Genomic DNA, 57,966 nt, shown 5'->3' with positions numbered 1-57,966 from the left:
CCATTCCCAGGCTGAAGCTGATGTTTGCAGGCTGGAGGTGTCTCTGTATCGCGGATACATTCAGTGCGAGAGGCTGCAGCCTCTATCTAGCTACCTGAAGGGGGTTAAACAACCGGTGATTACATTTCGTGGTCGTTTCCTGTCCATTATCAGGATGTTTGTGTGATTTTTCTGTCCCTCAGCGTGATATTTCTTTATTTAAAATACATTTCAGCAGCAGGCTTACTGGTGATTTTTTTTTAATAAATGTTTTTTATTGCGTTTTCATGTTTTATATATGACAAGTTACAAATTGTTAGAGAGAAAAAAAGACACAAAAATTTAACATGTATATTTACAGGTAAGCATCTTTATAACAACAATTGTGGCCGCCCCCTTTAGCCAGCATACATATTCTACATTCTATATTATCCAATATGGCCGAGGCACATGTTTATAGGCATTTATTTATAGTTTGGTTTTGGGCCTTAGCTTGCCATCAATCCCCCATAACGAACCTGTAACCCCCCCCCCCCCCCCGGCTACCTTCCCCCGATTCCCGTCCATTTTCCCCCGATTCTTGGCCACCCGGCTATTCTTCCTTTGTTCGTTGGCCACAAACAGGTCCCGGAACAGTTGCATGAATGGCTCCCACGTACTATGGAAGCCGTCGTCTGACCCTCGGATGGCGAATTTGATTTTCTCCATTTGGAGAGATTCCGAGAGGTCGGACAGCCAGTCTGCAGCTGACCGCCAGCCAAACAGGATTCTACGGCGGGCGATCAGGGAGGCAAAGGCAAGGGCGTCCGCCCTCCTCCCCAGGAATAGATCTGGCTGGTCTGAAACCCCGAAGACCGCCACTATCGGGCATGGCTCCACCCTCACTCCCACCACTTTGGACATAACCTCGAAGAAGGCTGTCCAGTAATCCACAAGTCTGGGGCAAGACCAGAATATGTGGGCGTGGTTGGCCGGGCCTCTTTGGCACCGTTCACATCTGTCCTCCACCTCCGGGAAGAACCTGCTCATACGGTTTCTCGTTAAGTGGGCTCTATGTACCACTTTTAGTTGCGTCAGGCTGAGCCTTGCGCACGTGGAGGTGGAGTTGACCCTATGCAGTGCTTCGCATCCAGAGTCCCCACCCTATCTCTATCCCCAGGTCATCCTCCCATTTCCTTCTTGTTGCGTCCAGTACGGTGTCGTCCCTTTCACCAGTCAGTCATACATGTCACTACAGTTCCCTGTCTCTAGGATACTTGTGTCCAGTAGGTCTTCCAGTAGGGTCTGTCGTGGCGGTTGTGGGTACGTCCTTGTCTCCTTTCTTAGGAAGTTTTTGAGCTGCAGGTACCGTAGCTCGTTCCCCCCAGCTAGCTGAAATTGCTCTGTCAGTTCATCCAGTGTTGCGATCCTGTCGTCCGTGTATACGTCCCTGACTGTCAGTGTCCCCCCGCCCTGCCTCCACCTTTTGAAGGTGGCGTCAGTCAGTGCTGGTGTGAACCTATGGTTGTTGCAGATGGGAGCCTTGTCCGACATTTTGGTCAGGCCAAATTGCTGCCGCAGTTGGTTCCAGGATTGGAGGGTGGCTGTCACCACTGGGCTGCTGGAATGTTTTTTGGGTGGGGATGGGAGTGCTGCCGTGGCGAGGGCCTGGAGGGAGGTCCCCATGCAGGAGGCCTCCTCCGCACGCACCCACTCAGCTTCTGGCTCCTGGATCCATCCCCTTACTCGCTCGGCTGTTGCCGCCCAGTGGTAGAATTGTAGATTCGGGAGGGCTAGCCTCCCCCTGGATTGTATTTTTTGTAGGACCTTCTTTGGGATCCTAGCATTTTTACCCCCCCATACGAACGCCATGATAAGTTTGTCCAGCGCTTTGAAAAAGGCCTTGGGGATGTAGATCAGAATGGATCTAAACAGGAAGAGGAACCTGGGCAGTACGTTCATTTTGATCGTCTGGACTCTTCCTGCGAGGGAGAGTGGGAGTGTGTTCCATCTTTGCAGGTCCTTTTTAACTTCCTCCGTCAGGCTGGCGAGGTTCCATTTGTGGATCCCTTTCCAGTCATGGGCTATTTGGATCCCCAGGTAGTGGAATTTGTGTCAGGCTTGTTTGAACGGCAGCCCCTTTAGTGCTGCCCCCCCCCCCCCCCCCCCCCCCCTTTGCGGGTGTACTGGGAAGATCTCACTTTTGCTCATGTTGAGTTTGTAGCCCGAGAAGGCTCCAACTCTTTCAGGAGCGCAATGACTCCGTCCATGCTGCTTTGTGGGTCCGAGATATAGAGGAGCAGATTGTCCGCATAGAGTGAGACTCTGTACTCTCTACCTCCCCTTCGGATCCCCCTCCAATCTTTTGCTGCCCTGAGCGTGATTGCTAGCGGTTCGATTGCTAGTGCGAACAGCAGCGGGGACAGTGGGCATCCTTGTCTGGTGCCCCTGTGCAGCTGGAAGTATTGGGAGTTGGTATTGTTGGTCCGTACACTCGCCATGGGAGCATTGTATAGGAGCTTTACCCAAGCGGTGAACCCTGTAACTGGTGATTTTTAAAGGAATAAAGGTTATTTATTTTCACAACCTTTCCCTGGATGTTTGAGCATCTAAGTCTCTCGGCTCTTTCACTCACTGACATACACAGAAATTAGGTACAGGTCAAGTTGAAGCTGTGATGATGAACATGGAATGTAGACTGTAATCTTTATATCGCTGCAGGTCTGTTATCCTCTTATTGAGCTGATTCTTTAGTTGGAGTGAAGGTTTTTAGACACAAATAATTCTCATGAGTCTCTGAAGCTTCTCATATGACCATAAGACATAGGAGTAGAATTAGGCAATTTGGTCCATCGAGTCTGTTCCTCCATTCAATCATGGCTGATAAGCCTACTTGTGACAGTAAATATTATTATTAGGGGGGGGGGGGGGGTTACTCTGGCAGCCGACTTCTGTTCCGTGGACTTGTCTATTCCCAGTGGCCCTGCAGAGGGAGCATGTGGTATCCACCGGAATGTTTGACACCTTCCACACCAAGTGGATACCTCAGCGGACAGAGTGTTTCAGAGACACTGGGAACAATATTCTGGTTCAGTTAGGAAGGTTCCCTACACTTTTGTTGGGACTTCCAGCTGATTTTGGTCTTTTATTTTGACTGGACCACATGCTTGGGGAAAGCAAGAGAGGAAAGAAGGTTCGATATAAACTAGAATGATCTGTTGTGAATTTCTATCACATTCTTAGTGAGCACAGTGATCATTTTTGTAAACTTATTTTTCAGGCATTAGAACGGGAGGATTGGCAGCTGGGCAACTTAATCCAAATATAACATCGAGATCTGACAGTCACTCAATTCATTAGGACCTACATATCACAAACTGTCAATGTGTTTGTCTGTTCTGACTGTGGGAAGAGATTTCAAACATCAGTGTGACTGGAAAAGCCCCGAGACACACACACACCCGAGTGAGAGTGTTCCAGTGAACTGACTGTGGAAAGAGCTTTAGCCAGTTTCACAGCCTGAAAAATCATCTTGTTTCCTCTTGTGGGACAGTCTGAGGGCATAATCTCAGAGTAAGGAGTCTCAAATTTAGGACAGAGACGAGGAAGCATTCTTGCATCGGAGGGTAGTGAATCTGTGGAATTCTTCAGCTGTGCAATCATTCTGTCTCTGGAGTTTACCATAAAAAGGCAAAGGTGAAGGTGTCTTATCCCGGATTGGCCGCTTGGTGGCGCAGTCGCTCTTTCACTGAGGGGCCTTGAGTTCAGACACATCCCAGACAGGACTGGTGAGAAATATCTGTCTGGGAAAGGGGAGAAAACTGTATAATCGGCGAAAAGGATCAGTGCCGATGGACCTGAGAGAAAGGAGTTCAGATTAGTCTTATTTTTTCATTTTTGATTCAATATTTATTAAAATTTCAGCGAAAATATTACACAAAGATTTATTTTGATGTTTACAAAAGGGAACATAACGATTGAGGGTCACAGTGATAACAGAACACACGCCCTCTGAGCTGCCAAATGTATGTACAACTGTAACAGACACAAGAGAGAACAGGAGCTGAACATAAAGGGAAGGAAACAGTTGTGAATAAGATCCGAGATAAATTACTTATTTAGACATGACATTGAGGGAAATTATTAACTACAATTACATTACAGCCAAAATTATCTCGTACATTTTAAACTGAAAAGCAGAAATACTGTCCATGATTGTCTCAGTTACAGATGCAGAATAATAAACGGAGAGAATTTTACTGTTAGAGTCACCAAGAGGAGATATTGTATTTCTGTCACACAGAGATCATAATAAACAGCTGAGGAAAATCTACAGCGTCCGAACGTCAACCGATCACTTGATCTGTAAAAGAGAGAGAAAATAATGAAGCAGATGTGTATGATCTGGGACATTGATGTTAGAGTTTTTAATCAATCAAACATTTCGAGATGTTTTAAACACCTTCTGTCAGTTTGAAGTGTGAGTGGATTGAATCTTCTCACCTTCACCAGAGTGACTGCAGCGCTGTAGGAAATGCTCAGGACGAACAGGGTGATGAATGTGGAAGCGGTTGTCCAGATGTTCCCGTTATCATCCTCATTTTCTTCAGTCCAGGTGTGGTCTGTGGTATCTACAGGGATAGAGCCCAATAAATATAATCAGATTGTTTGTTAATACACGTTTTGTTTTTAATATTCTCGTTTCATTTTCTCCCTCTGCTAATTCATTCTTTAATATATTTGTCATTGCATATCTACTGTTGAGTTCATGACACTCAGAAATCGATCTCTGTAACTTTTTTCTTCCAATTAAGGGGCAAGTTAGCATGGCCAATCCACCTAGCTTGCACATCATTGGGTTGTCGGGGTGAGACCCACGGGTCATGGAGAAACTCCACAGGGACACAGACCCAGGAACGGGATCGTGAGGCAGCAGTGCTAACCATTGCGTCACCGTGCCGCCCTTGCCTGACGTTTGTGTTTGTTCTTTAGCTTTTGTGTCTGTGGAGATGCGAAATTCGTGTTTCTTTACTCTTCGTTTGTGTGTCCTGATGTCTTTATAAGTATCATTGTAGGGCAGCACGGTGACACAGTGATTAGCATCGCTGCCTACGGCGATGAGGACCCGGGATCGAATCCCGGCCCTGGGTCACTGTCCGTGTGGAGTTTGCACGTTCTCCCCGTGTCTGCGTGCGTTTCACCCCCACAACCCAAAGACGTGCAGGTTAGGTGGGTTGGCCATGCTAAATTGCCCCTTAATTGGAAAAAATAATTGGCTACCCTAAATTTAAAAAAAATAAGTGTCAATGAGTATTGATTTGTGTGTCAGCGCCTGTGTGTAAATTTATCTTAAATCAATGTGTATTTATGAGTGTTTTATTGTGTGTTTGTGTGTTGAAGTCTATGTTTATATATTAATGCCTGTGTTAATATAAGTTTATACTTCCCTGCCCAGTAATAAAAGTGTTAATGTGTCTTTATACGTTCAACATGCATGTCATTGTCTTAATGTTTGTGTCTGGATAAGTGCGTTTGTGTGTGTGTGTGTGTTTGTTGATGCGTGTATTTCATCATAGAATCATCATCGTATAATCCCGACTGTGCCGAACGAGGCCATTCTGCAAGAGTCTGCACCGACCCTCGGAAAGAGCACCCTCCCTGGACTCATGCCCCTGCCCTGTCCCCAGAACCTGGTAACCCCACCTAACATTGTGGGCACTAAGGGGTAATACAGCATGGCCAATCCACCGAACGTGCACATCTTTGGACTGTGGGAGGAAACCGGAGCACCCGTAGGAAACAGGAACAGACACGGGAGAACGTCGGAACACCACACAGTCACCCAAGGCTGGAATTGATCCCGGGTTTATGGCGCTGTGAGGCAGTAGTGCTGTTTATGCATTGATGGTTGTTTATAACCATCTATTGATGTGTATTGATGATTCTATGTGTATTGATATGTGTTCGTGTTAGCATGTGTACAAGTCTGCTAATATGTGTCGGCGTGAGCCCATTAGTGTGTTAATGTGGATTATTGTCTCTGAATGGAAATATTTCTGTCATCGTGAAATTCTGCTAATGTATATGTTATTGGTTACATTTGTGTTTAATATTCTTCTGTCAGCCTGCTTGCCTGGTTTTATATGTTTGTGTATCTGTGTGGACATGTGGCTGTATGTGTCTGTTTGTGTACATTTGTGTAGCCGCTTGTGTGTGTGGGTTAGTGTGTGTATGTGTGGATGTAGACGTGTTCCTGTCTCTGTATAAATGTGGGTTGTTTGTGTTTATGTGCATGTTTGTGAATTTTTGCGCACGTTTGCGTGTGTTTTGTGTCAAAATATGTGTGGTTCGTTGTGCCTGGGTGTATGTTTATGCATGTGTTTCTATGTGTGTGTCCATGTGTGTGATTGTGTCTACGTGTGAGCGTGTGTGTGTTTGTGGGTCTGTGTGCATGTGTGTGTAGTGTCTGTGTCTGTTTATCTGTCTGTGTATTTGTATCAGCTGCCTGTAGCTTTGCCAGTTGTGGGTATTATTGGTACCGATGTAGAATATGTTGAACTTTCTGCATATAAATGTGTTTTGTGTGAGTTGCAAGCTGACATCAGGTGACCGAATGCAAAAATACAAGGAGGTGCCTCAGGAGAGAACAGTGAAAACCCAGCGAGAATTCAATCACCAGTCTGGATTTGGATTCTGGGGAATCGGTCTCAGCATACGGATAAGAGGGGCAAGGGTGCTAAAAAATTCTGTTGCATAAATAGATACTTTAAGAACATCTTTATCATGATGGTCTTTTAAACCCTTCAGCCAGTAAGCTACATGCCGTCTTGTCATTTCAGTAACTGATTTCGTCGTCTAGTGAACGGTTTACTTCCAAACTCTCTGCTTGGGGACTGGGAAGATATTGAGTTAATAATCTCCCTCTCTCTGGTTAGCTCAGCAAATTGCCTTTGGGTTCTCCCTGCTGGAGGTGGAGATACAGAGAGTTCACTCGTCACCTTCCTCCTCTTTTGGTCGGGAAAGTGGAGGTAAAATGAGTTAGTATTGCCCCTTTGCTCTCTTTGTTGGGGCAGTGTGGGTACAATGGATTAAATAATGCCGCTCCACTCATTGTTGGAAGCAGGGGTATAATGGATTACTCAGGCCCCACCGTCTCTTTGTTGGGGAAGTGAGGGTACAGTGTGTTAACTAATGCCCCTACCCCTCTCTTTGCCTGGGAAGTGGGGGTACAGTGTGTTAACTAATGCCCCTACCCCTCTCGTTGCTGTGGAAGTGGAGGTACAGTGTGTTAACTAATGCCCCTCCCCCTCTCTTTGCCTGGGAAGTGCCGGTACAATGCATTAAGTAATGCTCCTCTTCCTCTCTTTGCTGTGGAATAGGGTTACAGTGGATTAACTAATGCCCCTCCCCTCTCTCTTTTGGGGAAGTGGGGGTACAGTGGATTAACTAATGCCCCTCCCCTCCCTCTGTTGAGGAAGTGGGGGTACAGTGCATTAACTAATGCCCCTCCCCCTCTCTCTATTGGGGAAGTGGGGATACAGTGGAATAACTAATGCCCCTCCCCCTCTTTGTTGGTGAAGTGGGGGTACAGTGGATTAACTAATGCCCCTCCCCCTCCCTCTGTTGAGGAAGTGGGGGTACAGTGGAATAACTAATGCCCCTCCCCCTCTTTGTTGGTGAAGTGGGGGTACAGTGGATTAACTAATGCCCCTCCCCATCTCTGTTGGGGAAGCGGGGGTTACAGTGGATTAACTAATGCCCCTCCCCATCTCTGTTGGGGAAGCGGGGGTTACAGTGGATTAACTAATGCCCCTCCCCTTCTCTGTGTTGGTGAAGTGCGGTTACAGTGGATTAACAATTTCACTTTGCCCTCTCATTGACAGGGGATTGTTGGTCCATGTTTCTGTGTGACCCTCAATTCAGATTGCAGTGGTTGTGACACAGCAACTTAAAGCTGACATTAATTTTAAAGGGATGGACAATGAGAGAAGCAGGAACACCGAGATCTAAATGTAATGGGTTTGTTTGTCTGAAATGGGAAAGTGCCCGATTTCTCCTCAGCGGGAGGAAAGTCAATGAAGATATTTTGCTGAATCCTGGAATGAATGAGTTTTACTCTGTCTCTAACCCAGGGTGTATCTGAGCTGGGAGCACTGGTTGTATCAGACTTGGGGCTGAGACCTGTAGAAATCCGGGTCTCATTGAACAGATCTAATATCAGCAAAGTGGAAGCGCCATTAATTAAGCGGTTGTGTATTTAAATCACAATTGGAGGAAAAAACCTTTATTATTTTTATTTTAGTTCGAAATATAACCATTAGATTCTCATTGACATGAATTAACGGTGTCCATCAGAGCGAGGGAAATGTTCACAAAACTGGGTTTACCGCTGGATTTATCAACCGTTCTGTTGATGATCTTCAAGGGGATGGCTTCATGTCCCACCACACAGGAGTAAGAAGCGCCGCTGGCCCACTCCTCCGCTGCAATGGATAACAGGCTGTACATGAAGAAGGAGCTATTGCCGTTCTCCGCCATCACCTCGGTGTTCTTGTAGTTCCCGGGATTCACCGGCTTGTCATTGACGGTCCACTTGACGAAGATCTCTCGGGGGGAGAAACCTCTCACTAAGCAGTTGAGGGAGACGAATCTCTGAGCGGAGACGTCTTCAGCCGAGGGCAGGAGGACAGAGACGGACGGTTCCCGCGGGTTGGGATCTGCAGAAAATGTACAATAAATGTCAATAAAATGGGGAATTCCGGAGACAATGGAACCGCGGGTTAGATGTGGGAGAAATGTGTTTTGTGTTGGATTTTAAAGGTTTCCATTTCCCACTTTGGGATCTGTCCGGTTTCCCAGCTCGGAGCAGAGGTGGACACAATCCTTTTCCCTGAGAATTTACGGATATTGGATTCGAAAGTTTCAGAAAGTGTACAGCAGGGGAACAGGCCATTCGGCACAACTATTCTGTGCTGGTGTCTAAACTCCACACCAGGCTCCTCCCACCTTACCCCAAGAGGATTAGAAAACTGCCAATGTGACACCCTTATTCAAAAGGGAGGGAGACAAAAACAGGTAACTACAGGCCAGGGACCTTAACATTTGTCAGTTGAAAACGGTTCGAGTCCATTATAACAGATCCAATAGCTGAGCATTTCGAAATACATAATATAATCAAACAGAGTCAGCACGGCTTCGTGAAGGGGAAATCATGCCTGAAAACTTTATTGCCCTTGTTCGAGGAGAAGGCTGGAGAAGGGGGAATCAGTAGATGTAATATACATGAATTTCAAAACTGTGTTTAATAAATGAATGTACTATTCCCACGGCTGGAGATGACAAAAATATAAAGGCAAGTGGTGAGGTTACAGAAAATCTAGAGAGGGACAGAGGTGGCTTAAGTTACTGAGTAAAAACTTGGCAGATGGAACATAATGTAGGAAAATGTGAGTTTAGACACTTTGGTAGGAGGAGGAACATAACGGAATATTATTTAGATGTAGAAAGACTGAAGAAGGCTGAAGTAACGGGGGATTGGGGGCCCTCGTGCAGAAACCACACAAAGCAAGTTCTGCAGGTAATATGGAGACAAATTGAATGTTGACATTTATTTCAAAGGGAATAGAATATAAACATGGGGATGTCTGGCTCAAACTATACAAAGTTAGACTGGTTAGACAAGTTAGACTACACCTGATATACTTTGAATAGTTTTCGTGCCCTTACCTAAGGAAGACAGATTGGTTTTGAAGGCAGTCTAGAGAAGGATCACGAGGGATGGAGGGATTTTCTTACAGGGAGAGGTTAAGTAGGCTGGGCCTGGACTGATTGGAGTTTAGAAGAATGAAGGCGGCCTAATCGAGACATGAAAGATTCTCAGGGAGCTTCGGAGTCTAGTCGCTGTGAGATTGTTTTCCCTTGTGGGAGCATCTCGGACCAGAGTGCAGGATCACAAAGTCAATGTTCGCCCATTTCAGACAGAGATGAGAAGGAATTTCCTCTCTCAGAGCGTCGGGGAGCTGTAGAATTATTTAACCCAGGGGGCTGTAGACTCTGGGTTGTTCAGTATGTTCAAGGTTGAGAGAGACATATTTTCAACCAATGAGAGATATGGGATTGGATTTTGTTTATTGTCACGTGTACCGAGGTACAGTGAAAAGTATTTTTCTGCGAGCAGCTCAACAGATCATTCAGTACATGAAAAGAAAGGGAAATAAAATAAAATACATAACAGGGCAACATAAGGTACACAATGTAACTACTTAACATCGGCATCGGGTGAAGCATACAGAGGTGTAGTGTTAATGAGGTCAGTCCGTAAGAGGGTCGTTTAGGTGTCTGGTAACAGCGGGAGAAGGCGGGAAAGAGGAGTTGAAGATCATCACATCAGATCAGTTATGATCTCATTGAAGGCTGGATCAGTGTTGTTGGGCTGAATGGCCTATGTCTGCTCCTACGTCTTGTGGCCATTGGTCTAGCTCCGTCTAAACCCCATATCACTGCTTTTAATTCATTGTTCCTTCATCTACGTAGCAATTTCCCCCTTAAGATCAACAGGCCCAAAATTTTTAGTCGTGGAATTACCAATCAGAATGGACCATAAATACACTGAATACTAAATACTGACCGCTGACATGGAAATAGACACAATGACTCACTTATTGCTTCAGTTTCACCGCTCACCTATTTTTTTGTGGATTGAAAATCTTAAAGGAGTTGGCAGGTCCTGATGGCTCGCCACACAGTCAAACACAGCCCCACTCAGCCAGGCTTGTGTCGAGATGTTTAATTTGCTGACCACGCTCTCAGTATCTGCTCCAGGCTGGTCGGCAATCTCTGATTTCAGCGGCTTCTTCGCTTCACTCCAGGACACGTTGACTCCATAAGGAGCATTCGAAATGACGCAGGTTAAGGTTACAGTCGCCTCCAGTAAGACCTGTTCTATTGGTGGTGGCAGTATTGTTACTGAGGCGGTAATACAATCAGAAGGATCTGTGAATCAAAACATGAAAATCAACACAAGTTTCATCTTCAGAATCAGGACAGAAGGATTCAGCCTTCACTCACTCAATGGGAATAAATCAACTTCGAAACTTCTAATGATCACCATTAATCTTCTGTACACAATGGAAAACCAGTTTGGTCATCTTAAACGATTCTCATTGTGAAATACAGGCAGCAACAATGGCATTCTAATGAACGAGTATTGCAGCATTCCCAATACAAATATTCCAATCCTGATCTCGGAAACCTAATACGGAAGGCTGATTTATAAATAGGTTGAATTAACTTTCCAACAATTTTCCTTGGAGCTGTTATCAATAAAGGGGTTCAGACACCCACTGCCTCTCAAATATAATCAGCTGTCTCAGGATAAGGCTGATATCAAATCCACCTCACTCACTAAATGACTTCAAATTAGAGGGAAACATTTATTTCTCTGCTGATCAAATCCTGAATGGTGAGCAAGCCTAATGCAGCTCTTACATCAGAATGAAACACAAACTACATGGCAATAAATTAGAAGTTATTCTGTGCTTTGTACTGATTTTAATAAATTCCTGATTTTGATTAACATCAGAGTGCAGGATGATTTATTGTTTCCTCTGTTTGTGTCTCTTACCAGACGCGGTGATGTTGTGACCTTGGGTGACCTCTTGATGAATGACCTGGCAGGTATAGACCGCTTTGCTGAACCATTCCCCAGCGGAGACTGTCAGCCGACTGCTCGCTGAGAAGTTCCCGTTAACTTCACAGGCGGGAGAGGTGACAATTCCTGAACCCATGGCTTGTCCATTCTTCAGCCACTTCACCGTCATTGACTTTGGATGGAAATCGTTGATTGAACAGACGATGGTTGCAAATTTCTGTCTTGTGATTTCTTCACTGGAACTCACGGTGAGGAGAACATTTGGAGCATAAATTCTGGGACCTTCAAGAAACACAATGAGATATTTCTTGCAGAAGAAATTGATAAACAAAATGAGTTGATATACTTAAAAAATGTTTGTGGTCAATAGACACTAAGCTGGATTTTCCAGGGATCAGGAATATGCAGAGTATTACAAATGAGTTATATCCAAGACCCTATATAAGGTAATCATAGGTTTTCTATTTCTCACAGGCTCCACAACACTTACATTCCATTCCAATGCTCTTGTCTGAGACGCTGTGTCGAACCTCACAGCTGATGTTGCTGCATCCCCCCTCTGACTCGGTGATGGTTAACTGGCTGCTCAGGGTGTAGGTTCCCTTCTTGTTTTTTACTGATGGGTATTTCTTAACTCCAGTGGTGATCAGCTGCCCATCGTTCTTCCAGGTAAGGCTGGTGATTTCTGGGGAGTAGTCCATCGCCAAACAGCCGTAGGTCACGGAGCCGTCGGTGTTGTGTTGCTGACATGAGGAGACCAGACTGTAGAGAGTGGGCGGAGTCGGTGTCACTGGGGGAGAATGGCCCATTCAACAAGTTAGACTCTGGTATTTGTGATTTATAAGTAACCAAGCATTTCATAATTTGACTAGAACTATGATTTTATCCTAACATTTCCGATTAAATCACACATCCACATTGAATCTTCTATCGGTTCTATCGTTCGGAATCACCTACTTTTTGTCCCTTGTTCAGAAACTCACCTCTTTCTCCGTCTCTATAAAAAAAACATATTTTGATGTAATCTGAATGGTGTATCTTTCATTGGATTGAAAGAGAAGAGCAGAGCGTTTCCCCCATTATTTCAGCCACCATGTAATATAAAATGCAAATGAGGCCATAGTCCCGGAGACTGTTCTTTCCCTTTGAGAGCTGACTGTGGTGATTTAACCTGAGGGTCACCACACATCAGGCCAGGAGCAAGGTTGAGAATGGAGATCTTTATGAATAACCTCAGCCGGTGCAGCGATTGAACCCGCGCTGTTGGGATCGCTCTTCGTCACGAACCAGCCGTCCAGCTAACTGAGCTGTGTACGTCACAATCCAGCAAACTGAGCTGTGTACGTCACAATCCACCTAACTGAGCTGTGTACGTCACAATCCACCTAACTGAGCTGTGTACGTCACAATCCACCTAACTGAGCTGTGTACGTCACAATCCAGCTAATTGAGCTGTGTACGTCACAATCCAGCTAATTGAGCTGTGTACGTCACAATCCAGCTAATTGAGCTGTGTACGTCACAATCCAGCTAACTGAGTTGTGTACGTCACAATCCACCTCACTGAGCTGTGTACGTCACAATCCAGCTAACTGAGCTGTGTACGTCACAATCCAGCTAACTGAGCTGTCACGTCACAATCCAGCTAACTGAGCTGTGTACGTCACAATCCAGCTAACTGAGCTGTCACGTCACAATCCAGCTAACTGAGCTGTGTACGTCACAATCCAGCTAACTGAGCTGTGTACGTCACAATCCAGCTAATTGAGCTGTGTACGTCACAATCCAGCTAATTGAGCTGTGTACGTCACAATCCAGCTAACTGAGTTGTGTACGTCACAATCCACCTCACTGAGCTGTGTACGTCACAATCCAGCTAACTGAGCTGTGTACGTCACAATCCAGCTAACTGAGCTGTCACGTCACAATCCAGCTAACTGAGCTGTGTACGTCACAATCCAGCTAACTGAGCTGTCACGTCACAATCCAGCTAACTGAGCTGTGTACGTCACAATCCAGCTAACTGAGCTGTGTACGTCACAATCCAGCTAACAGCTGTGTACGTCACAATCCAGCTAACTGAGCTGTGTACGTCACAATCAATTTGTCTTACAAAAGTTGTCTCTTCATTTGTATCTTTGCAGTTTTGGGAAATTCTCTTTGTTCAAACTGACTGATGCCCCTCCTCTCTCCATCTCACTACCCCCACTCCCCAAACCAGACAATAGTGGCTTTGCTTCAAAAACACCTTCTGAATGCACCTTTATATAATTACAATAAAATTCTACATTTGAGTAATTGCAACATTCACTAATTTTAGGACCATGCACATTGACAGCAGGAGGAGGCCATTCAATCCGTGGAGTCTCCTCCCCCATTCAATAAGATCCCGGCTGTGCTGATTGTGGTGTTAACCCCACATTCCGCCTGTCACTGAGACCGGGCTGTCTGCGATCCCCCCACTCCCCGCCCCGCGCTCTCTGAGCGTTCCCCCATCTCTCTGCGGTTCCCGCTGGATTGCTGTACCTTCCTCCTGGTCCCTTCACTATCGTTTAGCTCTCTGCTCTTTTCCACGGCTCTTTGTCCATGTGCGCTGCACTTTCCCCAGTTCTTTCGACTTTTCCCGGTTCCTGGCACTTTCCCCGGGCTTTTTGAACATTTCGCCAGCACTGTGCGCTTTACCCCGATTCTTATGGCTTATCGCCCACTCTATGGACTTTCGTCCGGCTCTCTGCACTTGCGCCAGCTCTCTGCCCCTTCCCCCGGCTCTCTGCCCCTCCCCCCGGTTCTCTGCGCCTTCCCCAGGCTCTCTGCTCCTTCCCCCGGCTCTCTGCTCCTCCCCCGGCTCTCTGCTCCTTCCCCCGGCTCTCTGTCCCTTCCCCCGGCTCTCTGCTGCTTCCCCGGCTCTTGGCGCCTTCCCCGGCTCCCTGCACTTCCCCCGGCTCCTGCACTCCCACTCCCCCCTCCCCCCCCCCCCCCGCTCTCTGCACCTTTCCCTTGCTCCCTCCACTTCCTTCCAGCTCTCTGTCCTTTTCTACAGCACTCTGTGTGTTCCCCTGCATCTCTGCCCATTCCCCTGCATCTCTGCCCATTCCACTGCATCTCTGCCCATTCTCCTTCATCTCTGCCCATTCCCCTTCATCTCGGCCCTTTCGCCTTCATCTCTGCCCTTTCCCTTGCATCTCTGCCCTTTCCCCTGCATCTCTACCCTTTCCCCTGCATCTCTGCCCTTTCCACTGCATCTCTAGCCTTTCTCCTGCATCTCTGGCCATTCCCCTGCATCTCTGCCCATTCCCCTGCATCTCTGCCTTTTCCCGTGCATCTCTGTGCTTTCCTCCCAACTCTACCTTTTCGCCGTCTCTCGGCTCCTTCCCCCGGCTCTCCGCACTTTTCCCCGGCTCTCGGCTCCTTCCCCCGGCTTTCTGCACCTTCCCCCGGCTCTCTGCACCTTCCCCCGGCTCTCTGCCCCTTCCCCCGGCTCCCTGCCCCTCCCCCCGGTTCTCTGCGCCTTCCCCAGGCTCTCTGCTCCTTCCCCCGGCTCTCTGCTCCTTCCCCCGGCTCTCTGCTCCTCCCCCGGCTCTCTGCTCCTTCCCCCGGCTCTCTGTCCCTTCCCCCGGCTCTCTGCTGCTTCCCGGCTCTTGGCGCCTTCCCCCGGCTCCCTGCACTTCCCCCGGCTCCTGCACTCCCACTCCACCCCCCCCCCCCCCTGCTCTCTGCACCTTTCCCTTGCTCCCTCCACTTCCTTCCAGCTCTCTGTCCTTTTCTACAGCTCTCTGTGTGTTCCGCTGCATCTCTGCCCATTCCCCTGCATCTCTGCCCATTCCACTGCATCTCTGCCCATTCTCCTTCATCTCTGCCCATTCCCCTTCATCTCTGCCCTTTCCCCTTCATCTCTGCCCTTTCCCTTGCATCTCTGCCCTTTCCCCTGCATCTCTGCCCTTTCCCCTGTATCTCTGCCCTTTCCACTGTTTCTCTGGCCGTTCCCCTGCATCTCTGGCCATTCCCCTGCATCTCTGCCCATTCCCCTGCATCTCTGCCTATTCCCCTGCATCTCTGCCCTTTCCCCTGCATCTCTGTGCTTTCCTCCCAACTCTGCCTTTTCGCCGTCTCTCGGCTCCTTCCCCCGGCTCTCCGCACTTTTCCCCGGCTCTCTGCCCCTTCCCCCGGCTTTCTGCGCCTTCCCCCGGCTCTCTGCGCCTTCCCCCGGCTCTCTGCTCCTTCCCCCGGCTCTCTGCTCCTACCCCCGGCTCTCGGCACCTTCCCCCGGCTCCCTGCCCCTTCCCCCGGCTCTCTGCTCCTTCCCCCGGCTCTCTGCCCCTTCCTCTGGCTCTCTGCTCCTTCCGCCGGCTCCCTGCCCCTTCCCCCGGCTCTCTGTTCCTTCCTCCGGCTCACGGCAATCCCGTGCCATGCAGCCACATTCGGGCGCCACTGGACATCAGTTTCGCTCCAGTTCTCTATTCCTCCCCCGTTGCAGTCGCTCCCGTGCCCATTTCCTGAGCATCAGAGAGAGAGGATGAGTGAGTAACTGAGTGAGGGTCGGAGAGTGAGTGTGTGTGAGTGAGTAACTGAGTGAGGGTAGGAGAGTGAGTGCGGGTGAGTGAGTAACTGAGTGAGGGTAGGAGAGTGAGTGCGGGTGAGTGAGTAACTGAGTGAGGGTAGAACAGTGAGTGTGTGTGAGTGAGTAACTGAGTGAGGGTAGGAGAGTGAGTGCGGGTGAGTGAGTAACTGAGTGAGGGTAGGAGAGTGAGTGCGGGTGAGTGAGTAACTGAGTGAGGGTAGGAGAGTGAGTGCGGGTGAGTGAGTGAGGGTAGGAGAGTGAGTGCGGGTGAGTGAATAACTGAGTGAGGGTAGGAGAGTGAGTGCGGGTGAGTGAGTAACTGAGTGAGGGTAGGAGAGTGAGTGCGGGTGAGTGAGTAACTGAGTGAGGGTAGGAGAGTGAGTGCGGGTGAGTGAGTAACTGAGTGAGGGTAGGAGAGTGAGTGCGGGTGAGTGAGTAACTGAGTGAGGGTAGGAGAGTGAGTGTGGGTGAGTGAGTAACTGAGTGAGGGTAGGAGAGTGAGTGTGGGTGAGTGAGTAACTGAGTGAGGGTAGGAGAGTGAGTGTGGGTGAGTGAGTTGGCTGATTGAAAATGTCTGAGTGTTGATGAGTGGCAGATCAGAGTGAATGACTGAGTGAGGGTAAATGGGTGAGGCTGTGTCACCGAGCACGAATGCGCCAGGATGGGTGAGGGAGAGTGAGTGAGAGGCAGGAATGAGTGCCGCTGGGTGAGTGAGGTTGTGTAGTTAGAGTCAATGAAGATGAGTGAGCGAGGGTGGGTGAGTCAGGGGGTCGGTGAGTGAGTGAGCTTGGGTGAGTCGGGGGTCGACTGCTGGTGAGTGAATGTAGTGGGTGAATGAATGAGGGGGAGTCAGTGACCGTGGGCGACTGAGGGTGAATGAGTGAGGATGAATGAAGGAGGATGTATGAGTGAGTGCGGGTCAGTGAGGATGTAAGTGTGGCTCAGTGAGTGAGGTGCGTCATTGAGAATTAGTGGGTGTGCGAGGATGAGTGAGGATGTGTGAGTGGCAGAGAATGAGTGTGGGTGGTGCGCGAGGGTGGGTGTGTGATGGTGGTTGAGTGAGTCAGGGTGAGTGAGGGGATGGGTGTGAGTAAATGAGGGTGTGTGAGGGTGGGTGGGTGAGTGAGGGTGAGTGATAGTGGGTGACAGAGGGTGGGTGCGTCTGGTGAGGGTGGCTCAATAAGGGTGTTTGAGGGAATGTGAATGAGTGAGGGTGCGTGAGTGAGGAAGGGTAAGTATCTGTGAGTGAAGGTGTCTGAAAGAGGGTGGGTGCGAGTCTTTGTGAGGGTGAATGAGTGAGGCTGGGTGAGTGAGTATGAATGAGTCATTGTGGATGTGTGAGGGAAGATTCGAGAGCGATGGTGGGTTGGAGGGTGAGTGAGTGAGTGAGTGTGGGAGAGTTAGGGTGGGTGGTGGTATTTGAGTGAGGGGGAGAGTGAATGTGTCAGTGAGGGTGGGTTACTGATTGAGGGTGCGTGAGGGTGTGTGAGGGTGGGTGAGTGAGGGTGGGTGAGGGTAGGGGAGTGAGGGTGCGTGAGGGTGGGTGAGTGAGGATGGGTGAGTGAGTGTGTATCAGGGAGGGAGGGTCAGTGAGTGTGTGTCAGGGAGGGTGGGTGAGTGAAAGTGTGTCAGGGAGGGTGGGTGAGTGAGACTGTGCCAGGGAGAGTGGGTGAGTGTGTGTGTCAGGGAGGGTGGGTGAGTGAGAGTGAGTCAGGGAGGGTGGGTGAGTGAGAGTGTGTCAGTGAGTGTGAGTCAGGGAGGGTGAGTGAGAGAGAGTGCGTCAGGGAGGGTGGGTGAGTGAGACTGTGTCAGGGAGGGTGGGTGAGTGAGAGTGTCAGGGAGGGTGGGTGAGTGAGTGTGTCATGGAGGGTGGGTGAGTGAGAGTTTCAGGGAGGGTGGATGATAGTGTGTGTGTCAGGGATGGGGTGGGTGTGTGAGAGTGTGTCAGGAGAGTGGGTGAGCGAAAGTGTGTCAGGGAGGGTATGTGAGTGAGTGTGTGTCAGGGAGGGTGTGTGAGTGAGTGTGTGTCAGGGAGGGTGGGTGAGTGAGAGTGTGTCAGGGAGGGTGTGTGAGTGAGAGTGTGTCAGGGAGGGTGGGTGATTGAGAGTGTGTCAGGGAGGGTGTGTGAGTTAGTGTCTGTCAGGGAGGATGGGGGGTGGTGAGTGGGTGTAAGGGAAGGTGGGTCAGTGAGTGTGTGTCAGGGAGGGTGGATGAGCGAGAGTGTGTCAGGGAGGGTGGGTGAGTGAGAGTGTGTCAGGGAGGGTGGGTGAGTGAGAGTGCTTCAGAGAGGGTGGGTGAGTGAGAATGTGTCAGGGAGGGTGGATGAGTGTGTGTGTGTCAGGGAGGGTGGGTGAGTGAGAGTGCGTCAGGGAGGGTGGGTGAGTGAGACTGTGTCAGGGAGGGTGGGTGAGTGAGAGGGTGTCAGGGAGGGTGGGTGAGTGAGTGTGTCATGGAGGGTGGGTGAGTGAGAGTTTCAGGGAGGGTGGGTGATAGTGTGTGTGTCAGGGATGGGGTGGGTGTGTGAGAGTGTGTCTGGAGAGTGGGTGAGCGAAAGTGTGTCAGGGAGGGTATGTGAGTGAGTGTGTGTCAGGGAGGGTGTGTGAGTGAGTGTGTGTCAGGGAGGGTGGGTGAGTGAGAGTGTGTCAGGGAGGGTGTGTGAGTGAGAGTGTGTCAGGGAGGGTGGGTGATTGAGAGTGTGTCAGGGAGGGTGTGTGAGTTAGTGTCTGTCAGGGAGGATGGGGGTGGTGAGTGGGTGTAAGGGAAGGTGGGTCAGTGAGTGTGTGTCAGGGAGGGAGGGTGAGTGAGAGTGTGTCAGGGAGGGTGGGTGAGTGAGAGTGTGTCAGAGAGGGTGGGTGAGTGAGAATGTGTCAGGGAGGGTGGATGAGTGTGTGTGTGTCAGGGAGGGTGGGTGAGAGAGAGTTTGTCAGGGAGGGTGGGTGTGTGAGAGTGTGTCAGGGAGTGTGGGTGAGTGAGAGTGTGTCAGGGAGGGTGGGTGAGAGAGTGTTTGTCAGGGTGGGTGGGTCAGTGAGAGTGTGTCAGGGAGGGTGGGTGAGTGAGAGTGTGTCAGGGAGGGTGGGTGAGTGTGTGAGTGTGTCAGGGAGGCTGGGTGAGTGAGAGTGTGTCAGGGAGGGTGGTGAGTGAGAGTGTGTCAGGGAGGGTGGGTGAGTGAGAGTGTGTCAGTGAGGGTGGGTGAGTGAGAGTGTGTCAGTGAGTATGAGTCAGGGAGGGTGTGTGAGTGAGAGTGTGTCAGTGAGTGTGAGTCAGGGAGGGTGGTTGAGTGAGAGTGCGTCAGGGAGGGTGGGTGAGTGAGACTGTGTCAGGGAGGGTGGGTGAGTGAGAGTGTGTCAGGGAGGGTGGGTGAGTGAGTGTGTCAGAGAGGGTGGGTGATAGTGTGTGTGTCAGGGATGGGGTGGGTGTGTGAGAGTGTGTCAGGAGAGTGGGTGAGCCAAAGTGTGTCAGGGAGGGTGTGTGAGTGAGTGTGTGTCAGGGAGGGTGGATGATTGAGAGTGTGTCAGGGAGGGTGGGTGATTGAGAGTGTATCAGGGAGGATGTGTGAGTTAGTGTCTGTCAGGGAGGATGGGGGTTGGTGAGTGGGTGTAAGGGAAGGTGGGTCAGTGAGTGTGTGTCAGGGAGGTTGGGTGAGCGAGAGTGTGTCAGGGAGGGTGGGTGAGTGAGAGTGTGTCAGGGAGGGTGGATGAGCGAGAGTGTGTCAGGGAGGGTGGGTGAGTGAGAGTGTGTCAGGGAGGGTGGGTGAGTGAGAGTGTGTCAGAGAGGGTGGGTGAGTGAGAATGTGTCAGGGAGGGTGGATGAGTGTGTGTGTGTCAGGGAGGGTGGGTGAGTGAGAATGTGTCAGGGAGGGTGGATGAGTGTGTGTGTGTCAGGGAGGGTGGGTGAGTGAGAATGTGTCAGGGAGGATGGGTGAGAGAGAGTTTGTCAGGGAGTGTGGGTGAGTGAGAGTGTGTCAGGGAGGGTGGGTGTGTGAGAGTGTGTCAGGGAGTGTGGGTGAGTGAGAGTGTGTCAGGGAGGGTGGGTGAGAGAGTGTTTGTCAGGGTGGGTGGGTGAGTGAGAGTGTGTCAGGGAGGTGGGTGAGTGAGAGTGTGTCAGCGAGGGTGGGTGAGTGTGTGAGTGTGTCAGGGAGGCTGGGTGAGTGAGAGTGTGTCAGGGAGGGTGTGTGAGTGAGAGTGTGTCAGGGAGGGTGGGTGAGAGAGTGAGTGAGGGAGGGTGGGTGAGTCTGTGTGTGTCAGGGAGGGTGGGTGAGTGCGTGTGTGTCAGGAAGGGTGGTGAGTGAGAGTGTGTCAGTGAGGGTGGGTGAGAGAGAGTGTGTCAGGGAGGGAGGGTGAGTGTGTGTGTGCCAGGGAGGATGGATGAGTGACAGTGTATTAGGGAGGGTGGGTGAGTGAGAGTGTGTCAGGTTTGGTGGGTGAGAGAGAGTGTGTCAGGGAGGGAGTGTGAGTGTGTGTGTGTCAGGGAGGGTGTGTGATTGATGGTGGGTGAGTGAGAGTGGATCAGGGAGGTGTGTCAGGGAGGGTGGGTGAGTGAGTGTTGGCAGGGAGGGTGGGTGAGTGACAGTGCGTCTGGGTGGGTGAGTGTGTGTGTCTGGGAGGGTGGATGAGTGGGAGTGTGTCGGGGAGGGTGTGTGAGAGAGTGTTTGTCAGGGCGGGTGGATGAGTGAGAGTGTGTCAGGGGCGGGTGGGTGAGTGATAGTGTGTCAGGGAGGGTGGGTGAGTGAGTGTTTGTCAGGGCGGGTGGATGAGTGAGAGTGTGTCAGGGGCGGTGGGTCAGTGAGGGTGGGTGAGTGAGAGTGTGTCAGGGAGGGTGGGTCAGTGAGGGTGGGTGAGTGAGAGTGTGTCAGGGAGGGTGGGTGAGTGAGTGTTTGTCAGGGCGGGTGGATGAGTGAGAGTGTGTCAGGGGCGGTGGGTCAGTGAGGGTGGGTGAGTGAGAGTGTGTCAGGGAGGGTGGGTCAGTGAGGGTGGGTGAGTGAGAGCGTGTCAGCGAGTGTGGGTGAGTGAGAGTGTGTCAGGGAGGGTGGGTGAGTGAGAGTGTGTCGGGGAGGGTGGGTGAGTGAGAGTGTGTCAGGCTGGGTGGGTGAGTGTGTGTGTGTCAGGGAGGGTGGGTGAGTGTGAGTGTGTCAGGGAGGGTGGGTCAGTGAGTGTGTGTCACCGAGGGTGGGTGAGTGAGAGTGTGTCAGGGAGGGTGGGTGAGTGAGAGTGTGTCAGGGAGTGTGTGTGAGTGAGAGTGTGTCAGGGAGGATGGATGAGTGACAGTGTATTAGGGAGGGTGGGTGAGTGAGAGTGTGTCAGGTTTGGTGGGTGAGAGAGAGTGTGTCAGGGAGGGAGTGTGAGTGTGTGTGTGTCAGGGAGGGTGTGTGATTGATGGTGGGTGAGTGAGAGTGGATCAGGGAGGTGTGTCAGGGAGGGTGGGTGAGTGAGTGTTGGCAGGGAGGGTGGGTGAGTGACAGTGCGTCTGGGTGGGTGAGTGTGTGTGTCTGGGAGGGTGGATGAGTGGGAGTGTGTCGGGGAGGGTGTGTGAGAGAGTGTTTGTCAGGGCGGGTGGATGAGTGAGAGTGTGTCAGGGGCGGGTGGGTGAGTGATAGTGTGTCAGGGAGGGTGGGTGAGTGAGTGTTTGTCAGGGCGGGTGGATGAGTGAGAGTGTGTCAGGGGCGGTGGGTCAGTGAGGGTGGGTGAGTGAGAGTGTGTCAGGGAGGGTGGGTCAGTGAGGGTGGGTGAGTGAGAGTGTGTCAGCGAGTGTGGGTGAGTGAGAGTGTGTCAGGGAGGGTGGGTGAGTGAGTGTTTGTCAGGGCGGGTGGATGAGTGAGAGTGTGTCAGGGGCGGTGGGTCAGTGAGGGTGGGTGAGTGAGAGTGTGTCAGGGAGGGTGGGTCAGTGAGGGTGGGTGAGTGAGAGCGTGTCAGCGAGTGTGGGTGAGTGAGAGTGTGTCAGGGAGGGTGGGTGAGTGAGAGTGTGTCGGGGAGGGTGGGTGAGTGAGAGTGTGTCAGGCTGGGTGGGTGAGTGTGTGTGTGTCAGGGAGGTTGGGTGAGTGTGAGTGTGTCAGGGAGGGTGGGTCAGTGAGTGTGTGTCACCGAGGGTGGGTGAGTGAGAGTGTGTCAGGGAGGGTGGGTGAGTGAGAGTGTGTCAGGGAGTGTGTGTGAGTGAGAGTGTGTCAGGGAGGGTGTGTGAGTGAGAGTGTGTCAGGGAGGGTGGGTGAGTCAGAGTGTGTCAGGGAGGGTGGGTGAGTGAGAGTGTGTCAGGGAGGGTGGGTGAGTGAGAGTGTGTCAGGGAGGGTGTCTGTGTGAGAGTGTGTCGTGGTGGGTGGTTGAGTGAGAGTCTGTCGGGGGGGTGAGTGAGAGTGTGTCAGGGAGCGTGGGTGAGAGTGTGTCAGGGAGGGTGGGTGAGTGAGAGTCTGTCAGGGGGGTGGGTGAGTCAGAATGTGTCAGGGCGGGTGGTGGAGTGAGGGTAAGTGAGTAAGGGTGGGTGTGATTGTGGGTGTGAGGGTTGTTAAGGAAAGATGTATCATTGAGGATAGGTGAATGAGGGTGAATGAGTGATGATGAGTGAGTGAGTGAAGACTGGTGAGTGAGGGCGAGTGAGCGTGGATGAGTGAGTGTGGATCAGTGAGTGGCCGCGATGGTCCTTCCCAGGTACTCCCAGTCCATTAGGACGATGTTTCTCTGGATGATTTTCCGCTCAGGCTCAGCTTCCTATTCACCTGAAGAAGGAGCCGTGCTCCGAAAGCTCGTGTTTGAAACAAACCTGTTGGACTTTAACCTGGTGTTGTAAGACTTCTTACCCAGCTTCCTATGACTGTTGTCCACAGCCGAGCTGGGGGCTCCTCCATTCGGCTGCACCACCCCCAGCTCCTCCTCTTCCTCTCCATCCATCCTGTCCTGATTCTACACATTGATCAGCTTTCAGTAACATGGGCTGTGTACAGTCAGACAGCAGTGTTGATCACTGGGCAGCTGCTTTAATACTTTCAGTAACACCGGCTGTGTACAGTCAGACAGCAGTGTAGCTCACTGGGCAGCTGCTTTAATACTTTCAGTAACCCCGGCTGTGTACAGTCAGACAGCAGTGTAGATCACTGGACAGCTGCTTTAATGTCGGTGTAATTTCATTCTGTACAAAACAATTCGGAACTGGAACAATGAACCTTCCTCCAACTTAATAGATTTTCATGTTGAAAATGTCAATTTCAGGACGTAAAATTATTGTCATATTGTGTCAGAGAGTGTGTTTTCTTCATTCTTGTGATGCAGACGTCTCTGGCTGGACCAGCATTTATTTCCCATCCCTCAGTGTCCTTTAGAAGATGGTGGTGAGCTTCGTTCTTCAACCACTGCCGTCCATGTGGTGTTTGGGAGGCAGCTCCAGAATTTTGAATCATGGATATTGAAGGAACAATGTGATATTTTGAGATCACGATGGTGAGAGGCTTGATGGAGAAATTCCAGTTGGTGATGTTCCCATGTATCTGCTGTCCTTGTGCACATGGTAGCTGTTGTCCAAGCAGCCATGACCAGCTCCTTCAGAGCATGTTGTAGGTGGTAAACACTGATGCGACTGTTCCTCAGCGGTGGAGGGAGGGAGTGGTTGTCGATGGTGTGCCAATTAAGCGGGCTACTTTTGTGTCATTGGAGCTGCATTCATCCAGACAAGTGGAGAGTATTCCATCACACTCCTGAATGTGCCTTGCAGATGGTGATATGGAGATGCCGGCGTTGGACTGGAGTAAGAAGTCTCACTCAGTCGAGTCACCTGATGAAGGAGCTGCGCTCCGAAAGCTAGGGATTCCAAACAAACCTGTTGGACTTTAACCTGGTGTTGCAGATGGTGGACAGGCTTTGGGGCGTTAGGAGGTGTTTTTGTTGCAGAATTCCGAGTCTCTGACCTCTTGTCACAGCCACACTGTGTATATGGCGAGTCCAGTTCAGTTTCTGGTCAATGGTCAGCAGGAGCTTCAGCGATGGTAATTCCATTGAATGGCATTGGGGTGATCGTTCGATCTTCGCTTGTTTGAGATGTCCATTGCGTGCACTTGTCTGGTGCGAATGTTCCTTTCCCCTTGTCAGCCCAAGCCTGGATATAGTCCAGATCTTGCTGCATTTAGCAATGGACTGCTTCAGTAATTACGGAGTCGTGAATGGTGCTGAACATCGTTCAATGATCAGCCAAAATCCCCACTTCTGACTTTTGGAAGGTCATTGCTGAAGCAGCTAAAGGTGGTGGGGCCGACACTGAGGAACCCCTGCAGTGATGTCCTGGAACTGAGATGATTGACCTCCAAAAACCGAAACCATCTTCCATTCCGCTCGGTATGACTCAAACCAGCGGGGAATTTCCCCCCGATTCCCATTGACTCCAGTTTTGTTTGGGCTCCTTGATGCAACACTGGTTCAAATGTTGCCTTGATGTCACGAACAGTCACTCTCAGCTGTCCGTGTGTTCTTTATGTGTGTCCCTGTGTGCGTGTTCCTAGGTGTTCGTTGTGTATGTGTGTGTGAGCGTGTGTCCGTTCCCTTGTGTGTGTGTGTATCCCTCTGTATCCCTGTGTACGTGTTCCTCGGTGTTCATGTTTGTCTGTGAGCGTGTGTCTGTTCCTGTTTGTGTGCTGCTGTGTGTGTGTGTTTTCTTGATTGTGTGTATGTTGCTGTGTTGCGCCTCTGAGTGTAAGTGTTTGTGAACATATGTGTGTGTTCCTGTGTGTGTGTGAGAGAGAGAGAGACAGAGTACGTGTATGTATGTGAGATAGGTGTTAGAGGGAGAATAAAATAATGTGCAAGGGAGAGTTTTTGTGTGAATGTGTGTGAGGGGATGTGTGTGTGTGAGATTTTCTGTGTGAGTGAGAGAGGCAATATGTGTGAGAGTGTGTGGAAATGGGAGATTGTGTGCATGAGTTCGAGATAGTGTGTGTATGATTGAGTGTGTGTGTGAGAGATTAGAGAGCATGTGGGTGTGTACCTAAGACAGAGAGAGAGAGAGACCACGTGTGTCAGAGAGAGGCAGAATGTGGGGGCGCGTTTGTGTGTTTCTGAAAACGTGTGAGGGAGTGCCAAAGAACATGTCTGTGTTTGAGTGAAAGAAAATGTGTTTACGAGGTATGTATGTACCAGTGTGTGTGTGTGTGAGAGAGAGAAATGAGTGCTTGTGTGAGTATGTATGTGTGTGTATGAGAGTGTGCCTGTGCGAAAGAGAGAGATCGTGTGAGAGAGACACGTGACACAGTGTGCCTGAGAGGGAGCAGGTGAGAGAATGTATGTGTGTGACAGGGTGCCTGTGTGTGTCTGTGGAAGTGTGTGTGAGAGAAAGGGAGAGAGATAGTATGTTTGAGATTATGTGTGTGAAAGAAGGAATGATTCTGTTTGAAGAGCGATTATGGATGTGAGACTGTGTGAGAGAGAGAGAGATCTGTGTATCTGAGATAGTGTGTCTGCCATAGAGAGGGAGTGTGTGAGAGAAAGAATGTGCGTATGAGAGAGAGTGTGTGTCAGAGAGAGAGGGAATATGAGAGAGTGTGATATACTGCATGCCTGAAAGAGAGAGATATATTGTGTGTCAGAGAGAGAATGAGACAGTGTCCATGAGAGAGAGAGAGGGCATGTGCCAGGGTGCACGTGTGAGAGTGCGTGAGAGCGAGAGAGTGAGGGAGTAATAATGTGTTGGCGAGTTTGTGTGCGTCTGAGATATTGTGTATGTGTGTATAAGAGGGAATGTGTGTGAGAGAGCCTGAAAGAAAAAAATGCTACGTGTGAAGAGTGATTATGCATCGATGTGAGGGAGAGAGAGGGTCTGTGTGTTTGAGAGTGGGTGTGAGAGTGAGACAAGGTGTGTCAGAGATTTGGTGAAAGAGAGTGCGTGTGAGATAGAGCGTGTGTGAGTGAGAGAGCGTGTGAGTGAAAGTGTGTGTGAGAGATCATCACGGTGTGTCTGAGAGTGAGATTGTGAGTGTGATTGGGTGTGAGGCACAGTGTGTATGTTTGAAAGAAGTATTGTGATTGTGTGTGAGAGAATGAGTTTGTGTGAGGATGTGAGAGAATGTGTGTAAGAGAGTGAGAGTATGTATGTGTTTGTGATGATGTATGGGTGCGCCAACAACTGCAAGTTCCCTTCCAAGACACTCGCCATCCTGATTTAGGAATACACCGCCATTCCTTCACTGTCGCCGAGTCAAAATTCTGGAACTCTCTCCCTGACAATATTGCGGATATACCTTCGCCAGATGGACTGCAGCTATTCAAGGATGCCTCACATCTGAACTTTCCCAGGGGACAATTAGGCATATACAATAAAATCTGGGTTTGCCAGCGCCTCCAAAATCCGAGGATAATATTAAAAATAAAATGCAAAGGGATTTCTCTGCTTCACTGACCCATTAAATAGATCAGGGACTGCCATAGCACGGAATGTAACCCAATAAATCGCTCTCTGCATTGCCTAATCGAAAATTCCAAAGACCGATATATCACTGCTTAAAAATCAACCAAATCTCCTTCTCCAGCCTGTCTGGCGTTGCGGGATTCTTTCTGACTGTCACAATCTGGGTTTGGAATCCCCTTCCTGAGTCGCCCAGTCAAACATCAAGTACAATTACCACATTTCACACAGATACAAGTTTTATTGAAGGACTTGATCAAATTGCACTCCCTGAAATACTGGAAAATGAAGCAGAAGATTTACAACCAGTCAGGAAGATTCCGGGTCCCAGCACAGTGACCGCGCGCACAGAAACTGAACAGATACACATGGCAACAATCGAGTTCCAGCAGATAGATCTGTTCAATCTGTCAGTTTCATGAAACTGTTTGATTCGAATTTATCAATGGTCAACTTCCGACAATAATTCAGTGACTTATTTGAAATTAAACTGACATTAATTTCAAAACTGCATTCGGTTTTTAACTATTTCTGTCTGTCTATCTCAAAATTCGATAATTGGGCAAAAAGTAGTTTTGCTAAAAATGAGCAGATTAAATATTACAGATTCAGGGTAGATTAATGACAGAACAGAGAATCAGTGACAGGGCAATAATTAAACAAACCAGGAAATATTCACATTACCCACTGATATGATCTAAAAACACAATTAAATGTAATCAAAAAACGAATCAGGGCAAAAGAATGTAATCAGAAAAAGAATTTAGCTGCACACAGCAGTATAATGAAATGTATGGTTTCCTAAATTAATTTCAGATATTATTAAAATTCTCTAAAACCTTTGAGATATTGCACGCCAGGATACAACTCAATTGTAGGAGATCATTTATGTTGAATTAATTCTCACTGATATTGTATTGTAAGTTATTGTTAATTGTCAGCTAATTCTTTATTCGATTATCTGTACTATAATAATAAATATAATAAAAATAGTATTCAATAATCTCCAATTTGTTTTTACCCAGAGCTTTATGAAATAATTGGGGTTTAATTAAAACAACCTGACAATCAAACAATGTTGAACAGTAAACTCCAAATTACTCGATGTAATCATCTTAACATTTAATTGACTATATTCACATTTTTTTTACTCCAATTGCTCTACTCGACCTACAAATGTGTAAAATATGCGCCTTTCTGAACACATTGATAAATCATAAACTCCATCTATTCTCAGAAAGTAATGACTATAACGGGAATAGCTCAGTAATATTTATTCAAATCATTTGCAAAACTGACCCATTATGAGCAAGTGGAGTAGAGAATTTGTTGTTGAATTTAGCATTTAATAAAATTTAAGCCGAAAGCTAAGATATAATCATTCTTACTTTCCTATCATCTGTTCTTCCTATAATTCTATCGTGTGTAGAGCACAGCCGTGGGAGACAGGATGTCATTATAAAATGCAAAGGTACTGTTAACCTTTTGTAAATAAATAAATCGGTTTGACATTCAAGCTTTTACTTTTCAATCTCTTGCCATAGGCAATCTGAACTTTCCTATAATAGATAAAATCAGGGAACAATTCATTGATTGGCAGCGACTTCCACATCTAAGAAAACTGTTTCAGGTTAGATTAGTGATAATTACCTCGCTATGCAACTACGCATTACAGTGAAGGTATAATATGGTTGCAGCGCCACAGAAATAATAGAATAACTGGAACTACAAAGTATTTCCAGCCTAGAAACCTGTCCGGTCATGTTAACCTCGTGCAGAACACAGCAGGATTGTGAAAGGTGATTAATGATGAATTATATTAATCTAAAATAACCTTTGGTTAATATAGAGTTGTATCACCGCATTGCAATTGTTTGAATTATGTACATGTTACTATGTTCTGCATGGGCGTTTCAGTCACTATTTCGTTTAATCTGGAAGCATCAGTTAAAATTACAAAATGCATCAATATATCTTTATTCGATTATTTTCTTAAGCCTGGCTGTTTTCTCCCGACAATCGCCTTTCAAGCATTTTCCAATGCGGAGACTGTTTGCATTCAACCAGAAAACGTGTAACCGCTCAGTGTCACCGAGTTTAAACAATGCAGAAACAATGCAGAAACGCTGAACCGTTTGACAGATCTGAATCATTTAAAGTCACCCAGATACACAATCCCCTCAGCAGAACAAAACACTAAATCACATCAATGAAACCCGTTTATGGAGAAGCAACTCAACTCTACATCGAACAGGATCAAACTTAACATTGCAAGAAAATATCAATATCCAGCAAACCAGCTCATCGCCAAATTTATGAATTATTTAACTAAACAGAAATCTGGAATAACAGCAATAACATTGCGAGGAGCTGGAATATTAACAACAAATAAATATTGAAAATGTACCACATTTTTTCATATTGAGTCATTTTTCAAACATATTTAAATGCTTTTAATGTTTGCAGTTGATGGTAAAAGCTGCAACCATCAGATGCCACCGAGATTAAACTTTGCACAAACGGCAAACTGATTGCAGCAACATTTGTGCTCGGAAAGGATTTGTGGTAAAACGTGGCTTAGTTTAATCTGCAATTTTCACTTTTTTCACGATGCACTAACAGCCTCCCTGTTCTCTGCCGACAATCCAGCGACAAGCAGTTTCAAACACGTAGACTCTTTGTATTCAATTACAAACCGTGTAACCGCTCAGTGTCACTGAGTTGAAACAATACAGACACACCAAACCGTTTCACAAACTTTTCTACACAAAGTCACCCAAAAACATTCCTTAACAGGAAAACACCAAATCACATCACCGAAGGAATGAAACATCATGGAGAAGCAGCTCAATTCTACAAACACTTCCAAAAGAATCACATGTAACATTGCAAGAAAATCTCAATTTAGAATGCACCAAACCCTCATGTCATCAAATGAATGAACAGGTAAACTAAACAGAAAACCTGAATAATACCATCAGCACTTTCAGTAAGCAGAACATGTTCAATAAGATAATACAGAAACTTTAGCACATTTTGTCAATGTTGGGTTCGATCTCAAACACTTGTGCGGAAGACGGTACAAACTGCAGACATTAGATAGAACTGAGATTAAACATCATAAAAACAGTCGTCTTGTATTTAAAGTAACCCAGCCACACAGTATCCTCAGCAAATAAACACCAAAGCACAGCAAACAGGGACTGAATCCCTCAGCAGCATCTTTCTGTCAAGAAACCGCGGGATTCTATATCCCCCTTTCAGCAGAATCAAATGAAACATTGCAACAACATCGCAATACATGATCCACCAAAACACATTTCAGTGAATGAATGGATTTTGAAAATGCAGAAAAATATAAAACAAATACTCAAGTAAAACAGTTGGTAAATGACGGAATGGTTCTTACCTGCAGTCACCGTCACCATGGTCCCCTGTCCCCAGTAGTCCATGGCGTCACAGTGTCACATTCCCTGGGCAGCTCCATACAATAACCGCACCTGCACAAAATAGACAGAAATCCACCATTATTTTAAATATTCACAAACCAACGGCAAAGAAAATTCACGATTAATTTTCAGGAAATTATATTAATATTTGTGAATACCGTTTTCTCTTCATAAATGACCGAATGTTTTACATTTCACAGATATGGAAATGTTACTGAAAACACCAACTGTGACTAACTAACGACCACCAAATTTCCATATTAATTCTTATTATTTTGTCAGTGCTGGAAATAAATAATGCTTCACTGTAAATAAAGTTGGATTGTAAAATCGAGCACTGAGCCAGCCTCAGTGAATTAGTGCTGAGGGGCTTTTTGTATTGACAGTAACTGCTGTGCTCCAGTTATCACAGTGAGACACAGCGTGTCAAATACTGCGGCAGACTGTTAACTGTAAAATACAGAGATTTAATTTCACTGTTCACTCAAAAAACAAATTCTGTCTCTTCCAAGAGCGAATGGGTGAGTTATTTCAGATTGTCCTGGTCATTACATTTATAAAGAGGATCTGAACACTTTTAAACCTTCTGTGCACATTTAGCGAGTCGGTCAACAGTGATAAAGTGGAAGATTTTTATACCTTTTTGCAAACTAATATTGTGTTTTATTTAAGCCTCATTTGCCTTGACAATCCTGTTGTGGCGCTGATCACCAATTTGAACAAACTCTATCACTGAGGTTTTTGTATGAGGATATCGCTGTGCACAGCACTGTGACCCACTGCTGTAGTCACAGTGACAGACACCCGCACAAAAACTGCACCCATTCTCTGTTCAGTCCTGCCGCTCAATATTCACTTCAAATACACGTTTACTTCTGATCTAATTTACAATTTGACAGCAGTTTATAAAACCCAATGTACATACACTTTCTCCAAGAATCAGAAATAATAAAACCAGGATTATAGCCAAGTCTCTAATTGCTGAAAATGTGAACAGTAAATATAAACAGACAAAAGCTCATCCTATTAGATCGATTAATTTGTTCAGTTTTACTGTTTAATTTACTCTGTGTGAGTTATGTAAGAAGCAGCGTGTGTTTTGATTCTGATCACTGACATTAATATTACATTTGAATCAAGTACTGACCTTCAGGTTAAGGTGCAAGTTGCTGAATTCCCTCTCGAGCTGTTCTTGTGCGGGTCCAGCCCTGGTTCCTCTCGCTGTGGTCTCTTGCACAGTAATAGATGGCGGTGTCTTCGGTCTTCAGGCTCCTCATGGCCAAAGAGAAGATGTTGTTTGAAGTGTCTTTGGACGCAGTGAATCGATCTTTAATGGCTGGGGCGTAGTTGTTGCTGGATGAAGTATAGTAATATACCAACCACTCCAGCCCCTGTCCGGGAACCTGGCGGACCCAGTACATGGCGTAGCTGCCAAGATCGAAGCCGCTGGTTTTACAGGTCAGTGTCAGGGAGCCTCCGGGACGCCCGGTCTCTGCCTCCGGCTGAGTCAACACAACATCCGACTGGACACCTGTAAAAATATATCAAAAAGCCCGAGGATTAATGCTGGTGAAATGGTTGGTGACTCTGGAACATTCCAGAGAGAGACTAACACTGAGACAGTAACAGTGAGAGACTTGGACAATAAAAACTACTCACGGGATAAGAAAGTCAGCAACAAACTGAGAGAAATGGCCCACCTCATCCTTCTGGTCATTTGGGGGAAATGGTTGTGTCAGGAACTCAGTGAACAAACCAGCTCCCGGACTGTTGGATTCGGGTCCCAGTGAGCGGCATTTAAATACCCGGCAGAAGGGGGCGGCTTTCCAGGCGCCGCCTGTTGATTCCCTGGTGGAGGCGGCGCCTGGATCCACGTCCCACCTTCCACACCCCCAACAGAATGAACACAGAGATTTACTATAGGTTATTATTAAAATAAACATTTATCTGTATCGGGATATTTGTTTGTCTGAATGGATTATTTGTAATGTCTCTCCTAATCCTAATGGCGAAATTACATTTGCCCACCTGGTAATAAAAACCTAATCCATTGTAAATTCAGTCTCTTTATTTCGACACTCCAATATCAGGGGCTGAACCTAAACAGTTTAAATTATATTGTCAGGGAATAAATCGTCTGTCAGTCTGATTTGCAACACTCTCGGTCTCTATCCCATTAGAGCAATAAAGTATCATTTATCAGAGGAAATGTAACTAAATGCGGGGATGAACAAAGTGATTCAATTTCCAGTGCGGATGGCTATCACTGTACAATGTGGGTCTGTAGATAAGTAGAAACTCCTCACATTACACCATGTTTCTCCTGGTATTTTTCGAACTGCCCCTGAGCCTCAGACAGTCCGGTGAACATTAACGGTAAAGAAGCCGCTTGCCTGATAATTCAGCAGTGAGTTGACAGAGAAACATAAAATTCATTCCAGCTTTTGACAGAGAAGTTAATGAATCAAAACGGACGCGGCGATCAGCAAAGTTATCCTTCAGCATCCAAATCATTGCCGCTAATTTTACTGACCACCGGCTGTCTAACATTCACTGGTGTTGGGAACACAGGACATCAGGACTTTGCGGCAGATTAAGCAATATCAGAAGAATAAATGTTTTATTCTCCACTAAAGCAGGCCATGAACTGGTCATTTCTCCACTCGTTGGCAGCAATAAGAGGGACTGTTAAATTATTGAAATCCAGACAAATTAAACTGCACAGAACACGGTGTTAATCGGGTATAAGAGACGACTCCGTTTAAAGGAGATCAACAACTCGGAGAATATTCCTGGATTCCCCGCGAGTTCAATGCAGTTTATTTACTTTTAATTTATTTTATTTTATTTTTTGTAATTGGAGTCATCTTATTGAACTTATGGATTGGGTCCATCAACAGCACTCACTCTCACTTCATTCGGTTCTTAACAAACGGACTTTAATAGCTAGAGTGACCTTTACTCAGAACTAATATAAATTAAATAGCATCTGGTCAGGTTACTATTTTCCGATCATGTTTAATCTCAGAGTGAACAAAACATTCAGTGAATATATTTCTTTGCATGGATCACCATTTAAAACGTTTAGTTCATGTGAGACTGAAACATTTATTGTTTGAATGGATAAATCCCATTTAATCCATTCATATTCAGGCTAATCTGCCCCACACAGTATTTGGCAGCAATCCAGCCGCCTGCAGTCAGGGAGGCTCGAATGTTCAATGTTGTTTACAGGAAGCATCTGGATTTTTTTTCAGAGATCTGTTTGCTCAGTACTGACCGCTTGGCTGCAAGCCAACTTCAAACTCTTAACATTATCAATGAGGACTATTTATAAACAAATCTACCCAGCAACAGTACTGGAGATCTTTTTATGTTTTAAATTGCGAACTTATTTGAACTGTTCCCATCTCTAAGGAAAGGAGATTTTTCCAGCTTTTCTAGCCTCTCTTAGCAACACTAACCGGCTGGAGGATCTCTCCCACACCTCATAACATTGTGATGATGGATAGAAATACAATCAGACTATCAGACAGGGGATACATTTTGTAATAAATAAACATGTAATTCATGTGTTTTCCCCTTTATTCCTCCATGGAATGTGGGACTGACTGGCAAGACCGCCATGTGTTCCCTGTCCCTAATTGCTGTTGAACTGAGTGGGCCAGCTCAGAAGGAACTGAAGAGTCAGACATGTTGCTGTCTGACTGGAGCCATGTGTAGGTGAGACCAGGACGGGATGTCAGATTTCCTTCATTGATGAAGCAGAGGGGATTTCATGGTCACCATTATTATGTATTCCAAATTTATTAATTGAATTCAAATTCCACCACCGGCCATGTTGGGATTTGTACCCGAGTCCCCACAGAATTAGCCTGGGCCTTTGGATTACTGGTACAATAACATTAATACTACACCACCACCTGCCAAATGATAAAGGGATGACTGCTTTTTTGTAGGGATGGATGTTGGTTGAATGCCTGAATATTTTGATTGAGGACTCAATGAATGTGGTTGATGGATGGATGGATAGATGGTCTGAAAGATGTTGTTCTACATTCTCAATTTTGCGCTTGATAAATTAAAGCAGGTCCTTCAAAGCGGGAACATGATTACATTGAGGAGGGACGGCTGTAATATTGTGGGCATGTGGTCATATCATGTACAATAAGTCACTCCAGATGTCCCTACCCAAATCAATTAAGACACCAGACTGAAAACAGAAATCCCGTGAAACTCTGTGGACAGCTGCAGACGTTGAATTACTTTCCAAAACAGAGTAATAACAAATCGGGATTTAAAGATTCATTAACGTCACATTAGGTGCCGGTATTTTCATTTCTACCGTCACTTCAAAAATCGGCACACACTACAGTCTGGAGATTCTGTGTGACGATGAGGTAATTACTAACCAATACAGATCAGAGGCTGCTGTGTGGCTGCACATTATCCTCAGTGCGGTTCAATTCCATTTCACATTGAATTCTGACGCAGATGTTACTTGTTGGTGACAGAATGGTCAATGCTATCTCAAATAAATTTAATCTCAATAAATTATGTTAAACATGGGAACAGGGCAGCACGGTAGCATGGTGGTTAGCATAAATGCTTCACAGCTCCAGGGTCCCAGGTTCGATTCCCAGCTGGGTCACTGTCTGTGCGGAGTCTGCACGTCCTCCCCGTGTGTGCGTGGGTTTCTTCCGGGTGCTCCAGTTTCCTCCCACAGTCCAAAGATGTGCGGGTTAGGTGGATTGGCCATGCTAAATTGCCCGTAGTAAGGTTAAGGGGGGGGTTGTTGGGTTACGGGTATAGGGTGGATACATGGGTTTGAGTAGGGTGATCATTGCTCGGCACAACATCGAGGGCCGAAGGACCTGTTCTGTGCTGTATTGTTCTATAGGTATGAGGAGCAGAAGTCGGAATTTCACAATCATCGTGGCTGATCTCTTCCATTTTGTAAAACCAAATGCCGAAAATAATTTGTGAATGTAACTATTTATGTTGTGAGTTGATCATAATTGATATATATAATTATTTAACTTTGTGAATTGTGACAATTGGTAACATTCGCCACGGAAGTGCTAAAGAATGACCATCTCCACCAAAATAGAATCCAACAATCTCTCCTTGACATTCAGTGATATTGTCATCGCTGAATCCCCAGCTATCAATACCCTGGGGTTAACATTGACCAGAAACTGTCCTGGATTGACCATATAATTGCTGAGGCGACATGATCCGGTCAGGGTCTAGAAAACCTGCGGCAAGTAACTCACTCCTGACTCCTAAAGCCTGTTCACCATCTACAAGGCACAAGCCAGGGGTGTAATTCAATACTCTCCAGTTGCCTGGCTGGGTGCAGCTCCAATAACATTGAAGAAGCTTGACACCATCCAGGTCAAAGCAGCCCGCTTGATCGTCGCCCTATGTACAAACACTCTTATGAGGGACATGGATAGTATGGATGGGAAGGAATTCATTTCCAGGGTGGAGAGGTCTGTCACCAGGGAGCATAGCTTTAAGGTCCGTGGGGCAAAGTTTAGAGAAGATGTGGGAGGCAAGGTTCCATCCACCACCGATGAACAATGACAATAATGTACCATCCACAAGATTCACCTCAGAAACCCATCAAGTCTCCTTTGAAACGCCTTCTCAACCCAGGCCCATTACCTTCTAGAAGGAAAAGGCAGCTGACACATGGGACGATCACCACCTGGAAATTCCCCTCCAAATCACTCACTATCCTGACTTGGAAATATATTGCAGAATCTTTAGTGTCGCTGGTTCAAACGGCTAGAACTCCCTCCCTAACAACACCGTCGGTGTACCTACACCAGAGTGACTGCGGAGGTTCAAATAGGTAGCACACCACCACTTTGTGAAAGACAATTAGCGATGGACAATAAATCATGGCCGTGCTAGCGACACCCGCACCATATAACTTAATTTAAAATTGTACTAATCTTTTTGGAACGACGGTAATTGGTGAATTCAATTATTTATATTCATAATTGAATGAAGATTCATGAATATCATTACTATTTTTCTGAACATTTATGACCGACGCCTTCTTTGATGGACGATATAAGCCATCCCACAGGAGATTGAAGATGCAAAATCATAATCAATATCTGAAAACAAAGTGGACAGAGGAGACTGCAGCAACTATTGGCATATCTCACTCATAGCAGCACTGGGAAGGCCTTTGCTAGCTTCACACTTTAAACACTTCATCTGCTTGCAGGCCGAATGTAGCTGGAACAAGGTGTGGTGTTTGTGTCGCAAGATTTACTCTGGGCGTGATCTGTTCCCTATACCACATGTCTACCTCTTCAACTTGCTTTCATCAACATCAATAAACATTCGACACTGTCATCAGAACAGGGACTATAAGATTTGGGGAAACTTGTCTGCCTTAGAACATAGAACAGTACAGCACAGAACAGGCCCTTCGGCCCTCGATGTTGTGCCGAGCCATGATCACCCTACTCAAACCCACGTATCCACCCGACACCCTGGAGCTGTGAAGCATTTATGCTAACCACCATGCTACCGTGCTGCCCGGTAGCTCCTTCTAAAGCTTCCCTGTCTCATTCACTGCTTCCATTGCAAAATGCACTGCATTGTACAGATTGATGATTCCACTTCCGACAGATTCTAAGTGAATGATTGAGTGAAAGAGGACCGTGTCATTGACCCAACTCTATTCGGGAGCTTCCTCTTCAAGTTGCTGATCTTCGCCTTCCCTGAAGATGTGGCTGAAATCCACTAGCACACCCGGTCAGGCTGCAACCTCTATAACCTTTCAGTCATGAAAATGGAGGCATAATCACAATACATCCTCATCAGAGAATTCCTCTAGGCTGAAAATTCGATCATCCAAACAAAACATCAGCTACAGAGACTCATGGACTCTGTCCCCAGTGCCTGTAACTTGTTCTTCCTTGCCATAACCATGAGGAAAACAGTGGTCGTGGGACAAGGTGTTGCACTTTCGCCAATGGCCACATTAAATAAGAGCCGGTGAGCAGATTCTGCTCCCGAGTTTCCATGTTGAGAGACTGCCTTGACGCAGAACGTGATCCTGACATGGGGAAAGCAGGTACTACCTTTGTTTGACTCATTAAAATGTCCATGGAATAACATCAAGCTTTGGAACGAGCTGATGGTTTGTAAGGCCTAAACTCTCAGAACCTTAGGTCAACAAGGTAACACACTGGTTAGCACAGTTGCTTCACAGCTTCAGTGTTCCCGGTTCGATTTTCATCTTGGGTTACTGTTTGTGCGGAGTCTGCACATTTTCCCCGTGTCTGCATGGGTTCCTCCAGGTGCTCCGGTTTCCTCCCACAGTCCAAAGATGTGCTGGATAGGGGGATTGGCTATGCTAAATTGCCATTAGTATCCAACAAAGGTGAAATGGGATTACAGAAATAAGGTGGAGATGTGGGGATAGGATGGAGGTATGGGTTAGGTAGGATGCTCTCTCCAAGGGACTTGATGGGCCGAATATCTCCTTCTGCACTGTAAGTTCTATGATTCTATAAACCTTGTCGTATGTCTGTGAAACAAGGAACACTTAGAGCTGTGAAGAAAAATAGCTCAAAAAATGTCATCTTTGTTGTCCGCAGTGCATTATGGATATTTACTGGCAGGACAAAATCAGAAATGCAGCAGTTCTCTCAAAGACAGAGCTTCCAAGTCCCTTCAAAACAATCAAAAAGAGGTGGTTTGCACGGTTCTAGTGTGGTCTCCAAATGGAAGTTGGTCACATGACCAAGGAATTTCCACTTCGCGAAGCAGCCGGAGCCACGCATCCAGTGGGAAGCCAGATATTCCACTTCAAGGTTTCTTCAAAGTGTGACATAATATCCTTAAACCTAAATATTGAGCATCGAAATTCGTTGTCACCAGCAGCAAAATGAAAAAATAGGGACACTTCCGGTGGGCTGGTGTGAGCCACCAGGACCAGTGGATTTAGCAGCTTCGAAATAGACACAAACCGAGAATATGAACACCCACAACGACAATTGGGAGATTTATGTGCAACACTTGCGTCAAAATCATTGGATATTTGTTGTGTATCTGTTGGAAATAGACGGATGCCTGTGACCTGAGTGAAATCCAGTTGTACACAACACAATGTTGTTTCACACAACGACACGCAAAAATTCGCTTTCGCACACCCACAGCGAAACACAGACACACACAGTCTCTCCCACAAGCATTCTGTCTGTCTTACACGCACACCCACATTTTCCCTTTCAATTTAAGATCCCATCTTAACTTCCTTGGAGGCTTTGGAGCCAATGGCCCCAACCGTCTTTCAGCTGGTATAATGAACCAACAAATTCGCCCCAACATCATGTACGTTAAGTTGAATGTTAAATTTACCATGGACTCCATACAGGGCCCAGGAAACACTCCTCCATTTAACAAACATGAACAAAAACGCGCGACCAGGGATTGAGCCGCTTTGCTCTGGTGCTGACCTCACTGCGCAAGAATTAGCCACCAACACCTGCAATGAGTTAAACCTTAGATTATAGCAGCTCCGCAGAAGGCGATGTGATACTACATTTGTGGAAATGAATTATTGACCCATCAACATCATGGATCATACCTGACAGCAATATTTTCACAGTAACTGCAATTGCACAGTTTGGCCAGCAGATGGAATTTAAATCGAGATGCTTTACATTACATGAAGCAGACATTGCCTCAATAATTACTGCACTAATCCCTGTCTCTGTTAATTTTATATTGGGCTCCATCTGTTTTATTTTAGACTCTGTCTCTGTTTACATTACACGGCACTCTGTTTCAATTAACACTGCACTAGTACATGTCAATGTTTATATCACACAATCACTGTGATCCTATTTTTAATGGATAGGATCTACCTTTGCAGTTCGCCAACATCCAGTCCTGAATAGTGATGAACAATTAAACAAATAGCCGGATCAGGAGCCTCAATAAAATTCCCCTCTTCAATGATGCGGGAGCCCAGCACGTCAGTGCAAAAACAAGGCTGAAAGTTTCTGCCAGAGGTGCCGAGAGGATGATCCATCTCGGCCTCCTCCGGTGGTCTGCATCATCATGGATGTCAGTCTTCAGCAAATTAGATCCCTCCACACGATATCAAGAAATGGCTGACAGCGCTGCAAACGTTATTGGACCTGGCAACATTATATCAACAATTCTAATGATTTGTGTTCCAGAACTGGCTGGGCCCCAGAAAACTTGCTCCAGTGCAGATACACCACTGGCTTGTACCCAACAATGTGTAACATTGCCAAACATGACCCTTTCACAAAACGCAGGATAAATCCAACCCAGCCAATTATTTCCCGATCAGTCCGCCTTTGATCCATCAGGAACTTTATAAAAAATGTCAAGGATCATCCAGTAACGTATAGTGTCCTGGGATAGTGCCCCCGGCCCTAGCTTAACCCTTCATCATAAGGTCAGAAGTGAGGATGTTCACTGATGATTACCCAATGTTCTGCACCACATTCGACTCCTCAAATACTGAAGTAGTTTGTCTTCAAGTGCAGCAAACTTGGACAACATTCAGGCTTAGGCTGGCAAGTGTCGGGCAATTACCATCCCAAAAAGCGAGATTCTAACCGTCTCTCCTAGATTTAAAATTATACCACCGTGATTGAATTCCCCCAATATCAATATCCTCGGAATCATCATTGCTCAAAAACTGAACATTTAAAAAATATGGCTACAAGAGCACGTCAGTGGCTGGAACTTCTGCGGTGAGTAACTGACCTCGCGACTTCCCAACCCCTATCCATCATCTATACGGCTGAAGTCAGGAGTTTGACTGAATATTCTCCATTGGTCTCACGTGAGATCTCGACGCCATCCAGGGGAGAACAGCCGGCTCGCCGAACACCCCATCCACCAACTTCAACATTCACTCCCTGCATCACGGGTGCACAATTCTAGTAGCTTGAACGACGCACAAGGAACTAATGCAGCAACTGCCTCCTTCTATAGCACCTTCCAACACAGCAACTCAGCCATCTAAAAGGACCAGGCCCGGTAGATGCATTGTTACAGCAGGACCTGCAAGTTACCCACCAGACCTCACACCACCTTGATGGGAACTGTGTCTCTGTTCCTTCACTGTCACTGGTCAAAATCCTGGAACTCCCTTCCTATCAGCTCTGTGGGTGTACGTACTCAGTATGGAATGCAATGGTTCATAAAGCGGGCTCAGCACCACATTCTCAAGGGAAATGAGGAATTGACAGCAAATGTTGACGTTACTGGCAACTCCAAGATCCCATTAAATCATTTTAAACATATCATTTTCTGCTTTCATTCACCTTGCCCCCACCTCTGTTTACATTACACTCGGCCATGTCTCGAGCACATTGCAGCAGGTCCTGTCTCAGTTTTCCTGCACTCGGCTGAATATCAGTTATTAATATCCGGGGCCCACACCCTGCTTATATTACAAATCCGTAATTATGATGCACTGACCCATGTCTCGGGTAGTCTAGTAAGAAACACGTCACAATGGTTACAGCATCAGAACGTTTGTCTGTGCATCGTAACTGGAACAACATTCTGTTTGCATCACAAGTTGTTCGGTCTCAGTTATTACTCTACTAGATAGTTAAATTCCAGTAAACACAATCCTGCTTTAGTTAATGCTGCACATGCACATGCCCCTGTTTATATAATACTAGGTCCTGCCTCTGTTATTCTTGGATTGTACGATATCCCTCTTATTGCTGCATTGATCATGTCCCAATTTGTATCAATCTGCATTCCGCTAGAACAGAATTCAGTTGATATTGCACTAGGCCCAGTCTCTGATTATGCCTTCGGCGGAGGGTGGCGCAGTGGGGAGTACTGCTGCCTCAAAGCGCCGGGGTTCAGTCCTGGCTGTTTGCGTGGAGTTTTTACTTTCTCCCTGTGTCTGAGTGGCTTTCCTCCAGGTGCTCCGGTTTACTCCCATAGTCCAAATATGTACAGGTTAGGTGGATTGGCCATTCGAAATTGCCCCTCGGTGTCCAAGGATGCATAGGTCATGGTGCAAGGGCGGGGGAATGAGGAGGGTGATATTTCAGAGGTTGGTGCAGATGCAATGGGCCGAGTGGCCTTCTGCCTTGTTGGGATTCTGTATTTGATCCTGATTCTAGCCTACTTTTTCCGAGACCTGCGCATTTTTATTAATGCACTGAATGATGCCTCTGCTTTTAACTGTGGGCGCATTATTGCAGATGTCTTTGAGATGGAAAGCTAATATAATAATACATATTTTGGACGATAAATCAGTATATGGTAACAACCTGCAACGGATATATAGTGTATACAGTGTATGCTATGCAACATTTGATATACATTTTCAGTGCAGTCAGCAGAATTACATTTAAGATATAATTTCTTCTTTGCTGGTACCCAAGACCAATTCCTACCCCAGAGAGTTGGATGTGTAGGAGGATGCAGAGTATTGTGTTCCCATGTGCTTGTTGTCCTTGTGATTCTCGGAGGTCTCGGGTATGGAAGGTGCTGTTGAAGAATTCTTGGCCAGTTGCTGCAGTGCATCCCGTCGATGTTACACAATGCAGCTACTGTGTGCCTGCTGTGAAGAGAATGAAGTTGCTGTAACATTAGCTTCTGTCTCAGTTATTTATTTAATTGTCCTTTGTTTCTGTTACACAATTACAACTATTCCATTCCCTTAGTTTATTACATTAGGCCCAGGCAATAGAAGTTCAGCTGTACAATTTGAAGTGGCTGCAAGAAGATCAGAGATCTGTGGTTGTACGTACACACATCTAAGGTGCTGACAAGACAGAGTATGACGTTTATCTGGACATAGATCAGCATTGCTTGCTGAAGAATTTTAGACTATCACTTTTCCCTCAGTTTTTTTTAAATCTTCACAATTTTCACCTGAGCTATTTTCCAAATTATTGTGCATGGTCTACCGCAGCAATTACTGAGGCCGGGTAATATGAAGAGACATGGCCCGGCGCAGAATTGAGGCTGTATCTAATGTAATACAAACAGAGACAGGTTTAAATTACTAGAAACAGAGTCAGGTGTAGGTTAATGTAAAGAGAGACAAACAGGGTCCCTAAGTCCAAAAGGTGGAGGAGCGGAATTAGGCCATTCGACTCATCGCAACTGCTCTGCCATTAAATCATGGCCAATATGTTCCTAATCCCCATTCTCCTCCCTTCTCCCAATAACTCCTGAATGCCTCGTTGATCAAGACATGTCCTCTAATTTGTGGCCTAGTTTAATATGAACAAAGATAAATAGGCCCTTATTTAATATAAACTGACAAAGGTACAAGATAGTATAACATAAACAGAGATGGGCTCACGGCCTGGTACAATACAGTGGCAGGGCCTAGTGTCCCTTCAAATACTTGCAGGACAGGGGCATCACAGGTTGGAGACAAAGAGAAACTCCCTGACACTGTCCCCAGCAAATATTCTCAGAGCAGCTGCAGATTGTTTTGATATAGAATGAAATTCCCTCTACATAACTCGCTCAAATGCATTAAAGGCCGAAAAACCAAAGGTTCTGTATCAGGTAAAACCTCTTCTGCCCTCTTCCTTCAGAGATCTCCAAGACAGGTTGACAGTGGGGTTAGTTACTGGGTAAAGAAACCTCTGCATTTTCCCATCAAACTCACCCAGGTCAGGTACAGCACTGTTCAGATACGGAGTAAATCTCCCTATGCACAGTGATATCAAACACTCGCAGGGCAGGTTCAGTGCAGGTTACATGCAAGTAAACTTTCTCTACACTCTTCAGTCAAATGCTCCAAGGTCTCGGCAGCTGTATAAAGTGCAAGGCAAGATTCTTCGGCCCTGCCACATCAAATCCTCAACCACCATGTGCAGCCCAGATCAGATATAGAGGAAACTTGTCTCTACAGTTCTCATTAAACACTCCAAGATCATTGAATACTCCAAACTCATTTTAGCATAAAACTTCCTCGCCGGATTCCAATACATTGGATTCGGTGCATTTAGTTGGAAGCCAACGGGGTGAGTTCGGGCTGAGAGGGCTGGTTTAGCTCAGTGGGCTAGACAGCTGGTTTGTGATGCAGAACAAGACCAGCAGCGCGGGTCCAATTCCCGTTCCAGCTTACTGGAACAGGCGCCGGAATGTGGCGACACGGGGCTTTTCACAGTAAAATTGTTATTATTGTTGGCCACATGTCGATTAAAGACAATGACCCTTCGTGGAGAGACATGAGATAGAACCAGATATGAGAAAGCCATAGAGAGAGATAGGATACAGGAAAATTCTACGAACACACTTGGCATGCTCTTATATTTAGAGATTAGAGGGGATCTTTCCTAATTATGAACATGGATATCATAATGACATTTTTCTCATATAACTGATTAATAAAAAATGTCGAAAAACAAACACTACTGGAATCCGTTGATCTATTTCCATCTTTGGCTCTATTTTTGTGCTGTGTTGGTGGGGAAACATTTGTTTCTCTTTTCTCAGTCCGCAATCTAATCTGGAACTTCTATTTCTGTGTTTATTTACATAAACACTTCACTGGTCACAATGAAATGTTCATGTCAGCAAAACGAGATAAACACATTCACATATTGATCAGTTTTACCTCAAAATAGCGGTTTATTTTAGGAATATTGACAGTTGGTTAAAATGAATAGAAACTTCCATTAGGACAGATGTTACTTAATTGAAATGAAAAAATACTTTAAATTAAGTATTCATTCTAAAAGTTCTGATGCCTCAATTAATAATGCACCTTTAACCAGCTACTTTTCCACTGAATGTTAAATTGACTGAAATATTAACCGATTTAAAGTAGATAGATTCAAACATCAGGCAGAGGAGTGATCTATAGTCACATTAATCTCTGATCAGTCGACATATTACAACCTGCATTTTAAAATGTTAACATTTGGAAAGGGCTTGCTTTTGTAAAACGCTTTACCCGACCTCAGGTCATCCCAACGCCCTTAAAACTCACTGATATATTTTTTCTGAATTTAGTCACCGCTCTAATGTTGAAAACAGAGCAGGGAATTTGTGCACAGCAAGCTCCTACAAATGGAGATGGGATAAGTGACCAGCTAATCTGTGCTTTTAGATGAAGAACGGACATTGGTCCAAGATACTGGGAAAAGCAGCTCTGCTCTTTAGAATTATATCAGTGAGGTAATCCACCTGAACTGTGAATCTGTTTCTCTCTCTGCTGATGCCCACTGTCCTGCTCCTCAGTCTTTTTTGTTGTTTTTGTTTTAGATTTCCAGAATCTGCAGCACAGTTTTGGATTCATTCTCGCCATATAGCCATCATTAACTGTCCATCCTGAGAAGCCGGATGTGAGCCACGTTTTTGATGAGGTGCACTTCGAGCGATTTTATTCACATTTGACTTTCAGTAGCAGCTTCCCTTCAACTGACTTGCTTGCTCGGCAATATTAAAGATAGTTAATAGTCAATCACATCATTGCTGAACTAGAGTCACATAGGGGCCAGACAGAGTAAGGAATGAAGCTTTCTTCTCCTGAAGGACGCTGGTGAACCTGCTGGGCGTTGTGAAATTTCGATAGCTTCATAAGTATTGTAAATGACGCGACGATTTTTGTCTGATTGATTAAGTCATTCAATTAAAAGTCTCTACAGCTGCCACCATAAGATTTGGAGCAGAACTTGGCCATTCGGCCCATGTAATATGATCTGCCATTCAAAGAGATCGTGGCAAATCTGGTAAAATCCTCAACTCCACATTTCCACTTTATTCCCATAACCCTTGATTCCCTTACTGATGAAAAATCTGTCTGTCTCAGCCTTGAACATATTTATTGACTAGGTGAACTCTCTACGGCAAAGAATTCTATAGAATCACTACGGTCTGAGAGAAGAAATTCCTCCTCATCCTCGTCTGAAATGAGTGGCACCTTACTCTGAGATTGTGGCCTATGGTGCTAGACTCTCCCAAAAGTGGGAACAACCTCGAGCATCTACATTGTCAAGCCCGCTGAGAATACTATATATCTCAGTAACTTCGCCTCTCATTCTTCCAAACTCCAATTCGTGTAGGCCTAACCGACTTAAGCCCTCCCCATGTCAGTCTCTGTGGTCACAGTAAGACGTCTTACAGCACCAGGTTAAAGTCCAACAGGTTTGTTTCAAACACTAGCTTTCGGTGCACTGCTCCTTCCTCAGGTGGGAGCAGTGCTCAGAAAGCTAGTGTTTGAAACAAACCTGTTGGACTTTAACCTAGTGTTGTAAGACTTCTTACTGTGCTCACCCCAGTCCAACGCCGGCATTTCCACATCATTGCCACAGTCTCTGTGGTGCAATTGGTCAGCGTAGTTGCCTGTTTATCGCAAAGTCTGCGTTTCAAGGCCGGATTCTTCTTTATTTGCTGACAGGTAGAGTAACGATGGGCCAAGGAGCCTCTTCCTGTGCTATTAAATGCTACCTACCTTTGAAGATCCCTCCACACTCTGGATTTACCAAAATAACCTTCTCTGGACTGCCTCCAAAATATCTATCCTTATATAAGGAGACCAAAACTGTTCACAACATTACAATATGCCCTGGTGGAATTTGTACTCCTGTGTCTGGAGCATTTGTTCAGGCCCCCAGATTACCCGTTTTGTAATAATATTGCGAGACTATCCAGAAGACTGTAATATCACCGCATCAAAAAGATGGAACAATTGAACATTAAACACTCCTTCTGCATTGGATCACAGGCTCGATCATGTGCTCAGTATCTGTTGTGGGAGGTGATAGTGATTCCACTGAGACATCATCATGGTTTGCATTTTAACATTCTGAAATGTTGTTCGGTGAATCTAAAGTTCAAACTATGGGTCCAGTCTTACATGGGTCAATTTAATTTTCCGAGGCTGGTCTTTTACTAGTCTTGGGTCTTATTCTGACACGATGGCAATGGTGATAGGGAATTCCACTGGCTCCATATAAAATATCAGTTATTCCAAAAATACACACCAGGGTCAGTCTCTGTTTATATTACACCGGACCATGTTCCTGTTGCCTGTCACGATATTATAAATGCTTGTATATATTTGCTTGTTTGTACGAGTACAATCATTGTTGATTTGGAGATTATATTAATTTTTGTTAATACTAACAAGTAGTTCTATGAAATTTGTATTTGCTCTGCTATCATGTGGGTAATATTGAGTTTATTATTTTACCAACGTCCCAGTAATGAACTGGGCTTGAGGGACAGGTCTAGACGTGAACATGGATGCACTGCAGTTTCCAAAAGTTAATGGAAATCTCTGTTTTGTTCAAAATGATGAATTTACTCTTGTATTACACTCTATCCATTGGAAAGTTGTTTTCGTGGTGAGGATTCTTTTCCTGCCTCGTTTTATATTTACCAATCACCTGATATACTGGCGGTGTTAGACAGAACAGTGCTCTAACAGAATCACCAGATTTGGCATCCACAGGATAAATATCCACCCAATCGTAGAACTCTCATCTGGTTAAGAAGAGCAAGTGAATTCACTGCAAACGGGTATTGGCCGTTCGTGTAGGTGTGTATATAAAATATTGTTCTTGAGTTTTGCAACCGTAATTGATCAAGACGTAATGTCATGTTCGGAATTAATTGTTTCACTTTGCGGTGTCTTCATGCGTCTCGGCCCTAAGCTCTGGTATTCATTCTTCTACTCCTCTTTACCTCAATTCCCTTATTAAAATCATCTCATATAACCTGCCTCGTCGACCAAGTTTTTACTCATCTGACCTAATAAGCCTTTACACATATATTAATCCAGACCCTGCAGCAGGAATGACTGCACTAGACCATGCCTCAGTTTATAATATTCTCGACCCTGAATCAATAATCACTGATTTATATACTATATCATTTAAGGGTAATCAACCTTTGTATCATAATTTTTGCACTAGAACCTGTTTGGGTTTCTGTTAGTCTAGATCCTGCATCTGTAATCACTGCACTAGATCCAATCTCAGTAGCACTGTTGCTTCACAGCGCCAGAGTCCCAACAGTGCAGAGTCTGCACGTTCTCCCCGTGTCTGTGTGGGTTTCCATCGGGTGCTCCGGTTTCCCACCACAAGTCCCGAAAGATGTGCTGTTCGGTAATTTGGACATTCTGAATTCTCCCTCTGTGTACCCAAACAGGCGCCAGAGTGTGGCGACTGGGATCTTTTCACAGTGACTTAATTGCAGTGCTTATGTCAGCTACCTTGTGACATATTATTAGATTTCTTTAGGGTAATCTCCATTCTATATGAGTGATAATTGTTTTAGACCTTGACATGGAGTCATGGAGAGTTAGTGGTTTACAATAGAGAAAGATGCCCTTTACTCACCATATCTGCCATATCTATTCTAAGATCGTCCATAGATGGTCTTCCTACCATAAAACCATAAGACACAGCAGCAGAATTCGACGATTAGGCCAATCGAGTGTGCTCCACATTGAATCATGACTGTTATGTTTCTAAAAGCCTATCTCCTGCCTTCTCGCCATAACCCCTGATCCCCTCATTAATCAAGATATAGGGAAAGATCATTCGGCAATGCCATATCAAATCATCACCACCCTGTTCAGCTCAGGTTAGACACAGGGTAAGTGTTTCTCCACAGTTCTCATTAAACACTACAGGGTAATTGAATGCTCCAATCACATTTTAGAGTAAAACTCCGTCTATGTATTCCAATTAATTGGATTCGATCCATTTAGTTGGAAGCCAATGGGGTGAGATTGCGCTGAGAGATTATATTCGGCACATGTTGACTTTATGTTGTTGATTGAAGGCAATGACCCATCGTGGAGAGATATGAGACAGAACCAGTTAGGAAAAAGGGACAGATATCAGATACAGGAGAACGGGAAAACTCTGCAAATACATTTTGCATGTCATTAGATTTCGAGATTAGAAGGAATCTTTCCTAATTATGAACATGGATATCATGATGACCTTTTCTCATATAATTGATGAAGAAACAAATGGCAAAAACAATCATTACTGGAATCCGTTGATCTATTTGCGTCTTTGCCTCTATTTCTGTGCTGTGTCGGTGGGGAAATAGTTGTTGTGCTTTTGTCAGTGTATAATCTAATCTGAGACTTCTATTTCTGTGTTTATTTACATAAACACCTCACTGGTTACAACGAAGTGTTCGTATCAGCAAAACAAGATAAACACAGTCATTTATTGATTAGGTTCAACTCAAAATAGCGGTTTATTTTAAGAATATTGACAGTTGGTTGAAACATATAGAAACATCCATTAGAACAGATGTTACTTAATTGAAATGAAAAAATAAATTTAAATTAAGTATTAATTCTGAAAGTTCTGATGCCTCAATTAATAAATCATCTTTAACCAGGTTGTTATTCCACTGAATATTAATTTAATTGAAACATTAACCGATTTAAAGGAGATAAATTAAAACATCAGGCAGAGGAGTGACCCATAGTCACATTAATCTCAGATCTTTCAACATATTACAACCTGCATTTTAAAATGTAAACGTTTGGAAAGAGCTTGCTTTTGTAAAACGCTTTACCCGATCTCAGGGAATCCCAACGCCCTTCAAACTCACTGATGTATTTTAGTTGAATTTAGTCACTGCTGTAATGTTGGAAACGGAGCAAATAATTTGTGCACAGCAAGCTCCCACAAACTGCGATGTGATAAGTGACCAGCTAATCTGTAATTTATGTTCAAGAACGGACATTGAAATGAAAAATGAAAATGGTTTATTGTGACGAGTAGGCTTCAATGAAGTTACTGTGAAAAGCCCCTAGACGCCACATTCCGGTTGTCCAGGGAGGATGGTACAGGAATCGAACCGTGCTGCTGGCCTGCTTGAAAAACCAGCGATTTAGCTCAGTGAGCTAAACCAGCCCCTATTGCTTGAGAATACTGGGAAAAGTAGCTCTGCTCTTTATCGTTATATCAATGAGGTAATCCACCTGAAATGTGAATCTCTTTCTCTCTCTGCTGATGTTCATTGACCTGCTGAGCAGCCTCTTTTTGTTTTTGTTTTAGATTTCCGGAATCTGCAGCATTTTGCACAGTTTTTAACATTTATTCTTGGAATATGACCCTCACTGACAAAGTCAGCATTAACTGTCCATCCTGAGAAGGCGGATGCGAACCACCATTTTGATAAGGTGCAGTTTGGCCGGTTGAATTCACATCTGACTTTCTGTGGCAGCAGACCTTGAACTGATTGGCTTGCTCGGCAACATCAGAGATAGTTAAGCGTCAATGTCATCACTGCTGAACTAGTCACATATCAAAGAATTTACAGTGCAGAAGGAGGCCATTCAGCCCATCGAGTCTGCACCTGCTCTTGGAAAGAGCACCCAACCCAAGGTCAACAACTCCAACCTATCCCCACAACCCCATAACCCCACCCAACACTAAGGGCAATTGTTGACGCGATGGACAATTTATCATGGCCAATCCACCTAACCTGCACATCTTTGGACTGTGGGAGGAAACCGGAGCACCCGGAGGAGACCCACGCACACACGGGGAGGATGTGCAGACTCCGCACAGGCAGTGACCCAAGCCGGAATCGATCCTGGGACCCTGGAGCTGTGAAGCGATTGTCCTATCCACAATGCTACCATGCTGCCCCCATATGGACTCGGCAGGGGAAGGAGGGACGATTTCTTCTCTTGAAGGACATTGGTGAACCTGCTGGGCTTTGAGAAATTTCGCTAGCTTCATGAGTATTATGAATGATGCGACAATTTTATTTCTGATTTATTAATTAATTCAATTGAAAGTCCCCCAGCTGCCATAAAACCAGGGGCTGGTTTAGCTCACTGGGCTAAATCGCTGGCTTTTAAAGCAGAGCAAGCAGGCCAGCACTACAGTTCGATTCCCGTACCAGCCTACCCGGAGAGGGTGGTGGGTGCCTGGAAAGCTTTGCCAGTGGAGGTGGTAGAGGCGGGCATGATAGCATCATTTAAGATGCATCTAGTCTAGACAGATATATGAACGGGCGGGGAACAGAGGGAGTACACCTTGGAAAATAGGAGACAGGTTTAGATAAAGGATCTGAATCGGCACAGGCTGGGAGGGCCGACGGGCCTGTTCCTGTGCTGTACTTTTCTTTGCTCTTTGGTCTTTTGTTCCACCTTTCCGCCTTATCCCCATAGCCATTGATTCCGTTACTAATGAAAAATCTGTCTGTCTCAGTCCTGGACATATTTATTGACCTGGCCTCTCCAATTCTCTGCACCATAGAATCACTCCCCACTGAGAGACGAAATTCCGCTCCATCCTCGTCTGAAATGAGCGACACCTCAGTCTGAGATGGTGCCCTACGGTCCCAGACTCTCCCACAAGCAGAAACAACCTCGAGCATCCATACTGTCAAGCTCCTTGAAAATTCTACATATCTCAGTCAGTTCGCCTCTCATTCTTCTAAATTCCAATGCGTGTAGTTCTTCCCTACTTAAACTCTCCTCATGTCAGTCTCTGTGGTGTAATTGGTCAACGTTTTTCGCTGCAAACCGAGAGGTCTGTGTTTCAAGACTATCCAGGGCTATCAAGACTATCTTCTCTATTTGATGACAGGCGCAGTAACGATGGGCCCAAGAACCTCTTTTTGTGCTGTGAAATTCCAACTACCGATGAAAATCCATCCGTACCCGAGATTAACCTGATGAACCTTCTCTGGACTGCCTCCAACATATCTATCCTTAGGTAAGGAAACCAAAACTGCTCACATCATTTCAATATGCCCTGGTGGAATTTGTACTCGAGTCTCTGGAGTAATAGTTCAGGCCTCCGGATTACCAGCCCAGTCATAATATTTCGAAGTACCCTAATGCTGTAATATCATCACATCTAAAAGATGGAGCAAATGAAACATAAAATACTCCTGCATTGGATCACAGGCCTGGATCATGGACTCTGGTATCTGTTGTGAGAGGTGGTATTGATTCCACTGAGACAACACTGTTAATCTATCATGGTTTTCATTTTGACATTATATTCTCAAATATTGCTCAGTGTATCTAAAGTTCTAATTCTGGGTCCCGCCTGATATGGGTCAATTTAATATTCAGAGGCTAGTCTTTTATTAGTCTTGTCTCTTATTCTTGTTATAAATTTAGAGTACACAATTATTTTTTTCCAAATCAAGGGGCAATTTAGCGCAGCCAATCCACCTAATCTGCACATGTTTGGGTTTTGGGAGTGAAACCCACGCAGACACGGGGAGAATGTACAAACTCCAGGCGGACAGGGACCGAGAGCCGGGATCGATCCTGGCAGCAGTGCTAACCACTGTGCCACCGTGCTGCCCCCGTCTTGTGTCTAATTCGGACACGATGGTATTGGTGAATGGGAATTTCACTGCCTCCAGAGAAAATGTCAGTAATTCCAAAAATAGCATCTGAACACAAGCAAGGCATAAACATATATAGAACTGGGTCTTCCCACTGCATGCGCTGCACGGTCAGAGCGGTTGGAAGCTGGGATTCTTTTCCTTAGAACCGAGAAGTTTTTGGAAGGTGTGGTAAAAATGTTCAAAATTATGAAGGGTTTTGTTTGGTTAATTAGGAAGAAAAGTCATTCACTGGCGGGAGGGTCAGAAATCAGGAGACACTAATTTATGAAATATTAATTTCCCCCTCTGATCCAAAACCTATCAAATTGTAACAGGACGAGACAGGGCGGATGCAGAAAGGATGTGTCCGATGTCGGGGAAGGTCACAGTCTCAGGATACGGGGCAAACCATTTAAAACTGTGATGAGGAGTAATATCTTCACCCTGGGAGTTGTGAACCTGTGGAATTCTATACCACAGAATGAAGTTGACTCCAAAGTATTGTACGTTTTCAAGGAGGAGTTAGATAAAGTTCTTGGGGATCAAAACTCTGAAGGGACCAAATGATATGGGGGAAAAGTGGGAACAGGTTACTGAAGTGGATGATCAGCCATCATCAAAATGAATAGCAGAGCAGGCGAAGGGCGGAATGGTCTGCTCCTGCTCTATTTTCTATGTCACTGTATTACATCAAAACTGTTTATTCTCATGTTAAATGAGACCCTGTCTTTATTTCTCTTAAAGTAACCTCTGTCACTGTCTCTACTACGCTGTACTGTTTGTGCTACACTCAGTTAATAATACGCGAGAGTATGCATGGGATTATATTACATTAAGTTCCGCCTCTATTATATACCACAGGAATTTGTATCTTTACATCACACTCGAGCCTGTGTCTGATATTACACCGGACCAATATCCTCTCGATATTATAAATGATTGCACATGTTTGCTTGTTTCTCCGAGTACAATTATAGTTGATTTTGAGATTACGTTAATATCTATAAGTAGTTGTATTAAATGCGTATTTGCTCTGCTATCATGTGGGCAATATTGAGTTGAATATTTTACTAACATCCCAGTAATGAACTGGTCTTGAGAGACAGGTCTACATGTGAACACCGGTATACTGCAATTTCCAACATTTAGTGGAAACCTCTGTTTTGTTCATAATGATTAATTGACTCTTCTGTTATACTCTATCGATTGGAAAGTTTTTTTTCCCGAAGTTGATTATTTTCCTGCCTCGATTTATATTAACCAATCACCTGTACACTGGCGGAGTTAGACAGAACCGTGTTCTCACAGTATCGCCACGATGGTAATGGTGGGCTCCCAAAGGAGAAATGTCCACCCAATCATATAACACTTAGCTGGTTAAGAAGAGCAACTAAACTCGCTGCAAGAGCGTATTGGCCGTTCGTGCAGGTGTGCATGTGAAACATTTTTCTTAATTTTTGCAACTCCAATCGATCAAGACGTATTGCTATCTTCAGAATTATTTGGTTGATTTTGTGATATCTTCATATGTCTCGGTCCTCAGCTCTGGTATTCGTTTCCTATTCCTCGTTACCTCAATTCCCTTATTAAAATCATCCCATAACCGGCGTTTTTAATCATCTGGCCTAATAACTCTTTACACGTATATTAATCCAGACCCTGACCTGGAATGACTGTATATTCTAGATACTGTATGAATAATCACTGCTTTAGATCCTCTCTTATTTAAGTTAATGAAACTTTGTATCAGTAATCGCTGCACCAGAACCTGTCTCTGTTTATGTTAATCTAGACTCTGTATCAGTAATCACTGCACAGGATCCAATCTCAATTTAGGTTAATCTACACCCTGTATTAGAGATCATTGCTTTAAACTCTGTCATAGAGTAATTGAGTCTGAGAGTTTTATAGTTCTATAGAAAGGTGCCCTTCCACGCATCATCTCTCACCGACGGTAATCAAGCACCTATCTATTCTAATATCGTCCATAGATGGTCTTCCTACCATAAAATCATAAAACATAGAAGCAGAACCCGGCCTTTCAGTCCATCGAGTCTGCTCCGCATTCAATCATGATTGTTATCTTTCTACTCCCCATTCTCCTACCTTCTCCCCATAATACCTGGTCCCCTTATTAATCAATAACCTGTCTCTCTCTATCTTAAAGACACTCAGTGATTTGGCCTCCTCAGCCTGCTGCGGGAATGAGTTCCACAGATTCAAGACCCTCGAGCTGAACAAATTTATCCTCTTCTCAGTTTTGAAGGTACACCCCTTAAATCTGAGGCTGTACCCTTGGGTTCTAGTTTCACCTACTAGGACTCTCGCTGCTCTATAAGTTTCAATGATACCCCATCCCCACCCCCGCCCCGCGCCAACCTCCCCTCACAGCAGCTCATCTTTCTAAACACTATCCAGCACAGACCCAGAGTCCTCAACCGCCCCTCATATGACAAGTCCATTATTCCGAGGATCAGTCTTGTGAATCTCCTCTGGAGCTTCTCGAAGACCAGCACATCCTTTCTTAGATAAGGCTACAAAAAATGCTCACAATATTCCAAATGGAGTCTGATCAGAGCCTTACAGAGCCTCAACAGTTACATCCCTGCTCTTGTAATCTAGCCCTCGCAACATGAGTGCTAAACTTGCAATTGCCTTCCCAGCTGCCAACTGATCCTGCATGTTAACTTTAAGAGAATCCTCGACTAGAATTCCTAAGTACATTTGAGCTTTTGATTTCCTCAGCCCTACCCCAATTAGAAGATACTCTACGTTTCCTCCAAAATGCAGAACCTCACACCTTTCTACATTGTATTCCATCTGCCACTTCTTTGCACACTCCCTTAGCCTGACCAGGTCTTTCTACAGCCTCTCTTCTTCCTCTGCACCAATCTGTCCCTCTATGTATCTGAGCATCATCTGAAAACGTAGCATCAGTGCCCTCAGTTCAAAAGTAATAATAAAATCTTTATTAGCTTTTATATTACATCAGCCTTTAAAGGCTTCTGTATCCTCTGGCATCCCATTAATCTTCGCCACATTGTCTGCTTATTCCTTTGCTTTTATGCTGTCCATCACTCCCCCTGTCAACCATGGATGCCCTGTCCTCCCCTCAGCATGGTTCCTCCTCATTGGGATTAATGTTTGTAGTGCCTCGCGAATAATCCCCAAAACGTCCTGCCACTGCTGTTCCACTGTCTCCCTGCTCGGCTCCCTATCCAATCAACTCCAGTCAGCTCTTCCCTTTGTGTTTGTAGTTACCTTTATTCAATTGTAATACCGTTACGTTTGATTACAGCTTCTACCTCCCAAACTGCAGGGTAAATTATATCATATTGTGGTTACTGCCCCGTGAAGGTTCATTCACCTTAAGTTCCTTACTCAAGTCTCATTATACATCAACAAATGCAGAATTGCCTGTTCCCAACAGGGCTCTATCACAAGCTGCTCCAAAATCTTCTCGTCGATATTGATCACCGAGCAGAAACTTATAGCCAAGTTCCGCACACATGAGTGCTGCCTCAATCGGGACCTGAGATTCATGTTGCATTACATTCATCCCCCACCATCTGGCCTGGGCTTGCGAAATTTGACCAACTGTGCTGGCTTGAGACAATTCACACCTCTTGAACCTGGGGTTACCCCTATCTCTGGATCTGTAAAGACTTAATTACCTGCAAATGCTCGCAATCTAAGCATTGTCTTGCATCTTTGAATTTGTCTATATATATGTTTCTGAAACATACATCTTCATTCACCTGAGGAAGGAGCTGCGCTCCGAAAGCTCGTGTTTGAAACAAACCTGTTGGACTTAAACCTGGTGTTGTAGGACTTTTTATAATATTAATCGTGCAATGGGTTACATCTCATTTATTATCGCACTCCTCCATATCTCTGTTTGAAATAAAATAGGTCCTTTCTCAGTTCCCTCTAAATTAGACCCTCTCAGTGTTTATATTTTTCGATATTATATCAGTTATTAATACATTAGATCATGCTTCTGTGGCCTCTATAATTTCCTCTAGTTGAGTTTTTACTTGTAGTTAGACGATGTATTGATTTTTATTTTACTGCACATGGTGTTTCGTAGTATTACATTCATCCCTACTTCAGTTATCACTGTACGTAACCACATAGCAGTACGGTAGCACAGTGGATAGCATTGTGGCTTCACAGCGCCAGGGTCCCATGTTCGATTTCCCCGCTGGGTCACTGTCTGTGTGGAGTTTGCACGTTTTCCCCGTGTCTGCGTGGGTTTCCAAAGGTTCTCCGGTTTCCTTCCAAAGACGTGCAGGTTATGTGGTTTGGCCATGCTAAATTACCCTTAGTATCCAAAATGTTTAGGAGGGGTTATAGGGATCGGGTGGAAGTGAGGGCTTAAGTGGGTTGGTGCAGACTCGATGGGCTGAATGGCCTCCTTCTGCACTCTATGTTCAATAACAAGATTTATTATCCTGGGTCTTGTCTCTGGAATGATTAAACAGGACTATGTTTCGTTTTATCTTTCCCTCAGCATTGTATGTGTGTATAATTATATCGGCAGTTAATGATTTGAATAAGAAGGATCATGTTTCTATTCTTTCCACAATTCACCCTTTCTCAGTAATGACTACAAGACTGTGTTTACTGATTTAACAAATAGGTGCAGTAACATTCAGAAATGCACTGAGCAACACCTCTCTCTACTGCAATTGACTCTTTTTTAATCATTGCATTAGACCCTATATCTGTTAATATTACAGGATGTGCGGATTAATTAATTGATGCATGAATCCATGCTGCTGTACATGTCAGAATTCGCCACTTCGGAACAGTTGTTTAACTGCACCCAGTCTCCATTTATATTGTTAAGTCCACTCTCTGATATTATTTTGTTAGACTCTGTTGCATTCACGGCTGAAGTCTTCCCCCACAGAATAATGCATCAGATTTATTTTCATTGATTACCGTACAATCAACATCCTGGGGGCTGTCATTGACCGGAAACTGAACTGGACAAGCCAGACGAATGCTGTGGCTGCCAGAGCAGTTCAAAGGGTAGAGTTCCTGTGGCGAGTAACTCACATCCCGATTGCCCAAAGCCTGTCCATCATCTGCAAGGCAAACGTCTAAAGTGTAATGGAATACTCTCCACTTGTCTGGAGAGCAGCTTCAGCAAATCTTAAGAAACTTTACACCATCCAGGACAAATCAATCGCTTGATTGTTGCCATCAACAAGATTTATTGTTGGAATTAATGAAGGTTTCATATTCAGCACCTACTAGACCCACGGCTACAACCATCAACAAGGACAAGGACAGCAGATACTTTGGAACACCAACACCTGGAGATTCCTCTCCAAGTCACTCAACACTTTGACTTGGAAATATATCGCCGTTCCTTCACTGTGGCTGGGTGAAAATACTGGATTTCTCTCGCTAATACAGTATGGGCGTAACTGCATATCAGGGGCTGCAGCGATTCAAGGTGGCAGCTCACCACCACCTTCTGAATGGCAACTTGGAATGGGCCATAATTGCTGACCCAATCAGTGGCGTCATATCGCGGAAATGAATGAAAAAATAAAGATTGTCTAAAAGATAGACAGATAGATAGATAGATAGACAGATAGATAGATAGATAGACAGATAGATAGATAGATAGATAGATAGATAGACAGACAGACAGATAGATAGATAGATAGATAGATAGATAGATAGATAGATAGATAGATAGATAGATAGATAGATAGATAGATAGATAGATAGATAGATAGATAGATAGATAGATAGATAGATAGACAGACAGACAGACAGACAGATAGATAGATAGATAGACAGACAGATAGATAGACAGACAGACAGACAGACAGATAGATGGATAGATCGATAGATCGATAGATAGATAGATAGATAGATAGATAGATAGATAGATAGATAGATAGATAGATAGATAGATAGATAGATAGATAGATAGATAGATAGATAGATAGATAGATAGATAGATAGATAGGTAGACAGATGGATAGATAGACAGACAGACAGATAGATAGATAGATAGATAGACAGACAGACAGATAGATGGATAGATCGATAGATAGATAGGTAGACAGATAGATAGATAGACAGACAGACAGACAGATAGATGGATAGATCGATAGATAGATAGGTAGACAGATAGATAGATAGACAGACAGACAGACAGACAGACAGACAGACAGATAGATAGACAGATAGACAGATAGATAGATAGATAGATAGATAGATAGATAGATAGATAGATAGATAGATAGATAGATAGATAGATAGATAGATAGATAGATAGATAGATAGATAGATATATAGATAGATAGATAGATAGATAGATAGATAGATAGATAGATAGATAGATAGATAGATAGATAGATGAAAGAAAGAAAGAAAGAAAGAAAGAAAGAAAGAAAGAAAGAAAGAAAGATAGATGGAATTTTATTTTCAATACACTAAATGCTTTTTATTCATTCATGGGATGTGGATGTCGCTGGCTGATCCTGCAGATCTTACCCATCCTTGAGGGCATTTAAGAGTCAATCACATTGCTGTGGAGTCATCTGGAGCCATATGTCGACCAGACTAGTTAAGGGCGACAGGTGTCCTTCCCTGAAGGACATCAGTGAGCC

General features: G+C 45.4%; 1 gene segment (V, D, J or C); it reads right to left on the bottom strand.

Annotated features, from left to right (window-relative positions):
* Positions 1 to 8,226: 8,226 nt before the first annotated feature.
* LOC119959512 lies at positions 8,227 to 31,699 on the bottom strand. The segment is given in 7 exon segments: positions 8,227 to 8,675; positions 10,642 to 10,950; positions 11,582 to 11,890; positions 12,099 to 12,398; positions 29,944 to 30,034; positions 31,131 to 31,514; positions 31,643 to 31,699. Coding segments are annotated over 5 exon segments (1,353 nt in total).
* Positions 31,700 to 57,966: the final 26,267 nt, after the last annotated feature.

The sequence above is a fragment of the Scyliorhinus canicula genome, unplaced genomic scaffold, assembly GCF_902713615.1.
Source record: "Scyliorhinus canicula unplaced genomic scaffold, sScyCan1.1, whole genome shotgun sequence".
Lineage (NCBI taxonomy): Eukaryota > Metazoa > Chordata > Chondrichthyes > Carcharhiniformes > Scyliorhinidae > Scyliorhinus > Scyliorhinus canicula.
Note: the sequence above shows the minus strand (reverse complement) of the source record. Positions and strands in the feature narration are given on the sequence as shown.